Below are 72,089 nucleotides of genomic sequence, written 5' to 3'. Positions count from 1 at the left end.
GATATGGTATGTGAATATGTGCCTGTTTACCAGGCAGGTTTGTGATGAGAAAATAATCATCAGAAATACCTTGGTTTAGTTACTTGGGTCTACTAAGTCCTTATTTTGTGGCTTCAAGCAGATAGGACCTTCATACAGTAGCAGTAGTAGTCCAAAGAAACTAGGTAGATTATGTCTGCATGAGATGTGACCCTTTGACATTGCCTTCTGCACCACTAGGCCTTTACATGTACTAGAGTGATGCAGAATGTATGCATCTTGTGTACTGAACATTTCAGCATTAGGCTTGCCTACCTCATCATCAGAGCAAGACATATTGATACTTTTGAGTTTTTTTTGCTGTTTCGAGGACTCAATGGTCATTTGAATGAATTCTGCCACTCTTCAGTGATCATCTGCAGATGTATGTGATTGGCTGGTTTTGGTTCAATAGAGTCTAAAGATAATAACTACCACTGTTAGTTGATTTGAATTTGAATGGTAGCTTTGTTGTAACCTCCCTCTATAGTAGACACAGGGTCCTCTGTCTGCATGCATTTTGCCTGTAAGTGATCTCTGAGTCTATGGCTAGTTGCCAGACCAGACTATGTCAAGGAGTCTTGAGAAGTAATTTGGTCAGCTTGATTATTAGAGACTGCCAATGTATGTGTAATTCATCTGATAGTGTTGCGGGCAGGTGATGGAGTTATTGAGGTTTGACGATAGACTGGCACATTGATGGATTAAGTCAGTGAAGTTCAAATGTATAACACTGCAACTAGAAATTAAAGGGTAAGCAAGTCCCCAGTGCCTCAGACTGTAATCCTAGGGTTAGTGGAGGGGTATTTACACATATGAATCTTAGCAAACTGTAGTGGCTGGCAGGTTTGACATCGGTTGACTTGAGGACATTTTAGCTGCAGTGCTTCAAGCTGGGATATGTTCACATTCGCTAGAATTGTGAAATACAAGACGTTTTTGTGGTATTGGTCTTACACAATTGAAGGTATATTGGAACTTTCAACAGTATTGTTAACCACCGGATCTTTCCAAGTATACTTGGATAATATCACATGGCTAATGGTCTAAGAATGGAAAGAAATTGTATTCTCTATTTAACTTTTTTCTCGGTTAATCTGTAGTTTCAGTGGGGGTATTAGTTTTAAGGACACAGACGAGTTTGTTCTCTCTCTCTCTCCTCTCCCTACTCTCTAATCTCTCTCTTAAATGATAATGAAACTTTCCCCCTTTGTTCTTTCTGTACAGTTAAAATTCTAGGGTTCTACTTGGTCTTCTATGGCTTCCTGGCTGGAGTATTCATCGGTACCATCCAAGCCTTGCTTCTCACCCTCAGCAACTACAAACCCACTTGGCAAGACAGAGTTTCACCCCCAGGTAAGGAACACTGACTGCTGGCTGTGATAGGAAATTGTATGCACACTGTGCACCAGTGGGCGGTTTACTCAACTTTCTATGAGGTGAATAGCGTTTAACTACCTGTTTTTCTACACTAGCGCTGTTGTCATAATTTCTGTGACTCAATGCTTATAATCTCTACCGGCATCCAGCGATACCAACCCTTTTTTACCACTACATACTACTACACTTGACAACAAGTGTATACATCCACGTTTGTATGTCTGTGAGGAGGGGAGGGGAGGGGAGGAGAGGTTGAATTTCACACAGTCAGATACTTTATTCGGCATGGAGTGACCATTTGAGGTCAGTCACACAGAGGCTCCTTTCAAACAGATGTGATGTAATTCAGGCTGGCAGCAGGTGAAACTATTTTGTCATTGGTTTGCTATCTATGGCTCTGGATCGTCTAGCCAGCCTTGCCTCTGCTTTCATCCAATAACAAATATCAGAGGTAGGATTTTTACACATTTTGCAGAATTGGCCAGACTTCATTAAAAATGATCTGTGATGCAGTGAATTGAACCATTATGTAGTATTAGGCATTTAGTTGTTTCTCCATGTGAATGTGTGAAGCAGCCAGTTTGAGCTAGTAAAGATCTCTCCTTCTGTTTAGAGTATGGGAAATCACAGGAAAACCAAACCTTTCCTCATTATTTTAGGTTTCATGAGAGCATAGCAGCACTCCCCACAAAGCTTAACTTTTCTTAGGCATTCTGTCAGTTTTGTTATTGTATTGTTAGTGTTCTGATGACAAGGGTGTACTATAGGCCTGAAACAGAGGACGGACAAAAAAGATGCTGATGAACATTTTCATGAATGTTAATGTAAGGTAATTAAGGAATGCACCCTCGCCAGAGTAACCAATTGTGTGATTCCCAGAATGTCATTGTGCAGAGCACTGACAACTCTAGTAGTCATTTTCTTCCAGCAAAGTCTGATCTCATCAGCTTATTGTCAACAGAACATTTTTCTGTTCGTTGCCAATCCTTTTTCACACATCTTAACTCAATCCAGAGTAATTTCAGTGCATTTTTCCAACTCATTGTTGAGTTGTTGTTTATTGCAGTATGTATACAAATGTTCTTGTAAGCTGGATGTAGTTTAGAACTGAATTGATCCCGAACTGTGCCGATGTCTCTTTTGGCTGACCAGCCAACAAAGATCTCCTCAGGAAGACAAGAGTAAGGAAAGGTAAAGGGAACTGTGTTGGAAGACTTCCCACAGGGGGGGCCTGGGTACTAGTCAACATGGTCACGGTGTGCATGCCCAGCCCTACCCCCCATCAAAGTTTCCATTGTTAGAGAGAGCATTTGAGCTATGGGAGTCTCACAAACGGAGATGAGAGGGAGCAAGATAACTGTTCACCCCACTAGGCTGTGTCCAAGAAAACAGAGAGCTCTTAGGCCTGGTTTACACAAGTGGCAACCCCAGAAGCATGTGTGCGTTTCATTTCGGCACCCATGTTAACGGGTTAGAGCAGCCCGCGTGAGACGCACGTCTGGGTTTGGTGGGTTGGTTTGGGGATGGAGGTAAACGAGCTAGCAGGAGAGGGTGGATGGGCCATGTCTTATATCTCGTCCTTTAAGACAAGTTTTTTTTTTGTCGAGATGGGGCAATTTTACAATTTGCTGCAAAGAACAATTGTGGGGCCTCACTATAACGTCCTTTACGTGTGTGCGTGTGTGTGTGTGTGTGTGTGTGTGTCTGAGATGGACTGTGTGCAGAACTGATATGCTGAATTAATTAAACTCCTTCATTAACACACAATTCACTGAAACTGACATTTGTGGCGGTCTTCCTCGCAGGCCTATCACACTTCCCGCGTGCTGTAAAAAGTGAACTGTCCTACAACCTGAATGATCTGGAGACCTACATTCCTTACACTAAGGTCATGAAAGAGTTCATGGCCAAATACAACGATGACCTCCAGAGGGACCAGATGAAGTATGAGGACTGTGGAGGTATGTGCTGGGAACCCCTCCTGAGCCTAGCTCCATTTGGACCTCTACCTCCCCATCCCCATCCCATATCTATATACAGTCAACAGTGGGGTTGGGTGATATCCCACATTTCTTATTCACAATATTACTTTAGAAAAGAACACAATACACAATAATATTGTTCATTGGTTCAGGGTCTGGATGCGATTGGCTGTAATTCTAACATCTAATTCAATCTCAGGTCAAGGAACAGGGGTCATTGCTTACTTGAGGTCCTGAGTTTAGGACATATCCCATCAATATACCATTTGCAACATCTAAAAGGACCGTGTGGGTTTGAGGTGGTCCACATTAATAATGGGGTAGTGGTGGCCTAGTGGATAGTGAGGTAGACTGGTGATCATGAGTTCAAATCCCACCTGGTAACGCCACCACTAGTGTGCCCTTGAGTAAGGCACTTAACCCTAAGTTACTCCAGGGAGACTGTCCCTGGAATCTCCAATTGTAAGTCGCTTTGGATAAAAGCGTCTGCTAAATGGTTAAAATGTAAATGTAATAATGACACTTAGGTCCTCTGTCTAGGCAATGTAGGCATCTACAGTATGCTGATGATCGTCAGAACAACTACTCAAATGCCTTTCACTTCAAAAAGTTGGATCAATAATAAAAGAAAATATCAAGCTGATCAGTTGAACCAACCACTGTGGGGCTACCTGCCCTCATGTCTCCCCCTCCTTCTGCCTCTCTTAGATATGCCTGAGGACTATAAGAACAGGGGAGACCTGGAGAGTGATGTGGGCATTAGGAAGGCCTGCCGCTTCTCCAGGTCATTGCTCGGGCCGTGCTCCGGCATCGAGGACCGGGAGTTCGGCTTCAAGGAGGGCAAACCCTGCGTGATTGTTAAGCTCAACAGGATCGTCAATTTCAGGCCACAGGTGGGTATCCTGCCCTTGAGGCTTCGCTGCCATGCAAACTGGTGTGACGCAACAAATATGACATTATTTATTTACATTTTAGTTTGGTAATGTTGTCTGTATGTATATGTTGTGTATGGTAGTACCTTTGCCTACTGTAGTAGCAACCTGACCTAGTTGACACCAAGACCAGTGTGGTCTAGCTTCATGGATTCTAAAAGTTACAACATGATACTCCCGAAGTACGAGTACACCAGCTCTATTTTACTGTCCTCACTCACTGTAATCCTTCTTCCATCAGCCCCCCACCTCCAATGACTCCATCCCTGAGTTGGCCCATACTAAGGTGCAAGCCAACGTCATCCCCATGTACTGCAGCGCCAAGGTATGCTAGAACAGAAAGACCACTCCTGTTGAGATACCCCTCATTCAATTCAGTCAATGTAACATGTTACTGTATGCCTTTTTGTATTTCTGGTTGAAAGTTAAAGCAGCTCTCCCAAATCTCTTCTTCAGTGCCCTGCGAAAGTAATGGGACAGTGAAGCTTTTTTTCCCCCTTCTTTTGGCTCTTCTCCAAAAGTGTGATATTCAAAATCAAACAATTACTATGGTGTTAAAGTAGAGATTCTCAGCTTTTGTTTGAGTACTGGTATTTGTGTACATTTATACTTAGCCCGACTATTCAGGGCACCAAAAGTAATGGGACAATCAAATGAAAGCTGAGAAACTATACTTTAACATCATAGTAATTGTTCCATTTAAAATCCAAACTTATGGAGTATAGAGCCACTGTCCCATTACTTAAGCAGAACACTATGTCCCACAGTGACTCATAATAATTATTTTAAAATGTAAAATGAGGGGTGGGTTATTTGTATTCTGTTGTTATAATCCACAGAATGTGGAGTCACATTAGGCAGAAACCGAGATTGAGGATTGCTGCTTTAAGGTTGTCTTCTGTCCTTGCAGAGAGAGGAGGATGTTGACAAGATCGGTGAAGTGAAGTACTATGGTATTGGTGCTGGCTTCCCCCTGCAGTATTACCCCTACTATGGCAAGCTACTGCACCCCCAGTACCTGCAGCCCCTGGTGGCCATCCAGTTTGTCAACCTCACCATGAACACAGAACTGCGCATTGAGTGCAGAATCTACGGTGACAACATTGACTACAGTGAGAAGGACCGTTACCAAGGACGTTTTGACATCAAACTCACTGTGTCCAGTTTATGACCTCACTCAGGACCATAGCAATTTCTCTGACTCCCACTCCCCCCTCCACCTACCTACCAACATTTCAAAAGGTAACAAAAGTAATTTAGGAGGGAAGAGGGGAGGTAATGGAAAAAAATAAGTTACGCTGAATCACAACTAGTCTTGAACAAAACTCATAGCATACGGGACCTACACTTAATCTGTCTGCTTAACACTAGCTTCTCTGCTTCTGTCTAGCGTTAGAATGTAAATTACAGGAGGAGTAGCGATAGCATAAACAAGTATTTATTTGACTGTAAATGAGAATATTCCTTGAGCCATGGGACATTGTTCATTTATGACTGTAAATTCTAATTCCACTACTGATGTGTAGCGAGCAGTGTTTTTGTCCCCTTCCGTGTTGCTGCCTTGTGTGGTTTCTAAATATATTTTTGGAGTGTACAGTGCATTAGGCGCATATACATTGGTCCTTTCCAAGCCATGTTCTAACCTGTTTTCTTATGCGAGCAAGCTTTAGCAGTCCAAGATGCGTGTGTGTGTGTGCGCGTGTGTGCGTGTATGTATGTGTAATATATATATATAAATGTATACATAATAGTTGAAAAATAATTGACACGGTACGCTCTGAACTCTTCTGGTCCATATGTGAACAAGGCTGCACTCCAGGGAACTCTCTTTTTTTCCTTCTTTTTTTGTCTTTGATGTCTAATTGTGGGAAATATTTTTACACAACTATCAAATGTTTTCTTTAAGATCACTTAAATGTGGGGTGAAGGTTTTATTAGACTTTGTTTCAGGCTTTACTTTCCTTTTTTCGTTGATTCACTTTTAATGTAGGCTTGTGTCCAGTCTGTTAGACACTTTAACCTTTTTAGGGTAATGGTGCTAACTCTCCTTTTAAAAATATTGTTTTTGTGGGAGACATATGCATACGCATATGCGGTGTAACTTTCTGAAGAATGTTTTAGCTATTTAACACGGTGGATGAGTTTTATATTTATGCAGTTGTACATTTTTGTTCTCTGCAGAAAAGTGTAATGTATAAATACAATACCAAAGTCACTGGTCCAAGTTGAGGAGTATCTTATCAGAAGCAATGCAGTACCCCGTGTTTTTAGGATCTCTCATCTGTGTTAAGTGCTAAAGTCAACATCGAACATCAAGTCTAGTTATCAGGAGTTCATCTGCTCTTGTCATTTATTTAATCTGAGTAAGAAACAAACTGAAATAAAATGAGGAAAAAAACAAGCCCTCGCTCTCTTATTTCTTTTATTCCAGTTTCGCCCAAACTGCAGCTTTTTAGAGCTTTTGAACACTGAACAACATTCTTAAGCTTTACTGATTATTCTGATCTCTAAGAAACTAGTCACCTCAAAAGAACACTGTCAAACTGAAGACATGGGTCTTTAATTGTTTTTCTGTCGATAAGCGAGGATGTAGAGTGTAATGAGCTCAGCTAGCACAGTGGAACAGCTGTCCTTATTTTTTTAACTTGATACAGAGACACCACACCAATGCTCCATTATACTGGCAGGGTTCTCTTCTTCATCTGCAATTATCTGACAGAATTGAAGAGGTAAAAGGGGAGACCCACTCAGTCACTACCATACTGCTTTAACCCTCTATCTTCTCAGTGCAGAGGAAGGAGAGAAGACAAGGAGATTAAACTGGGTTTAAGATGCTATTGATGCACATTACAGTAGATAGTCTGGCATTGGCCCTTTCTCAATTGTTAGAAAGTTGATTCCTTGCATCCTCTCCACCGTCCTCCACTCGCTTCCTTCAAAAAAACATTGGGGGAGAATATGTAAGGAACATGGCTCATGAGTAGAAAGCGAGTGGAGGATGGAGGAAAGGACACAAGGAATCTAGTTGAGAAAGGGGCAAGTTTGTTGAAACACTGCTTGTGCAGCCTGAATGTCAGCCGAGCCCCACCTTCCCTACTTCATCTGCTGCCTGGGGACGTTCGTGGCAGCTGACCCATCTAATGAGCTAGTTGGGAACACATGTGAGAGGGTCAAATTATGGTAATTACAGGTGTCAAAATCCACCACTCTTGGCACCTCTGCACAGTCTCTCTCTTCTCAGAGCTAATGAGGAACTATTAATGAATCATTTCAAAACTCCTGTGTGAATACTTGACTTTTTTCTTTACCATAGCAAAATAGAACACAAAATGTAAACTTAATCCTCATTTGTGTAACGCCATGATACAGCCCCCTGTAGCCAATGATGAAGAATTGCAGCCATTGAGTGACCACGTTTTTTCATTCAGGGCCTGCCATCTATGACCAGCTGCACACATGCATTAACTTTGATCCTAGCACTATTTTGTTTTTCTGTTAAAAAGGATTTTATGAATGGGAACCCTGTGTGCATGCCTGAATTAGAAGGAGTGGAGTGACTCGACATTTTCCAACCGCGTCTCAACCTGCTCTATTAGAGGGCTACGGGTGGTTCTGTAATTACATGAAGTAGCCAAGAAGCCAGGAACGACAGTGGCTAACAGTGGGGTATTGTTTCCTGGCTACTGTATCAGGCTACATCCAAAAAAGCTGCGTATCAGGTGACCGGGGTGGGAGCCACAGGGGGCAGACGGAGATCCCTGCGTTGTGTCAGCCAAGGAGGCGACGGCTGATGGCTTAATGAGACGGTGTGTAAGATGGGCGGCCGTTGCACCTCCGTGCCAGGGCAACTGCAAGCGGGTATCTAGAGGACACTGGGAACAGTATCCTGTGTATGCCTGAAGCCCATACGTTCTGGTTCTGGCATATATAACACTCATTTCCTCCCTATTTTGTTATGTCCAGCCTCCAGAAAAGCGTTCCTGGGACAGATGTGACTCCAGCAAATGACTTATGTTTGTCAAGCTGCCTGTGTTGAAAAGACCCTTAACCCATGTCTCTTAAAGCCCCCCAGTGCACTGTTACTGGGTCTGAACCTGACTCCCGGAGCGATGGCTGGCTGGTTATTGCTGCTGCTGTATGGCGTCTGTCTCACGCATGACTTATTCATTCACTGCCCTTCACAAAGGACCATATACACTGGCCAAAGACACTCGATCTCCGAGAACTGTGCACTCTTGATATATGCACCACTGTATTCTCTGTCTCACCTGGAAGACGTGTGAGCTCCCCTCCCTTGTTCTACATTCTATGGGGTGGTGGAGGACTTTCCACTGTAAGATAAATAAGTGAAAGAATAATAGAATTTCTTTCTGAAAAAAAAAGACAATAAGACAATTAACTATAGAAATGATAGCAAAATAATGTAATGTAATGCAGATGATATACAGTATGCAACCCAAACTGCTTGATATAGTAAAGAAAGCTGTTGGGATGATACAATACTTACAATGTTCTCATCAAAAACAGCATTGAACTCCGAGGGGAATTACAGTCACTATTACTGTTCACAAAGATCAGCCAAAGGATTGTTAAGAGAACAGTGTCTAAATGAAAAGATTCATTCCCACAGCTCCAGGTTTTTTTTTTTTAAATCCTTCGCTTTGTATTTCAGGGAGCCTTCCTCTGTGCCAGAGAGGGAAAGAGGGGGCGAGAGAGAGGGAGAGAGGGAGAGAGAGGGAGCTACTCCCTGATCCAGAGCTCCAGGTCATCGAGATAAGGCGTTATAGATGCATTTAGATAGTATCTGATTCTCAGGACAGAGTGTTCTTCTGGACTGGCTTGAAAGGGCCCGAGCTGGTGGAGAGTAAATGCATTACACAGAGCTACTGGCCGACAAACCCAATTTTTGCCCATGTGAGACTGCCATGGTAACCCTGTAGGTGGTTCATGGGAAACAATCATTAAGAGTTAAAGGAGAGTGACCATGCATCATTGGCCTTTATGATTAAGTACACATGCTAGATTGACTTTATGGGGAAATGAAATTGAATTCTACAAAATGACTTGAGGAAACGTACATTATAGCATCAGGTCTAGGAACACACACACTTTGTATACAAATGGTCCAACGTATTTGTGCTGCTAGTCACAATTGCTACATTCGTTTTGATTATTATTAACACTGACTGAACGTAAGATGTTAATGTTAGCCTTTGTTGTAAGCTAGCTCGCTAGGTCGATATAGCTACCTAGCATCAACTACACTGGTATCAATTGGTCGTTGGTCACGATAATCCCGCCCCCAGCCCCTGACGTAATCTGTTCTTGGTTCTAGACCAGCCAAGTGTTGGTGCCACTATGGAACCAGGTTTCCTGGCCAAGAGCCGATTCTTTTGCTGTCAAAATGTGAAGAACTGGTTCAATATTAGGCACAGGCCCAGAACCGGCCCTCAAATTGCATTGGTGGAATAGGGGCAAAAGAGACCATATTCAGACATGGAACACAGAAGGCATATGTATGTATATAAGATTCCCTGAGGTTGAAAACCTATTTTTCGAGGGAGACCTGTCAAGCACATTACAACATGCATACAGTACATAGCTAAACATAAAGCAATTCAATGCAAAACAATGCATAAAGGCAGACAGTATACTAGGTGTGTTAGAACTGAAAGAGAAACACTGTAAAAGATGAACAGTAAAGGGACATTGAAACCGATCAGCTGGCTTTACTGTTTAGATATCTCACTAATGCCTCTACATTTACATTTACATTTACATTTTTGGCATTTAGCAGACGCCTTATTCCAAAGCGACTTACAATCAATACATTTGACTAAGTAAGTAAATCAACTATCCACTAGTCATAGGAGGAAAAAGTAATCTATGCTTAGGCCTGGGGCCATTGGCAGTTGTCGTGCTAGAAGAAGGACGATTTTTTAAAGACACAGGAGAAACTGTACAGGGGGGAAGTAGGTGTCTCAGGAGAAACAGTGCAGGGGGTAGTAGATGTCGTAGTAGTAGATGTCTCAGGAGTTAAGGTATAGCCTGAAGAGATGGGTCTTCAGTCTCCGACGGAAGATGGGGAGTGATTCTGCAGTTCTGACAGCCGTGGGAAGCTCGTTCCACCAGCGGTATAATAACTTTATTTGTATAGCACTTTACATCAAAGTGCTTTACAATAGGTAAGCCACAGTTTAAAACAATTTAAAACAACTATTTCAATTTAAAAACAGACAATTTTAAACAAATTAAAAACAACTATTTCAATTAAAAAAAACACATAATTACACAGCACAGATACACAGCCTATGGCACATAGACAACAGAAAACAGGTGGGTCTTTAACTTAGTTTTGAACACTTTCACTGATTCAGCCTGTCTGATGTCTAATGGAAGACGGTTCCAGAGAGTTGGTGCATGGAAGGAAAACGCACGCTCACCGATTGTCCTTTTTCTGACTCTAGGAACAATCAGCAGGGCAGAGCCTTGTGAGCGCAGAGCCCTTGAGGGCACATATGGGTTGAGAAGGTCCTTTAAATAAGAAGGTGCAGTGCCATTTACAGCTTTATATGTTAGTAGCAGCATCTTGAAGTCCGCTCTAACATGGACAGGGAGCCAATGAAGGGAGGCCAGCACTGGCGAGATATGGTCGTATCTCTTTGACCCAGTCAAAATGCGAGTTGCAGCATTTTGGACCATCTGTATGCCATGAAAACTCTTTTAGTATAGTAGTACAGTATAGTGAAGAGACGTGACTGGGCAGTGTGACTGTTGCATCGGTATAGAGGTGGTGGGGCCAGTTGGCCAGCAGAGGTGGAGGAGCGGAGTGAACAGATGTTTGGGGGGTGACCATTGCTTGCAGTTAAGGAGGGGTTGTCCCTTTTGCTGCCCGGTAGGCGAGCACCAGGGTCTTGAATCTGATGCGAGCTGCTATCGGGAGCTAGTGAAGGGTGCACTCCAGAGAGTTGAACACCAGACGGGCGGCCGCATTCTGGATGAGCTCCAAAGGTCTGATGGTGGAGGTGGGGAGCCCGGCCAGGAGTGTGTTGTAGTAGTCAAGGCAGGAGATGACCAGTGACTGGACCAAGAGTTGAGCAGCTTCTATGGTGAGGTTGAGCTTGAGGTGGGTAGGGTAGTGAGCAAGAGTTTTAGGAAGAAGAGAAGGGATACCGGTCTGTAGTTGTGGACAGAAGATGGGTCAAGGGTTGGTTTCTTGAAAAGAGGCTTGACTCTGGCTGTTTTGAAGGCAGCCGGGACAGATCCTGTGGTTGTCATCAACCTTGTTTTCAAAGTAGGTGACAAAGTCATCGGCAGACAGGGAGGAAGGAGAAGGGGGAGGAGGTGGGTTGAGGAGTGTGGAAAATGTGGAGAACAATTTTGAATGAATGAATGAATGGTCTTTATTGTCATTGATATAGTACAGGTACCAAACAACGAAATTTGGGAGGGGGGGCTCCCCTGGTGCTAGGAAAAAAAAACTAAAAACAAGAAGGGAAAAGAGCTGGTTTACATAAATAAAGGCTATGTACACTATCCACTATACTATACTATACAAATAAAACACTGTGCTGTACTCTATGCTATGCTATACCTATTCTAACATTTCCTATCTCTGAACCTTATGTACCCGAGGGTTGTCATATTGCACATAGTGTTATTGCACATTCATTTAAAGTGTCGCAGTTTGCAGGTTTGAAATGTTCACAGTTGTGTTTCAGTGTTGCACTTGATTTCAATCTAGTAGCTGCCATCAAATTGTCTAGATTGTCCAGGGCCTAGAACCTAGGTCTTTGCTGTGTTCAGGGCCTGAATGGCCCTGGGGTAGAAGCTGAGCTTCAGTCTGTTTGTCCTTGCGAACATGGTCCTGAACCGCCTGTTCGAGGGCAGCCGAGCAAAGTGTTCGTACCCAGGGTGGGATGGGTCTCTGGAGATCTTGGAGGCCTTCCTGAGGCAGCGTGTGTTGTACAGCTCTTCCAGAGAGGGGAGGGGGGCGCCGGTGATCTTCTGGGCCGATCTCACGACTCTCTGTAGCGCATTCCTCTCTGCGGCTGTGCAGCTGGAGAACCAGATGCAGATGCAGTAGGTGAGGATGCTCTCCACTGCGCAGCGGTAGAAGGTCACCAGCATCTCCTGTCCGATGTGGTCTTTCCTGAGGACTCTCAGGAAGTAGAGCCGCTGTTGTTCCTAGGGTTAGAAGCAGAGGATTGTATTTTGGAATGGTAGTAGGATGCTTTTGCAGCTGTTGCAGAGGAGGCGTTGTTGGAGAGGAGAGAGTGATACAGGTTTAGGTCATCAGGGAGGCCGTTTTTTCTCCATTTCCTCTCAGCTGCCTTGAGCTCTATTCTACAGGCATGTAGGGCCAAGAAGGGCCTGTAGAGGATCGTGCTGGCTTCGAGGTAAGTGGACAGAGAGATTCAAAGGATGAGGAGAGCCTCTATATTCACATAGTCACAAGTACATAGAACATAGAACATAGAACATTTCAAGCCTGCAAACTGCGACACTTTAAATAAATGTGCAATAACACTATTGTGCAATATGACAACCCTAGTCGTCTATCTGTACAGTATAGTATAGTGGATAGTGTACATAGCCTTTATTTATGTAAACCAGCTCCTTCCCTTCTTGTGATTTTTTTAAAAGTGTTTTTTTTTCTTTCCTAACACCAGGGGAGCCACCCCTCCTAAATTTCGTTGTTTGGTACCTGTACTGTAGCAATGACAATAAAGACCATTTATTCATTCATTCATTCATTCATTCATTCATTCATTCATTCATTCATTCATAGTCCAATCCACCACTTTGAATACTTTTTTTCTTTACATGTCCAGTGAACAGAGACACTTTGTGAGTATCCAAGATCTTACTGCATGACAGAATTTCTATTTTCTACTCATGAAAAAGAGGGAGACAATAGTTTCCCTTGTGTATAGCTATCCTTTCAAAGAAAGAGAGGGAAAGGGTGAGAGAGAAAGAGAAAAAAAGAGAGAGAGAGAGAGAGGGAGAGAAAGAGAGAGAGAGAGAGAGAGAGAGAGTAACTTTGAGGACGAGAGTGACATAAAGAGACAGAGGAGAGAGGTAAAGCAAACAGAAACTATCCAAATATGAAATCACAACACTCACTGTCAATGTCACATCACAGACAGGAAAGAGACACAGATGGCCCCATATACTGTAATACCTGCACCGTTTTGTTACAAAAGAGCTTGAAGAACAGACCAGCTTTGCCAAGATGAGGACCTGCAAATGAACACAGAACCTGATAGCTTGAAGAGAAGTTCTGGTTGAAGAGAAGTTCTGGCATGAGGAATGGTATCAACCATGTGATGTTGACCGAGAGGTTGTTGTCGTGTCACCATTCTGCCAGGGCTCTTACCTCATCCATAGGCTGTCTCATCACTGCCTGTGATCAGGCCTACAACAGTGGTGTCGGGAATTGGAGTAGCCATCATGAAGGAGAAATGACAACCATACCATAATGGAAAAAAGCCATTGTGCTTCAGGTTCAGTCTAGAGTTGAGTAATATCATGTGGAATGTGCTTGACGTAACGGCATGAGGTCTTTTCTGAGGAGCATGGATAAGAGCAGCGTGACCGCTATCTCATAGAGACAGATGAGGAAGTGCAAGGTCATTTCAACTGATTAACCTGACAGAAAATGTTTCTGACTGTTGGTTGGGGGAGGGGGTTGCACTATTGTTGAGGTTCCTGGCCAGCGAGGGGGAAACATCACCATGTGCACCGCTATAAATCACCAAGGCATCCTCCATCACCATTCAACCCTTGGCCCCTACAGTGCTCATCTCATCACTTTCCTGGACACACTACATAATATCCTAACCCCAGCCGAGCAGATGAATGGCCCAGAGCAGCCCAGGTACGTTGTCATATGGGACAATGTACGTTTCCACAGGCCGTCTCTGGTTCGCAACTGGTTCATCAACCACCCACGTTTTACCTTTCTTCATCTGCCACCATATTCTTTATTTCTCAACCCTATCGACAAGGTTTTTTCAGCTCGACGTTGGAAGGTATATGAACACAGACCCCATGAGCACATACCCCTACTACAAGCAATGGAGGAAGCATGGTGATATAGCTGCTGAAGCATATCAGGGCTGGGTTTGTCATGCCAGGTGATACTTCCCCTGCTGCTTGGCCAGGGAGATCATTGCCTGTGATGTGGATGAGGTCCTGTGGCCAGTTAGAAACGAAAGGCAGGATGCAGCCTAATTTTCTTTTTCTTTTAAGTATATATACAGAAGGCTTATTTTCTTTTTTCTATTGTTTGTTCTGTATGAAGAACATTTTACAAATCCAACTGTGTTTGCAGAGATGTATACAGTATTTCAGAATAAAAAAACATTCTATTCTTGCATTTGTGTGTTTTATATTTGAGTATGAAAACATAGCAGTTTACAACAGGCTACTGCACGTAGATTATAATGTAACACTGAAAATGCAAAAGGCCTACTGATAATCTTATCATAGTAGTGTTTTCTGCTCATCATAGTGTTTTCCATTGAGTACATCAGTGTTCAATTGGTTCTTAGAAGGGTCTATTCATTTGATGGTGTGTCATTTGAGAATTTATTTTTGAGAAGACATAACATGAATGCAGTGTTTGCTTTTGCAAGAGTTTTGGGTTTTGTGAGTGAGTTTTTGAATTTGTGTTTAGAATGAGCCATGCTTTCAGAAAACATGTGGAGGCAATTGAGAAAAACTGTAAGAGAGAGGAGAGAGCCATCGCATTTATTGGATGACTGGTCCAATGTTCATGGATGAGTAACCATCAGGGTGTTATGATTGCCGTTGTCACTCTCTTCTTGGCCTCTCACACCCCTTGGGCCCCTCACACTCCTCATTTTGCACTGATTATTATTATTTATTTATTGTTTACTGACTGCAACTAGAGTAACTATTAGCCATATAGTTTCTCACATTTTCTAACATCTCAAAGTGTATTCACATGTATTAACTTTACATACATTTACTGTAAAATAAAAATCCTGCAGTGAAACTGTGACTTTCAAAATAAAGGTCTGGCAGCAACACACTCCTGTTATTATTGAGAGGGACAATTTTGGCTGCTTCTAACATCCTGTCTCCTACGCCCTCACAGGGGTTAGCTTTGGAGCAGCGGATGTAAATCAATAGAACAGGCCTTCAGATCTTGGACAACAATCAGGATCACCCAGCAACTATCTCCATGACCTTAGGTTAGATACCATATGGATACCAAGATGTTCTTCTCTGGCTTCTTTACCCCAGTCTCTTTGTATATTTCCTAAAAAGAAAAAAATAACTATCTCACGGTTCAAAGGTTGCGTTTGAAATAGTTTTCAGTACTCATCGTGGGTACTCATTTGATTTGACCAAGCGTATGTTCCACCCAGTGGTTGCGAATTGCTACACCCTGATTTTCAACCGTTCATACGCTCCATGTATGATTACAGTATGTGTGGTTGTTGTTGGAAGGGGACATACCTCCGGCTGCTAAAGCTCTCTGTTGCACTGTAAGGAGAAAAGGGAAAATCCCCCAGGGGTCATTCTTCACTGGCCCATAGCCGATCCATTCTCCCTAACACAAAGGCAGGGATTAGGAGCTGTACACGGCCCCTCTGATCAACAGTGAGTGAACTACCAGAGTTGATCTCTGGGCCTTGCAGGTTCACTTGAAAAGAGGGATGGAGAAGATTCCTATCGATGGGTATAGTGCAGTAGTGCTAACAGCGTGTTTTTTTCTTTTTTGTGTCTTTTACACTAGGAGAATGAGTATCAAAAATATGTAATAATAAGAGATACGAGAACTGATAAGGGAACTGCTATTCTGATCTACATTATGTACCAAATGAGTCAAAATCCAGCAAATATTGAATAAGTTACAGAATATAAACCATTCATTTTCTGGAGCTAACAAATTTCTGAGCATTTACTTTATAAATATTTCAACTGAAACAAATAGTAGCTTTTCTCAAATGTGTTTAATTGGATATTCAACACTTCCCCTAGTTTTGGTAGGTGTCAAGGAAAAGGAAGATTTGCTGTAATGTAAAAGACACTGGCCTACGCTGTTTATCACATCATTTTGTCCTTTTGTTTACCCTTACAATCAGTGGCAAGTCTTTATTTTCATAATTTCCCTAATCACAATGTGTGGAGAACCTAGGACTGACCATTGTTCTCCAGTAGTGATAATCAAAGCAGTATGTGTGAAGGGCTCTATTTGTCTGGGATTAAATGCTGTTAAAATTACATGTTTAAGTGGTTTTAAGGCAAGTTGTGTGGTTCCATTATTGAATGTATTAAGTACCAGAATTTATGTGATTTGCACATTTTCATACAACATCTTTAACATTGAATATGTTTTCAGTTTTTTAATTTTATAGTAAAAACCACATATAGCCTTTTTTTCTTCTTCATATTATTCTTTTCATAGACAACCAGATATACAGACTGATAGGCAGGCAGGCAGATAGGCATACAGTATATGTAGGCTTGCTGGCACACAGACATACAGGCAGGCAAGTACAGTATGTAAATTGGCAGGCAGGCAGGCAGACACGGACAGATAGGATCGAAAAAAGAATAAAGGTGGGTGCAGCGTTCATGCTCTCACCAGGGGTATTGGCAATTTGCGGCCAATAATATTGTTATGATACGGTACACTGAGCATGACAGCTTCCACTGGACAGACTCAACTCTGATCTTTGGAGAGAAAATACAGTAGGCCATTAACAGCCGTCTACCTCCCCTGGTAATGTAGCACCTCGGGAAACACAATCTAGTGACTGTGGCCTAATTGTGTCCTATTGCATGACCTCACCTGATGAGGTTTCTGATAAAAACCCCAATGCTCAATTCTACTTTTTAAAAGAATTAAGTCAAGCCTCAACCTTCTGTGCACCAGGGTGAAGTTTACCTTAGGTCTGGGACCATCTTACCCATCCTAACTTCTAACTTTAATTATTACTTGAGAAATACAGTGTCAGTGTCCAGGGGAACTTCACATTGCCATAGTCTCCCAGTATCAAAGTAACAAAAGTAACAAAAGTGTAGTAAATGGGTAGTGGGTCTAATTGGGTCTAATTGACGAGTAAATGCAGCTCAGAAGGATAGGACAGTCATATCTTATCTTTTATTTTATTGTCTGAAAAGAGATCATGGGGAAACATATGCGGAGACAGATTTAGCAAATCCATCTGTTAGAAATCCACTTACAGCACAGCAGGGGAATACTTTACACTGGAATCTAGTTGTGTGAGACTTTCTTTCTCCTGGATTAGGCTAGAAAGGGGATTAGGCATCAACAGACGTGGGGTAAGAGTTGAGGTTTCTGAGATGTAAACTGGAGAACATGACAGTGTTGCATGGATTTCATATATCCCATACTTCCATTTAATAACAATAATAATAATGCATGTTATTTACTGTATGTAGCGCTTTTTCTGGAAATTCTGGAGTGGATTGCAGAAAACCGCTGATGATTTCCTGACCTGTGAAGCAGCCCATGGAGAAAAGGAGTGGAACAGAGGCAGGCTAGGATACCTTTGGATTCAAGTGGTAGATTAAAGTGGTGGTATTTTCAGCAGACGCCAGGCCAGGGACCTACATTAACTTGTGAAAAAATAGTATAATAGGTCTCCTTTAAGCTAATAGGTAGTATCATGAAAAAAAAAGACCTTCCTGTGGAGCAATCTACACCAAATCTTTTTTGCTCATTTAGCAAGGCCATGTATCTAGTTTCTCTGGCTACACTGCAGATATTACCTTCTTGTTTGAGGAGGTGTGTGTGCAAGCAGCAGGATATAATCGCTATTTGTGTAGCTAACTTATGTCAGGTTTGTTGCCTGTGGGGGTGGAATTTTCACAAAGACACACCTACCACCCCCCCACCCACACCACACACACACACACACACACACGCGCTCACACACGCGCACACACACACCACACACACCACACACACACACACGCACACGCACACACACACACACACACACACACACACACACACACTCCACTGCATTCCTCCTGCACTGAGCTACAGCTGACCTCAATTGATTTCACTTTCAGTTGCTATTTTTAATGGATGTGGGGGTGCCCTTGAATCGCACAAACAGCGTGTAGAGTGGCAAATGAATTTGTACCTCTTGCGCAGTGTGTGTGTGTGTGTGTGTGTGTGTGTGACATGTCCTCATTTTTGTTCTGCCCAGTATTAGCACATCTGATTTAATCTCATCACAGGCTTAGTCATTAGTTGACTACTTGAATGAACCTGGTGTGCCAATGATGGCCTTGATGGGGGGTATGTGGAGGGGGGGAACCTTGCTCTCTAATAAAACATACACACCAAAAAAGCTGATGAGGACCATTACTGCAGCCCCAATGTACTGTAAGAACTGCATATAATCCACTCTTTATGAAATGTCTTTCATCATAACTGTACCTCTGTAATCTACAGTTGCTGAGCATGCACCCATGAGCTATTTTTAGAACATATTCTGTACTGGAAGGCGCGCTTTCTTCTTCCCTTACACAATCGACACGACCCCAGTCTTGCATCCCCGCAGGCACGTGTCACGTTCTCTGTGGAGTACACCTTCATATGTCCTCTGCCTTCTCTCAGCAGCCCCTTCCTGCTGCGGTGATGTCGTCACCACAGCGGAGCTATCCCAAGCCGGCTCGCTGCAGCAGTGGTCATCACATGGACCCTGCACGACTACGTCATGCCCCCTCTAACCGCAGGTAGGGAACCGTTGCTAGGAGACACTGCACCCCTGGCTGCCTACCAATAGTTTCCCTATTCCAGCCAGGAATACTGCAGGATCAGTGAGTACAGGTACTTCAGTATATACTTCATATGAGGTCAGCCCGGCTACTAGGCTGCTCCGAGAGCTGACTGTTCACGTTGATGAATTATTAAAGGTGTAGCATTTCTTTTTTAGGTTTGCTGCCCTCTTTGGTCACACTGAAAATGTAAAAACCAATGTGTGCTACATTTTCTAATAGCAGCAAATATATATATATAGCAGCATGCATATCCTTATTATCAAACAAAGGTACATTAAGATCAGTGCTCGACTTCAACACCAGGCTTTACGTAACGCTTTATTTTGACCCTTCTCTGAACATTCTTTATCATGTAATTTAATTCCTTGATCACTATCAATTTATCATGGCCATTTTGCATGGTACATTTATGAATGGATTTGTGTGGCTCTTTTCCCATTTCTTCATCATTTTCCTGAAGTGTGCACTTGTGCACTTCCCCACACCATAGGGCTTGTTTTCACCACATCTTTTGCACCAATCCATGCAGGGGAGTGCACACTTCAGGAGGCGGGTAGGGAAATGGGTTTCAGCATGTTACCAGTCTCAAATCACTTCACTCTTTATGATGGTATCTCCTCATGTACTGTATATAATCTGTTAATTTACATTTTAGTAAATTAACAGATGCTCTTATCCAGATTATCGCTTACAATACAGAGATAGCAATTTACATATTAGGCATTCATGAAGACATATTAGGTATTCATGAAGATGACTCAGTCAAACTGAAGCACATTGTGAGTGTTTGTGTGGGAGTGTGTAAGAGAGAGTGTGTGTTTGTGTGAGAGAGAGGGGGGGGGTACACTCTTAGATATGCTGTGGGATGCCGTATGGTTGTTGAAGTGTTGTTCACTTTTAATGGGCTCTCATATGGTACCTCTGCCATGGATGACTCATTGGGGCCACCATTCTATATGGAGCCACACACACAGTTATGAGTATGTGTACTTGCACACACCCCTGCAAGTCAAGCCTCATATGAGGGAGAGTACAATACAGAACATACCTCGTCAGACAGAACTGATTGTACATAAATCCACTCCCCCTGGATGGCTGCATGAGTCAAACACAGATACAGTAGTGCAGAAGTAGACATCCTCAAAATTCCCACGCAAAACCTGTTGTTGAGTAGAATATGTTAGATCTTCAGATAACACAAAACAAGAATGGTAGAGAGATCATGTTTAGATGGTAGACATGATTGGACATAGTGGGGGGGCCATCAAATTTAAATCCATACAATGTCAATGTTTGCTATTTCTTCTACGGAAGAAATGGCTTTGAACAGCCACTGGAATCATACTTTCCAAATCTGTCAACTAGAATTGATTCTCAACTCTAAAGCAGCAACTATTCAAATTACAATCGTTAAAAGGGGCTAACAATGGCATAGCATGGACCTGGGGCAGAAGAAAAGTGAGTGTGCAAGGGCTTTTGGGGTTTCAACCGGTAACCGTCACACTTATTGTATGCTACCTTGTGCTTCACTGATCTGTGACATTACCCAGCTGTACATGGCCAAGACCTCATCAGTGGAGGTGTGTGTGTGTGTTATACAACCACCTCATACAGAAACACAGGCACGCACGTGCATACGCACACACGCACGCACGCATGCACACACGCACGCACACACCCACACACACACACACACACACACACACACACACACACACACACACACACACACACACACACACACACACTCACTGTCATGTCTCTTCAGTGTCTCCCAGCCATAGCTATACACCAGCGTCGCTCCCTGGATTTGGGATTTCACAGGTGGTTTGTCCAGCGGTATGCTGCCCAGCAGGAGGGGATCAGGGCAGGGATTTGGAACAATCAGAGGGGGAACGTGGGTCACAAACAATACCATGGCTATAGCACGTGACACACCAGTCACACATGCAGGCACTTAGTCACACACAGGTACACACAATACAGGCGCGCACATACTGTATGACGCACACACAGAGGACAGCTGATGGAGGCTTTGGGAGACTAAAAGGCATGTCTGTCTTATTAGTCACAATTGTATATAGTTGTTTAAAGATGCTTGCTAAATGAAATTATACAAATATTGTAAAATAGACAAACAACATATCCAGCCAGAGCAACCCAGAATTACTGTTGACATTTTAATTACCTGATCAAAAAGACAAAAGTATAGGCATTGTCAGTCAGCACAGAAAGGAATATGTTAATCACGTACTATACCTCATGGAACAAGCATAGAAATGTAAAAAAAACAAAAAAACACAATAAAGGCTTGAGTCTGAGAAATACATTTACATATTTCACAGAACTACAAGCACACACACATACTGCATAGTCTCAGGCAGGCATGACTCAGCATTTTCTGCAAATCCTTTTTCTGACAGCATATAATCGGAGCGATTTCACAGCAAAGGCTGTAGGGCAGCATTTCCCTTGCTGCTCAGTCAAGTAGTATGACCATTACTGCAAAGTCACTGCAATGTCACAGGAACCGCTGATGCCAGTGAATCAGTCTCTCTCTCCCAGAATCCTTGAAACCCACATCCTCTGGGCAGATCGCTCATTCAGAGAGACCAAACATGTCACTGCTGAAACCTAATCTCATCTGATCTATAAGAAAGCACACGTTTGTCTTCAGTCAGGAATTGTATGACAGACAGACAAGTAAAGCACTGCCAAAGAGACAATTATTGTACAGATAAAGGTATACATAGTAAATATAAGGTAAATGTTATGGTCAATAGAAGGTAGATATATAATGAACTCTGTATAGTCTGTCTCGTGCTACAGTAGTCGGCACTGCGCTTGCTTGCCACAACTCACAACTCTGCAGTAGAAGGGAAGTCAGGACAAGGCATCAAATGACGCTTCTCTGCTTTCACGGCTCCCTGCCGACCTCAGCAGATTCCATGGGAAGAAGCCTTTTTTGTCATAGAGACAATAATTCCACCCCTATCGTAGGGGATAACGTAGCTTGATAACTTTTTGTCAGTGAGGTAACAAATGAATTAGATCAGACTGCACCAGTGTGACCGAACTCACTTAACTTGACCTTGAAATGTAATCAACAATATTGGTGAAACGAGAGATTCGATGCCCTCTTAGTAATCATTAAAGGACCCTAAATACATTAGCAGGGTATTCAAGGCAGTTCACTGCCCACACAAGTACAATATGTAAAACACTATATATTGTAGGCATATTCAAATCTTTCTTTTTTTAATATAGAAAATACTTAATTATTGAGTGAATTAATTAAGTGCATAAGGTAATTGCTTTGTAAGTATATATTGATTACATTTACTTCACCATTATTTTGCTCTATGTTAAATCAGGTTCTCAAAGCAAGCAATACTGCACACGACTATGGTATATGGAAAATAAGGGGTGTGCATTATTTAGGATAAAAATGGATTGGGCTATTTGCTGAACATGCAAGATGGAGAAATTCAAACCCACAGCATTCCCCCATGGGAGGCATCAAGTTAACATGCCTTTCACCACTCTCTATGATCTTATCTCATAATTTATAACCATGTAGTATACATTTCATCACCTATTTAACCCATCACTTTTTGGCTTGAAGCAGTAGTGATATTGCCATGTGCTCGATTTTCAGTAACAAGTTTGTGGTACTTTTGGGTACCTGTTTGGGGTGGTTTTGGGTACCTGTTTGGGGTGGTTTTGAATGATGATGAATGAATGAATGAATGAATGAATGAATGAATGAATGAATGAATAAATGAATGAATGGTCTTTATTGTCATTAATATAGTACAGGTACCATACAACGAAATTTGGGAGGGGGGGCTCCCCTGGTGCTAGGAAAAAAATACTAAAAACAAGAAGGGAAAAGAGCTGGTTTACATAAATAAAGGCTATATACACTATCCACTATACTATACTATACAAATAAAACACTGTGCTGTACTCTATGCTATGCTATAAATATCCTAACATTTCCTATCTCTGAACCTTATGTACCCGAGGGTTGTCATATTGCACATAGTATTATTGCACATTCATTTAAAGTGTCGCAGTTTGCAGGTTTGAAATGTTCACAGTTGTGTTTCAGTATTGCACTTGATTACAATCTAGTAGCTGCCATCAAATTGTCTAGATTGTCCAGGGCCTAGAACCTAGGTCTTTGCTGTGTTCAGGGCCTGAATGGCCCTAGGGTAGAAGCTGAGCTTCAGTCTATTTGTCCTTGCGGACATGGTCCTGAACCGCCTGCCCGAGGGCAGCCGAACAAAGTGTTCGTTCCCAGGGTGGGATGGGTCTCTGGAGATCTTGGAGGCCTTCCTGAGGCAGCGTGTGTTGTACAGCTCTTCCAGAGAGGGGAGGGGGGCGCCGATGATCTTCTGGGCCGATCTCACGACTCTCTGTAGCGCTTTCCTCTCTGCGGCTGTGCAGCTGGAGAACCACACGCAGATGCAGTAGGTGAGGATGCTCTCCACTGTGCAGCGGTAGAAGGTCACAAGCAGCTCCTGTTTGAGGTGGTATTTCCTGAGGACTCTCAGGAAGTAGAGCCGCTGTTGTGCCTTCTTGATGATGGCTGCTGTGTTGGTCTTCCAGGACAGGTTATCCTGTATGTGCACCCCCAGGAATCGGAGGGTTGAGACTCTCTCCACGCTCCCTCCATCGACGAGCAGGGGCTGGACCTCAGATTTTTTCCTCCTGAAGTCCACGATGATTTCCTTGGTCTTTGACTGGTTCAGCAGCAGGTTGTTAACCTTGCACAGCTTGCCCAGCAGCTCCACCTCATCCCTGTACGCCGCCTCGTCCCCCCCGAGATGCAGCCCACCACGGTGGTGTCGTCTGCAAACTTTATGATGGAGTTGCTGGGGTGGATGGGGGTGAAGTCGTAGGTGTAGAGGTTGTAGAGGATGGGGCTTAGCACGCAGCCCTGGGGGGACCCAGTGCTGAGTCTGAGGGCTGTGGAGGTGTGGGAGCCCACCCGCACCCTCTGGGGGCGGTCAGACAGGAAGTCCTTGATCCATGCACAGATGGAGTGTGATAGTCCCAGGTCTAGTAGTTTGGTCACTAGCCTGTCTGGAAGGATGGTGTTGAAGGCAGAGCTGAAGTCCACAAAGAGCAGTCTCGCATAGCTGTTCCCCCTCTCCAGGTGGGATAGAGTGGAGTGGAGAGTCGTCGCGATGGCGTCCTCTGTGGACCTGTGGGCTCTGTAGGCGAACTGGTATGGATCCAGGTTGGGTGGGAGGCGTGTGACTATGTGGGCCCGGACCAGTTTCTCGAAGCACTTCATGATGATTGGTGTGAGTGCCACCGGGCGGTAGTCGTTTAGGCAGCTCACCGTGCTTTTCTTCGGGACTGGGATGATTGTTGAGGTTTTCAGGCAGGGTGGGATGGTGGCCTGGGACAGGGACTGGTTGAAGATGTTGGTGAAAACCCCGGTCAGCTGGTCGGCGCAGTCCCTCAGCACCCGTCCCAGGACGCCATCCGGCCCTGAGGCTTTTCTGGGGTCCACCGCCTTCAGCACGCGTCTCACTTCATGCTCTGTGAGGGTGAGGCTGCTGAGAGCTGGAGAGAGTGGTGTTTGTGTTGTGGTTACCTCCGTTCGCCCCTCGTCGAACCGGGCGTAGAAGGAGTTCAGCTCTTCCGCCAGCAGGGGGTCGTCCTCCGCGGCTGTGAGCCTGTTGGCTCTGAAGTTTGTCATGTGCTGAACCCCCTGTCACACCCGCCTGGAATCGTTGCTCAGGAAGCATTCCTCAATCTTCTCTCTGTGGTCTGCCTTGGCCTCCCGGATGCCACGGTTTAGGTTAGCCCTGGTGGTGCTGTACAGCAGTGTGTCCTTCGCTGAGAAGGCGTTGTCCCTCTCCTTGAGCAGTTTTCGGACCTTCTCAGTCATCCATGGCTTCGTGTTGGGGTAGACCCGGACACGTTTGTCCACGGTGGCTGAGTTGGTGCAGTTCACTATGTGGTTCAGAACCGACGACGTGAACTGTTCCAGGTCCTCATGCTCATATTCCTGCCATGAGGTGTCATTCAGGCAGATCTGCAGTGGAGCGGACCCTGCTGGCCAGGTTCTGACAGTCTTAGTGGTGATGGGAGCACTTTTCCTCATGGGAGTGTAGGCTGGGATCAGGAGGATGGACACGTGGTCAGACATGCCTAGATGAGCTAGCGGTCTAGCCTTGTAGGCAAGCTTGATGTTGGTGTATACCTTGTCCAGTGTGTTATCTCCTCTTGTTGCACATTTAACATGCTGATAGAACTTGGGTAGTACTACCTTCAGGTCAGCATGATTGAAATCCCCCGCGATGATGTGTACTGCTTGAGGATCTGTGCTCTGTCCACCACTGATGACGTCATGTAGCCGGGCTAATGCTAAGCTAGCATCCGCGCTAGGTGCTATGTATACAGCTGTTATGTACACCGCGTTGAATTCCCTCGGGAGGTATGTGGGTCGGCATTTAACAGTCAAGTATTCCAGGTCTGGGGAGCAGTGGGTAGTGTGGTGTGTGGTGGGTAGTGTGGTGTTGTTTTGGGTACTATAGTTTTCTTTTGGGTTGAGGAGACTTTCTCCCGTTGCAGGTCCCATTACTATGAGCAGCAAATTAACAGCTGTCATGCTGTCAATGCCCCCAGGACTGTTAACGACAGCCTGGGAGGGGTCCCTATCTCCTCATCTGATAAGGGCTTGCAAATATGAGGGGACGTGTCTTTGTTCTGGTGGGTGGCACTAGTCCGTTTTTTGTGATACAAAAGTAACATTAGTTATATTATGGTCAACGTTTCAGCATTTTGATAAAGACTCAAGTTAGTTGTCTGTGTTAAAGAGGATCTAAAAGAAGCAATGACCGTGAGGAGGTAAAGTATGCTGCTGCTTGACGTGGCGTGGCTGTGGCTCTGACTACACAGGCCAACTCTTGTGCCTTTTTGCTGATCACATCTCCAACCTCCATAAAACCTTTCCTTGTGGCCCCTGAGATTTCATTCGGGTCCCACCTAAAGGTTACATATATGTAGCTACAGGGGGAAAAATACTGTGTGACTAGTATAAACACTGGTGTAGGTGGTTAATGCAAACCTAGATTGATGAACATGATCATCTGTATGACCAAAGTTTAAATCAGTCGGTATAAATGTTTTACCATATTGCCTTTGTATCCTTGTATGTTATAGTATAGTTTGTCCTCTGAATGACCTGAGAGCAACATGAGAACTCCCACTGCAGTGTAACCGTGCTATATACATATGCACTGGTAAGCATCATATCGGACATCCTGTATATGAGCCAATCAGCTTCCAATGCTAACTGCTTATTCTCAAGGACCTGCTGCCACCCAGTGGAAACTAAATGAACAGTTCAGTAATTTAAACTGGTGATGGCACAAATGTAGAGAGAGGAGGGAGAGATACACACATACACAAACACACACAGAAAACTAACTTCACTCCATGAAAAACCTCTCAACTGTTTTATTTTGACTTTGACTAATTTCACATTTTCAACATGTCAAAGAGGATGCTTTGTATTGGAATTAAACCATCCTATCGAAGAATTAACAGAGATTCATCCAAATTTGAAAAAAAGAAAGGTAACTGAAAACCCCCTTTTGTTTAAAAACTTAAATCCAAGCATGGTCGTTAAAATAACTTAAAAGTACATCACGAATTCTGGCCATGAATGCTGAGTTGAAAACATAAAATACAACGAGTTTTACGGTTAGCGAGGGCATAGAAACTGAAAGCGAGCATTGAACAGCTGACCAAAAATATGACTAAAATTCAAGTTTTCCCATTACAGCCATTTAACCCTGAAGCACATTCTTAACTGATTGTAACCCTCCAACAAAGATACTCTCTCTTACTGAGCAATGATAAGGCTTAAACAAGGTGATTCCAAAAAGTAATACTGTGCCAACTGCACAATGCCAAACCCAATGCAGTAGAACTAAGTGATAAAACCTCTCCACAAGGGCCATTTTATTTCTTAGGTTTTTCTCTGATTGCACTCATAAAAGCAGCATTTAACCACATATTTGTAGTCTGATAAGGACACAGGTGAGTTTTATTGATACAAGCTTGGCAAAAAGAAGCAATTTTCCTGACCACAACAAAATTCAAAAGTTTATAAATATGGTAGCAAGGAAAAACTCAGGGCCATAACTAATTAAGGCCCAGAGTTTGTCCTGGCCAGACCATACGGTCAGGAGAAACTGATGGCCCTTATAACGTAATGGGAATTTTGCAGAGTTTAAGCCAAAGAGAACATATCCGTTTGTCAGAGGTGGAGTGAGACTTGGGGTGTATTCCGTAATGTGAAACTCACAACAACGCAGATAGAAATTATGAATGTATAGAATTGACGACTCCTTTTCAAACTCATACCTGCACTACATTACACATTTCTGTCTGAACGGTCTGTAACGTTACACTCTCCTGAACACACCCCGTTTTTCCTGGGAGGTCCGTTCAGCCGCTGGTGTTGCCGTCGGAGGGGTTTGGCCAGGGCTCAGAGCTCCGCCTACTGAGGGTGGGCCTCCACATGCTCCAGGGGTTGTAGACAGGGCTCAGGTCACTGGGGGAGGAGCCTGTCGGTGCTGGTGCCGGGCTCCCATCGTCCGAGCTGCCAATGAGGTCGGCGAGGGGGGAAGTGGATGGCGGGGAGAAGGAGGGCGGGGAGAAGGAGTGCAGGGTGGAGGCCGCACTGGTGGACCAGATGGAGGGGCTGAAGGGAGGGCTAGAGGACCACAGGCTGCTGCTGCCCAGGATGGACTGTGTTTGTTAGGAAGGAAAAAGAAGGCTGATCAGCACCTGGTCCTGAGCATATAGCCAGGGCTAGCATGAACAAAACACAACTAATTAATTAGGTTAAAACTAAAATACTTTACTTACAACTTACAATCTCCCAATTGTTCCCACAAATGTACAAGTATATTGATTTGATAAACAGAACCCCGCTGAGACAATAGATACTGAAAATATATGCATTTATTGCAATGTAAGTCACTTTGGATAAAAGTGTCAGCTAAATGGCATATATTATTATATTAGATATTAGATATACAATCCTAAAACGCCTAGATTACATCCCCCGTACGCCTTTAAATCCATGTGGGGTTACAAGTGCTCACTTCAGGGGAGAGAGGGTAGAGAAGTGGGATGCTGGGAGAGAGAGGACAGGTCTTACTGTGGTGGGGGTGGCAGGGGAGCTGGAGCTGGAGGGCCAGGGCTGCAGGGCCTGGAGGGGCTCACTGGGCCACACGGAGGAGGGCGCCGCACGGCTGAACTCGGGCCAGCTCTGGTGAGGCTGAGCACTCTTCCCACAGGTCATCCCGCTGAAGACTGAACATCACAAATCTCAAATTGTATTCATGATGCATACATTATCCACTAGTATAACACATACAGTAGCTTGCCCTAAGCATTTTGCTGCATTGAATACCCTGTAGTCTATGCATATGACAAATAAAATGTCCATAATCGAAAAAGAATTTCAAAGAAACTTGTAACTTGAAAGAATGTGCACATGGGATGCAAACTAAATATTAATTCATATGTAGGACTATTTCACTTACCTCCAGACAGGTTAAACGTGTTGCTGGGTCCAAATGCTGAGAAGGAGTTGACAGATGCCAAGCTTGGTTTTCTGCTGTTGCCGATGGGGCTCCATAGTCCAGAACTAAGGACATGTAGATGTATTCATCTCATTAACAATCTCATTAACAACGATTTTCAACCATTTGGATTCAGGTTTAAGTCAGATATGAATGAGTGTCTCAGTGAGTGAGAGTGGGTGACATGCATCACCTGTCAGAGCTGTCACTCTCTACTGAGGTCATGTGGGAGAGCGGGGTCTTCCCCAAGGTGTCTGCTCTGCATACGGCTCCTTTCCCTGCACTGCCCCCTAGTGGATGGGAGAACAACAAACTTGCCAGTCAGCACAACTGGCTCAGACATGGACACACCCTCCCATGGTTCATCTGTTGGGACGGTTGACCGTACTGCTTATGTGAACCGATAGTATCCTTGGGGCTAGGGGTCAGTTTGGGATTGACCTAATGCAGAAGTACCTAATGGCTGGGATGACACTTACCTGGGCTCTTGTCATATCCTGCAGCCACAGCAGCAAAAGTGGGGTTCCCGTTTTGACCAGGCAGGGAGACGGATTTGGTCAGCTTGCATTTACTGCCAGGTGCAGTCTTGAATCCTACCTCACTAAAAAACACAAAGAGAGACATGGGAAAAAAACATGCCACAATTTAAAGAAAATTTGTTATTTTAGGATAAAACAGATAAGGCTATGGCTCTGATGATTTACAGATCAAGGCAAAGCACAGAGCGTGTTCCCTCAATGTTTAAGCTGTACTTTTAAGGACAGGTGTGATTTTGCATCAATATACAATGACTATGTTAGCGAGGACAGCGCACATGGCTGCTGCAATTTCCATACAGATGAACTAGCTAAGTTCCAGACAAATATTGACCTGGTGGAGTTGACCACTCCGGTGTACGAAATGCATGAGGACAAGCCGGGCAAAGCTGGGGGAGGAGTCCCGATGGGCATTTTCAGGAACGGATCGGCATTCATGGTCTGCAAGGAGTACTGCTGGAGACTGTCTATTGCTGGGGAGATCACAGAGATGCAGATCATTCATACAGGGTTCCTACAAGTTTCAACAAGTCAAATTAAAGACCTTTTTAGAAATTTTTTAGACCTCTGAATAGAATTTTTGACCTATCGCGGCACCATATGATAGCTTTTTGTCATCCTGCCGTATTTTCGTTCGCCAATACTTTCTTCCGGGAAGCGAATTGGCTTAATTAATAAAATAAAATAAAAATTATAAACAAATTTTTTTAGACCTTGCACCTCTTTTTTTAGATCTAATAGCTGAAACTTGTGACCTTTTTAGGCCTTATAGATCGGATTGCTGGATTTTAGACTTTAAGGCTTTTTAAGACCAGCGCGGGAACCCTGTTCATAACCTTAGAACAGAGATTCCCAACCTATGGGCCGCGGCCCTCTGGCGGGCCGCGAAGGTACTGCAAGTGGGCCGCCAAATCATGGGCAAAAAAAAAGAAGTTTTTTTCTTTTTTTACAAAAACGTTTTAATAAAAAAAAAATCATGGTACTGTATTTTTAATCATGGTATATGCATTTATTGGTGGCGGGCCGCCACGAATGAATTTCCTCCGCCACTAATTGATTGTCCACTAAAAAAAAAAAAAATCTGAACATTTTAGCTGATTAAAATATATCTGATCCTAGATCAGTGCTATAATGGATGTTGACTAAAAGTGCACCTAAATCCACACCCATCTCTCTCTAACCGCTGATCCAAAATCAGATTAATTACATCAAACATTCAGTTGACGACGTGACACAAGGGCTACTCCTGATTGGTCTAAATGTGAACCGGCATGAGAACCGTCCAGACTCAACCATCCCTGCTCAGCAGTCTTACCTGCCGAAATGCTCGGGCGCCTGTGTTTTCTCCTTGCAAATAACGGGCTAAAAGTCACCGGTAGTACCATCTAAATTAAAGATACAAAAAGCTGATCTAGCTAGCTAGGTGCACAAATAAGATATCACGTTAAATAACTTCGAAAAATTTAACGAAAACTGCGACAGATGGATGGATTTTTCAAGAAAAAAGATGTCCCAGACACTTCAAACATTGCTGAAGCTAGCAGTGGCTATGAGCGATCCGAAACTGCATGGCTGGCAGGATCAGCTAACAACGTTTATGGCGGGGTACCACCACCACCAGCTACAACTACAGCGGGAGAGCCATCAGCATCAGCTAGCTGTGTTGGTGTATCAGCAGACATTAGCAAGTCAAAAAACGATTCTTATGTGCCGTCACTTTAGCAACGACAGTATTGGCAGGGAAAAAAGAAGGGGAGTCAATTTTTTTATTGACAACGGAATTACATGCTGGAAAAACATGCAGCTAAAATTCAGGGAACATTTGGACAATAAGAGACACACGGGAGAAGTACGGGAAAACAGGGCTCATGTGGGTGTCATCAAAGGTAAGAGTTTGTTTTCTTTAACTCAGCTGATACTCAGCTGTTTACCGAATGCTCCATCTGACTGTGATTTTACTTCTGTAATGTGGTGGGTCGACATAATTCACGCACGGAACTATGGGTTGGGAGTATTGTTCCGTCCGCAGTTGAGTGCGTAGTACCCAAGTTGTTTAGTCTGTTCTATTTACTGCTTGAGTGTGTTGTTGACAATCGTTCATGTCCTTCATTAAACGTTTAGCTTTGTCATTTGATACGCCGCCTACGACTCCCGTCTCTCGGCACTACAGTAAACAGTTAATCAGTAACATTAGCCGCTTTTGTGCTCATGTAGGCCTACTTCGTATTATATTATAGCTGATGATCTTTGTGTGTGTGTATGTGACTGTCAGTCACAAGTTTATATTCTGTATATATATATTTTTTTTTTTGCCATCCTCCCTCTAGTTTTGGTTGAAATTAGGTCGTTGTTTTGAGCGTGCACGCGGAAAAAAATTGCGCGCGCGTAGAGGGCTATCCGCCACTAATGTAAAAATTCCTGGAGGAAACACTGAAACCTTTAAAAAATGCATCATCAGTGTGATACTACTAGGCCTACTGCACTGTATGTATGTTGATTGTATGATGATGCATATGAAATATCCAATAAGAATAAGAGAATAATGACGAGTCACCCCAAAAATTTAGTGGGGTGCGTAAAATGCCTGTGTGTGTGTGTGGGCTGCGAATACTTTAGAGATTTTTAAGTGGGCCTTGAGTCCAAAAAGATTGGGAACCGCTGCCTTAGAACAACGCTTCAAATCTACCGTCTGGTTTTCAAAACTGAAAGATCAGACTGAGGATGGGATTGACGCACTCTTCATATTAATAATAATGTAGTATGGATAGACCAAGAGATTTTCTGTGGCCTAACTAGGAAAGACTCCTGGTGTTAGCCTTAAGTTAAGTGTGACACAGTGACAGTGAGTTCTAGAAACTAGAGGGTAAACGTCCTTTACGTCCTGACAATAGGGAGGTGCCATGACGGGCCTTCTCTGTTTCAAACAAAGTAGTCCATTTTGTTCTTTCCTTAAAGCTAGCCTCCTTGCCAGTGTTGCCTCAGGTGTATAATCCATCAAGAGGTCCTGGCGCCAGTAGGTGGCAGCATGCACCTCAAAGCCTTCACAATCTGCAGATAAACCCACTGATGGGGACCATGCTCTGATCCCTACCCCAATACACAGCAAGTCCCCCCCAGCAAGCAAGTCCCATGATCGAAGGAAAAAGAAGTGCTCTAGTGCTCTAAAAACACTAGTGAGATGAGTGTAACAGACCTTGTTCAGCTATGGGTTGTTTGTCCGTTAGCAAACTCACCACTGTTGGATTTGTAGAGAGGTACACAGTCCCACTCTGGGGGAGGGGAGGTGTCCTTCTCCCCCTCTGAGCCGCTGCTGTTCCCCAGCTCTGGCATGGAGTCGTTGGACAGGAGCTTATCCAGGGGTGAAGGGCACAGGTCCTCTAGCTTCCCACAGGGCACTAAGGGGCAGGGGCAGGAGAGAGGGTTCAGACTGGTTACTATACTCAAACATACCAAAGGCCTGATATGTGCAGGGGCAGGAAAAAGTCCTGGCCCTACACATATTTTCCAGGTACATGCTAGAAAAAAAGAGACTGAGAATATAGGACTGACCTCTTGGTTTAAGAGGTAAAGCTCTAGTAGTAGTTGTTGCTGTTGTTGTTGTTGCTGCTGCTGCTGTTGCTGTTGCTGCTGCCGCTGAAATGCTAGGTAGCACTTGATGCACCACAGACTTGGAACTAAAGGTTTTACGTTTGTTTTCCAGTGGGGTGACGTATGGAAGCTCCAGTGAACTAAAAATCAAACATATGAAAGACGATTACCGGTAATGTAAAAATAACAAAAAAAACATCCAAGTCCAGAAAACTGCCCATAACAGATAGTTCGATAGTGAGACATAGTGGAGGCCTGTGCTCGACAAGTTAGCCAAGTCAAATGTCTTGAAACTAATTGATAGAAACATGCACAAGCCTGAATAGCCTACTGTAAATGCCATTAACTCTGACCTAGACTTAGCATCCATTTGGCTCTTCTCCTTTGTATTGGCTGGCTTCTTGTTCCTGGACTTTGAATGCAGCTCTGTTGTCTCCTCTTTGTCCTTCTCCAAAGTGTTTGATCTGCTTTTCTTATTTATGAGTTCCTGTTTGGAACACAAGGAAAGATTGATAAGCTTTTGGCTATTGAATGTCGTCCGAAATTATACCCCAATGACACTATTGTTGCGTGTATAGGCTTTCAGTATCCCCAAAAGAAAGTAAGTAAAAAAAAAAAAAGAGAAGAACTGGGGTCTGTTTGTACCCCTTTGAGGCTGGCCTCCATGTCTGGGTTGGAGGTCTCCGTGGTGGTGGAGGAGCTGTCGTCGTTGTCCTCCTTCAGCTCCTCTCCCTGAGTCTTTCCCTTTGTCCTCTCTCTCTCCTCCCTCTTCTTCTGGGCCTTGGGCTTGCGCTGCACTTTCCCTTTGGTTCCACTGGCTGGAAATGTGGAGCAGACCAATTCAATAATACTGCATTGAAACACATTCAGGCTCCGTCCATTCTAGCCACTTCGAACAGTATAAAGTGGCTCATAGTTAGAGCCATGAATTTTCCCTGACCACATGACCTGACCAAGAAAAACTAGGACCTTATTACCCCAAGGTGTTTTTCCGGGTCAACTCACAAGGTAAAAACAACTGGTCCTTACAAGTGACTGTACTAGTACCTTTGCCCTGAGCGTTCTGAGACAAAAGCTGGTCCTGATACAGCTCCTCGGATGTGGATTCTGGCCTCTCCAGGTCTTTATCCATGGCCTCCACCAGGCTGGCGTAATCAGAGTCCTCTGAGCTGTGCCGCTGTGCCCCCTCTAGATGGGGTCTGAGTGGGTGTGAGAGTACTGGGAATGGTGGTAGATTCTCTGGGTTAGGACTGGGGGTCTGGGGTTGCTTGGAGGACCTTGCCTTGCAGCTGGCCTGCTGGTTGCTGTCAGAGCCCTTGGGCACAGGCTGGGAGGGGGGTACAGGGGCTTGCGTGGTATTGGGGGTCCGGCTGTGCCCGCCTCTGGAGTTCCTGCTAGCTGCCCTGGAGGCAGAGCTGGGCCCTCCCCGTTGTGAGCTGTGGCTGGCTTCTCCATAACCGTTTAAACTGGGATTGAAAAAAATTATAATGATGGGATATGCTAGAAAAGTATTATAAAATATATTCTATATTATACACACAATGATATGGAGTGTGGCAAGATTTACAAGTTCAACGTCTTGTCTAACCATATCAGAGATCAGCAACTGGTCCTCCTTTCTAATATTCAAAGTGACAGGATTTCCCCCCCACCCTCCATTTCAGATGCAAGTCATAACTCATAACGTACTTCATCAGACAAGGCTTAGACAAAACATTCATTCGACAAGACTTACTGTGCTTCGTTTTGCAGTCGCACTATTTCCCTCAGGTCAAAGGGTTTCCCAGTCTCCATGGACGAGTTGGACGTTTCGAAACACATGCGTCTCTTGAACAGCTCCCAGATGCCCAGGGCCTCCAGATAGGCCGTTACAACCACCAGCAGAAACATGGAGCTGTTGCAAACAAGGTGAGAACATTAGTCTTTATGGCATTGAAACATTCTGTAAAAAAAATGCCCCAGAAAGGTAGTAAAATTTATATTTACACTTATTGAAAGGTAAGTCTAATTTGTAGATGGATAATAGGTCCAGCGAGCTAGGGCCCAGCTCGTACATGCACAAGCTGGTGTCCTCTCACCTCATGATAACGGATATAATCACATAGAGCTCTAGCTCCCAGTTGGGTCTGGGGAGGGCGGTAGCACATGATGCCAGCATGTGATATGGTAATGAGGCGTTGAGGGAGAACATGAAGTGGGAGCCCCCCGCAGTCACCAGCTTCAGTTCCCGGATCACTCGAGAGGCTGTGAAGTCCGGTGTGAACCTGAGACACACACAGAGACACACACACGCATGCGCACACACGCACGCACACACACACGGTGGTGATTAAACCAGGACAGAGCAGAATACCCAATTACCATGACCCATCAGATCTGTTAATCCATGCTGTACAAAACTTGCAAACATAACCTTATAACCTTATAACATTATAAATTACAAACAAACATATAAAAGGCAAAAAATATAAGGCAAATAGATGAAGGCAAACCTAAATATAACCTTTAATGATGGGTTTCTTACAGGATGACTATGTCTTTCGAAGTATTTGACTTTAGTGCAAACTCTTGACAGTTGAGGACTTTGAAGCCGAATCCCTCACAGGCACGTCCGTTTATTTCAATCGACTGAATGTGAACTTCCAGCTGGCCTGTGTTATCAATTTTAAAGGATCTTCTGAGAGTGAAGTTGGGTTCCTTTGACTTAATTTCTGCAAAGACAGAATTATTGAATTGAATATTGAAGACGGAGTGTTTAGTTGGTTTACTGAAACATTGTACTGTTAAAATAAATAGTTCAAAACCACTCACTGTCAGTGCAGTCTTTCAGAAGAGACTCGGTCATCTTGAACCTCAGAAAGCCCCCTGGTCCTGGAGACTTGCCCCCCACCTTCAGCCTCTCAATGCTGCCCCGACCCTGGACCACCAGAAACTCAACCACCGTCAGGTTGTTCCTACACACACACACACACACACACACACACACGCTTAGTTGCTAAAATACATTTAACAGCGAAACATCAGGAGGGTTTACACATATCCGAATGAGAGGGAGAAGGAGAAGTTCATATCTTGTCTTAGGCTGTAAAAGATATCATGTTCCCGCCTTTCACCAATGAGCAGCAGGGGTCACGCGCCCTATATCTTACCTCAGGGTCCTGGGATCTTGAACCTAGTAAAGATATTCATAGCCCATGTCACTACCCACGCTTCCAACAGGTGTTGATTTTAAGAGGCACACTGGAGTTTGTAGTAAAGACACTGCACACCACAGTTAAAATCCTCCTCCTGACCTCAAACTGTGAAATCAATAAAACAACATTCTACCACTGCTCCCGAGAATCTTCCATCTAATAAACACATTCAGAACTCATCTCTCCCCATCTCTTAACAGGTGTTGATTTTAAGAGCTTGCTGAAATGTCACTTGGTTACCAGAGCGTCCCTGACCTCGAGCTGTTAACACAGACTGCCTCCCAAGAGTACCTGAGAATAAGCAGAGAGGTGACGGTGTGGTTGTACCTGAGAATAAGCAGAGAGGTGACGGTGTGGTTGCTGACGGGGGAGAACGTCACACGGAGGGTCTTGGCTTCCTCTGGCTGCAGTGGCAGGTTGTAAACATACGGCTGAGTGAAGCCCTCGGCCAAGCCCGCTCCACCCTGGACCAAAGACGTCTGCGAGTGGAAGGAAAATTATTCCAGGCTCAGGCTTAAGCAGATTTACAAAAACATGTGTCTGACCAGGAAAAACATATATCTGACCAGGAAAAACTTGTGTCTGACCAGGAAAAACATGTATCTGAACAGGAAAAACATGAATCTGACCAGGAAGGACTCTAGGCACTACCAGTAATAACATAGGTTTAGAACGTCCAGGGATGAACAGCATTTTTAAACAAGTGTTATTTGTTCCAACACGTTTGTGCAAAGTGCAATGGGACTCACATGGTTTCTGTGGATCTGGAACTCCAGTGTGTTGGGGTTGAAGTGTGGAAGTCTCTCCAGGGGAAAGCTGAAGTCAAGGGTTACAGAGCAAATATAAACATGGCGATAAAACAAAGGCTATAAGGCTAAACAAAAAGACACACTTAGAACATCTTGGCCAGAGAAATGCGTGTGTGTCTGTGTGTAGGAGACCACTCACATTTGTGCAAGCTTGTCAGTGACAGCTGTGAGGTTGGGGTACAGCGCCAATGGAAGGACCTGGACATAGACTGGTACGTCTGCCAGGTTCTCTAAAACCACCTCCACCTCCTGAGAAAAGAAGACTGCTGGTCAACAGGAAGTCTCACCATCAGCTTCTACATGCATCATGTACAATGCTAAGCTAGCTATATACTGTACCATGGACAATGCTAAGCTAACAAAAATACCATGTAAGTAAGTAAGTAAGTAAAGCTTTATTTATATAGCGCATTTCGTACATGAAATGCAACTCAAAGCACAGTATATGTACTGTATAATGCTAAGCTATGGCTATCATCAGCTACACATAAATAAAAAATAAAAATAATTGTTTTATTGCCATGCAATCAACTTGTCAGTCAATTGTTGGAATTTGGTATTTTATGCTCTAGGCAAGGGGTCTGCCATAGACGGCGACACTGGAGCAATTAGGGGTTCAGTGCCTTGCTCAAGCTACAGCCACACCTAAATATACAGTAGTAAAAGGTGACAGAGACAGGGAGTCAACTCACAGAGGAGCTGTTGATACTGGTAAGGGGGAAAAGGAGCTGGCGAGAGGAATTTATTATTGAAGGCCACTTCAGCTGGGCTGATATTTTAGTCTGCACGTTCTTCTGCAGGTCAGCGTTAACCTCAAACACAGCTTCCACCCTGGACAAAATAAAAACACATCACACAACATTTTAAATGAAAAACATTTCCTTAACAGACTCTTAAAAAATTAGTTTTTCAGATTTGATCCCTTTTTCACCCAATTTGGTAGCCAATTGAACCAACCTAGCATCCAATTATCCCCTGCCTATTGCGTAGGATCCGCCGCACGACCCCGTGGCCGGCAGCCCCAGAGGAGGCCGCCAGGCAGACTAGCTGACTGGCTCCTCGAGCCCAGCACCGTTATTCCGGCACCCAGGGGGCGGTGTTGCGCGACGGATCCTTGTCCGGAAATATTCCTATACCGCCCTCGGGAACGGCCGCCCAATATGCCGCTCCCTGCTCCCTACCCCGGCCATATCCGGATCTGGCGAGCTGGGATTCGATACCAGTCCCCGGTGGGCAGCTTGCACTAGTGGCTAGTGCTTAGACCGCTACACCACCGCGGGGCACTGCTCCTTAAGAGACGCAGCAGTTTCTAGAGAGAGTCAATGTAATAAGCTCAACAGACACACCTTTTGATCAGGGCCAAGAGTTTTTCTTAAAAATGTGATCTGATCAGGGAAAGATCAGGGCCCTAGTTGTAGTGTTTTGGTCAGGTCAGGTGGTCAGTAAAAACTCCTGACCCTACATATGATCTAACAACTTACATGTGTCCTGAATTGTCCTTCAGTTCTTTCCATCTTTTGCGAAGCATTTGATACAAATCAACGTCAGCATCCCACATATCCTCTTGCATCAAGAGCCCGGGAGGTCTGGCCTCAGCTGAAATTAGTAAAAGAAGCCAGCAAGTTCAGCAAAGGCAGCAGCAGATGCAAAATCCATTGAAAAATCAACAATAACCAACCTAGATATACTTACATTTCAGAACAAATGGTACTCCAACATAGCAGTGGTCGCCACACTGCAAACTGGCATCAAAATATATCTTTGCAACCTGAGAGAGAGAGAGAGAGAGAGACAGAGAAAGAGACAGAGAGAGAGATGGAGAGAGAGAGACGGAGAGAGAGAGAGAGACATAGAGAGAGACAGAGAGTGAGACAGAGAGAGAGACACAGAGAGAGAGAGAGAGACAGAGAGAAAGACAGAGAGAAAGAGACAGAGAGAGAGAGAGACAGAGAGAGAGAGACAGAGAGAGAGAGACAGAGAGAGAGACAGAGAGAGAGAGACAGAGAGAGAGACAGAGAGAGAGACAGAGAGAGAGACAGAGAGAGAGACAGAGAGTGAGACAGAGAGATACAACATTAAATCATACATTTCTGGAAATGTTAGCACTGCATTGGGAAGCTGTTTTCTGTGGCTTGGTTCTGAGTCATACCGCACCTTTGACTTGCGTTTGGGTTCCAGCTCGTCTCGGCTGCTCTTCAGCCTCCTATAAAAGAAGCGCTTGTCGTCGGTTAGTGAGTGGATGTGCTGGAGTCTCACCCTCTGTGAGAAGGAGCTCACCATACTGTAACTTTGCTGGACGACTTTACCCTGGGGGTGGATGACAAAATAAAATATGTTAGGATGTTGACATCTATTGCTCTGCATTTGTTGGAGGTTTAGGATATGCACAAAGGTGGTACCAAGTTGCTAAGACTATAATCACTGTGGTCTCACCGGAAAAGAGGGTGGGAAAACAATATGTTCCGGGTAGCTGGTCAATGTGCCCACTGCTATGACCGCTTTCACAGGTATCGTTAATATCTGGAAAACATGAAAGACAAAAATTGGGTCAATTATGATACTAGTTGAGATTTAACTCAAATTATGTAATTATGTAGCATGACTAAGGGAATGGCCTTGAAATCAGTACAAAACCCACCGGGTTGCACTGGTAGTTAAATTGAGTAGGTGGTGCATAGACAAGAAAGGGTCAATGAGAAAAAAGAGGAAGTCTGCACTCTCAGAATTACCATGAAAAAGTCCTTCATGAAGAAAAAAAGGTTATGATCTATGCACCACCTCCTAAATATTTTTGAATTAAGTTACTGAATAGAATAGAATAAAATATAAAATAAAAATAGAATGGAATAAGGTAGAATAGATTAGGACAGACGTACCTCATAGTCTGTTGTTATGTGTATGGCTCCGTCGTACGTCCCCTCCAGGTTCTTGGCCACCAGGGTGACACGGAACACGGCATAGTAGCCAGATGCTAAGATAACCTGTGTGTGCGGGGAGGATGACATCCATGAACTACTTTAGACAAAGGCTTTTTTGTGTGTGCTAGCAGACAAAGGAGTATTATGTTTGTAACTTAACACAAGCAACTCTTCCCCCGCGCTTTGACAATGTTATTTTAATCAAATTAAGCACGATAAGCATGTGATTACCAATATTCACGTGTCACAAATATCAACAAATGGTAAAAAAAAAAACACCATATGGAAAGCCAGATGAGCAACAAAAAGGCTACAAACAGATTAGGGGGGAGATTTACTTCCACAAGTAATATACAGCCTGACCATCCTTGAAACAAAACACACTTTCACTGTGAATCATCATTCATTAAAACAAATCCAACCCATTTTGATTCACTCAAACAGTAGAAATTGAATCAAGTGGTGCTAGAATGTCAGCTAGTCAAGTTCGGTAGGCATAAAACATGAACTGAAGGAGACATTATAGTTCCTGAACTTCCTCAATAATAATTCAAATATTTTTTTATTTTTTTTAAAACAGTTCCCATTTTGAGATCACTGACTAGTGATCTGTGATGCAGCTAGTTACCGTTTTGTGTGGTGAGGTGGAGGAGTTCTGGAGCTCTCTCGTCTTAGCCAGCACTGTGGTCCTGTTGCCCTCCTCAATCTTCAACAGCTCCACACTCACACTCTCCCCTGTCACTACCCACGGCCGGATCACCAGCTGGGAGGAGGGAGGGAGGGAGAGAGAGGGAGAGAGAGAGGGGTGAATCTCTCGTTTCACACACAAAAGAACTGGACGGGTGAAAACGGGCGGGTTTCCCTATGCTTCCTCTGTATTGCATCCACCTATCCTGTGGAACAGAAGTTAGGAATGGCTTCTATGTCTATGAAGCAAAGACTGTCTGTGGCGGGCCTACCTCGATGGGGTTGCTGTTGACAACTACAAACAGAATGCTGCTGGTGTCAGTGGCGCTGAGGACACCAAAGTCCAGGAAGTGCTCGTGCAGACTGGGGGGCAGAGCAAACGGCTGGGAGGGGAGAGACAGAAAACAAAGAGTTAATAAAAACACAACGGTAGTAAGAATTAAAACAACTCTCGTAAACATAAACCTATACAAAGTTCTCATTTCCAGTAAGTGCGTTTATTTGCAGGTGGTTTTGCAAGTGTGTGTACCTCCAGGAAGCCTGTGTAAGCGCGGATGGGCAGGTGGAACTTCGACGCGTTGGTGACTAGCAGGATGTTGCTGTCGATGTGGGTAGAGGGGCGGACGGGCCGGAAGTGGAGGGAGAAGATGTAGCGTGACTCGTGAGGGGGGATCAGGACCGGCTCACTGAAGTTCTGCACCTGAGGATCACAGCACCAAAAGCGTGTTTAGCTACCCTGCAGCCATAGCATGTAGTCAACTCAAGGACCTACTGTATATACACAAGTCAAGTGACTTTAGCTTGAGTTGATGCCAATGGAAGCTAACCTAAACAACAGTTCCCTCATGTCACCTTTTGAATACTGTGGAGTGTTTCACAGGACATTCAAGTTTGGCAAGATTCCAGGGGCTTAGAGAACCTACTGCATCCAGGCGCCTCACCTTGTGTGTCTACTACAGCATCAAGTATAGAGTCCAGCTCTACAAGGCAGCCAAAGGGCATAATAATCCCTTTCTCCACAGAGGCCTCATAACAACGGTTATTCTGATCCTCCTGACACTTTCCATTTTGTGAAACAACGGAACACTGTAACCTATTAAACATCGTCACTGGAACATAACAAATAGAGGACAAGTCTTATGCGCAGTGCGCACTCAATGGAAAATCAATGGTTTGCGTTCATGTTTACATTTGCGGTTTTTGGCATTTAGCAGACGCCTTATTCCAAAGCGACTTACAATCAATACATGTGACTAAGTAAGTGAATCATCAATCAACCAGTCGTAGCAGGAAAAGTAATCTAGCTCAGGCCATCGGCATGTCATGTATAACATGCATTGTATTATATATTAGGGTAAATGACAGGTCAATGTTAAGATGAACGACTGTTTGGGTTGTTTTCATTGTTTTACTGTAATAGTTGGGGGCCTTAGGGATATTTTTGTGCAAATTTGTGCAAAAGCACAAGTATGCTCTAATGATTTAGCCAGGGTATGCCATGGCGGCTATATTGAGTATGGCCGCCCTCTGAAAAAGGTTTCTGCTATAACTTTTGAACCAAATGAACTGGAAATGCAAGCCTGGTGTCTATTTTATGTTTTTTGACTATTAGAAACACATTAGAATGCTTATATTCATGATTGGGTGTCTCTGGACCCCTAATTTGCATAATGCCATTTTTTTGTTTTGTTTGGCTTTTGGGTCAGGTCGATTGACAAATGTCAATGTCCTTGCTGTGACGTATTGCGTCGGTCTTGCAGGTGTGATGAGTGCCGCCAAATGCATTGTACTTCTGACATTGACATTCTCGGTTGCAGGTTGGCATCTTCTGTATTAGCTGCACAGGGTTTGAGGAACTCTGGACCATGGAGGACGATATCATTGAACACTCGGTTCAGCAACAGATGTTGTGAGACAGTTGGATAGGAAGGAGCCGTCAAATGTGTGGCCTCGTTGTAAGCATTACTTGTGTAAAACCAAGGCAGCCCTCATCAACAGAATTGCCTCATCCTGAGCCAATTGTTCCTCTTAGCCACTTGTTCCTTGTTTGCGATGTAGGTTTCCCTCCCCTTCTGGTGTTCACTCTATTCAGGCAGATAGCTGAGGAGAGGTTGCTTGAATGTTGTTGTGTGGGGTTCATAATCAGACACAAACACCTGCGTTCTTTCATATGGTTCCTGTAGAGTTGCCGTAATAGGAGATTGTGAAGGAGGATCTGAATCCTCAACCAGAGCAACAATTTGTGCAATAGTTAGATGGTCAAAGGTTGACCCCACTCACTGGTAGATGCTTCCCCTTCTGACACCCTGGCCTGGCAGTGTCATGAGATGCTTGCCGTTTTGCTGCATATCGCAACATGAGATAACATTTGGCATGTAGTACACACCTGCTGCGTGCACATCGGAAGCTTGTGTAACTAATCTACCAAGAAGCTAAAAATGTTTACAGGATTCTGCCCAGCTTTTCAGATTGGAATCAACATTATCTGTTACTGCCTTGTGAAGGTCATCCATATCTCCCCCTCACATATGACACAATGAATGCCACAGGCTTTGGGTTGATATGATCGAAGCTTTTTAGGACTCACTACTAAGGAGGAGCCAACGTCACACTTTGGAGCCCTTTTGACACGACAACTACTACAGTAGCTTCTACAGCGTTTGTGATACATAGCATTATGTGTTTTAAGCGTTGCTGCAATACCTGAACCGTCATTGAACTGATCAATTGTAACATTAACAGAAGAAGGAAGAACATTAGCAATAGATGAAGAAATAATTTTCCCTTTTTAGTGATACAAGTCGTTGTATCTTGGGTCTTTGCAATGGTTCATCAGCATCTCATTGGCAGAGCCAGCATAGGTCCCAATTAATGGTGCCGCTACTAGAGGTAGAGACCATATTGTGATGACATAATACATGACTTAAGTGAGATTGAGGAAATTGTAGCCTCCATGTTGTCGTTGCAGGAAATAGTAGTTGTAGACAGAAGTAGAATATTACAGGCTGGCTCCACTACCAGCATTGCGTCACCTCGCCATCGGCGTTGCATTAACTTGACGTTGTACCTGCTCCACCGTCATTTGTCGCATATAAAAATATAGATTTTTCCACCTGAAGTATCAGCCGTTCGTCATCCATTTCTGCAACAAGCTTCAAGCACCTGTGGTGATTCACAATTCGCAATAGCTGCGACCAGGCACAAGCTATAGAGTAGTTGGCTACGTGCATTTTCAATCTGGTATCTTCTCTATTAGTGGATTAACCGCTGTGGTGATTTAACTGATGATAAAAAGACATCAAGTAGACTACAAACAGAGCAAAACAAGAAAACAACACCAGAAAATAACCAATATACAATTATAACCAACAACCAATATACAATTGTAAATATACGTTTGCGTTCGCCATCAGAAATCAAACTTGGCCGAATTTTTACTTTGGACGCAGCCATCGGCCGCAACGCAACGCGGCCGCAACGGAGCACCTTTCATTGATTACAAAAGAAACGTTCCCTGGCTGACAGCAATTCCGGACGCAACGCAGACGCAACGCTCGATGGCCATAGTGGAGCCTGGGCGTTAGCTAGCCAGCTAACTAGCTAGCTAATGTTGTGAGGTGCAGAGAGCGGGATCCTGGAATATTATGAAAATTACTGATGATGAATGATGAATTATAACTTACGTGAGGAAGAAAATAGTAGTTGTACACGTTACTGTCCATCTTTATGACTTGCACACAAGCATGAAGTCACACTACTGTAAACAGCTTTTTAAAATTCAAATTCAAATTGTAACTGTCTTTAAGTTCACGAGGTCTGGCCCTCCCACATGCTCCCCAACATTCAAAATGGGTCAATATTGGATTTAAAAAAAAAAAAGAGTTATGGTAAAACTCATTTTCGGGGTGCCGCCATCTTGGAAATATGCAAATTAGGGGTCCAGACACACCCAATTATAAATATAAGTATTCCAATGTGTTTCTAATGGCCAAGAAACATAAATAAGACACCAAGTTGTTATTTGAAGCTACCGGTAATTTGGTTCAAAAGTTATAGGCAAAACCTTTTTCGGAGGGCGGCCATATTGATTTGGCCGCCATGGCGACCCCAGTGGTCGCTGGCTCGGGCGCCCTGGCTAAATCATTAGAGCATACTCTGAGCTACTGAGTGCTTTTGCACAAATTTGCACGAACATAGCCTCATATAGCCCTAAGGCCCCCAACTATAATGTTTTCATATTTTATTTTCAGTTACAGGACGCTTTATCAGGCCGTCTTGTCTGTCGGTCCGCAGACAGATGTATTTTTTGTCTTAAGACAAGCTGCTGGTGTCGTTCACGTACTCTTTGTTGTCGGAACGGGCTCCGGCAGCTCAGTATAAGTCAGAGAGCGAGAGGAGGTTGAGCGAGGTCATTCGATGAACCCAGGAATCCCTAACAGGTTAGGGGCAGGGTGGAGAACTCTTGTGGTAGAGAGCTACAGTGTGTGCAAGGTTTTGTTCAGTGCCAGAACTTCAACTTCATGGGTATTGTGAACAGTACATAGCAAGCATAGCAATACTCACTGTGAACACTGTGAACAGTACATAGCTAGCCTAGCAACACTCACTGTGAACATGGTCTTGGCTTGTTCTGGCAGAGCCACGTCATGGACACGGATGGCAAAGTGGAAGGTGTTGGTCAGGTGAATGGGCTTCACCATGGGCTCCGTTACACTGTCCCTGATGTGGAACAAGGTGACCGTATGGTCAAATCCCAAATACCTGTTCAAGAAAGAGAGAATCAAGTTAGTGATTGCTTGGAGAAATGCATAATTGTCAAATGAAAGTACTTGAAAGTACACAAGAGTACTTTTTGGTCTTATCTTGACCAAATCAGACAGGGCGCATACCCTTCCAGAACTTCTGCTTGGTATGGGATTTCAAGCTTGGAGTAGCTTTTCTCTTTTGCTTTCACAGTGATTTTACCGGTGGATTGTGATGGCTTTTGAACTTTTGATGCTGAAAAGAAACAAAAAGCAAAAGGAATGGTTACTGATGCCAATCATTATAGCATGCTACATAACAAAAGCAAAACATCAACATGGCATTCAAATTCAAAGTCAACGGTTAGAAGACCAGGGTGATCAAGTTTATTGCTGGCTTGGGTGCATCTCTAGACGAAGAGCAGAAATTCTATATGGTGTTGATGACCGGCATTCCACCTTTAAAGCAGCACTCCACTTCCACCCATAGTGAGTAATTAACACTAAGGGGTGGGTCTTGGCAAGTCTAGCTGACACTGAGTGATGGGAATTTCATGGTTTTGAGGGTTGTTACTACAGAACTCAGAGAACTCAATAACCTGACCCAACCCTCAATTTAACAGAAATGTTGGATGTGAGAAATGTGGGAGGTTAGATGTTAAATTGTTGCTTAAAAGTATCTCACCATGCATCCTTGTTCCTCCCTTGGCACAACCTCACAAAAAGAACTAACACTTAAAACTAAAAATAATCATCAAAAGTTCACTTACCATCAAAATTAATACTTGCGACTTTGGTGTATCTATTCTCTCCAGCTCTGAGTGTGATTGACTTGAAGTCTATTGTAATGGCATCATTTGACGGTGTCGCTCGAACACTCTGTAAAAGATAATATCTATGTTAGCTGAATGAGGGTGTTAATTCACGTGATCAATACATGAATGAATATCCTTCATTGATTGCCAGGAGATAAATTAGGTTAAACTACAAAATATGTACTCACTGTGATTTGTGCATCTTTTGATCCCGAATTGAGCAGGTGCAAATTCAGTTGTTTTGGTTTATCTGTAAAACATAAAACAATTAATAATACATACAGAGACCATCCAAGTAACATTTCACAACAACCAATGCAATAAAGTAAGAAATATTTGACTAGTTTAAGAACACCCACTTCCATGACCAGTCAGACAGCACAAATATATAAAACATGACATGGATGTTCTCTACCTTGTGAACGTAGCGTACCGAAGTCCAGCATCTCTATGGAGGAGTAAATTCCCGGTGCTTGAGGGGAGGGGCAACACAAAAACATAGATGGATCAGCATGCGGCTCAAGATCCGGGTCTAACAGCCAGACGTAGCTGTGAGATACAGCTGAAATGAAAGGTGAGAGACGTACTTGAGGTGACCTCCACCTCCAGGGGGAGGATGATTAACTGGTCGGGGTCAGAGGCGTTGGTCTTGATCCTGATGAAGGCTGTGTGGTTGTCTGTGTCTCGCGAAGAGAAGCTCGCCCTCATCACCCCGATCGTCTCGAAAGGGGGAATCTCCTGAGATTCACAAAGGCAGGAATAAACAACAAACACACACACCGTTTATTCAAATGGGACCAGCTGACATCAGTTGACCAGTCCTTAACGGCTGCAGTCTTGCTTGTTTCCCCTTGTATGTGTTACTTCATTGTGTTTACACACATCTGATATAATCCAGTCTCTTATCATAATGCCTGAATAAAAAACAGCAAACAATGAAGACCTCAAGGACTGGATGTGCACACATCAGATTTGAGAACACAATGTAATCCAGTTTAGCAATGTTGATTTTCAGGGAAGAATGCCTTCCGGCCCTCAACAGACGACTTCACTCAATTCCCCGTTGTGTACATTAGAATATATGTTAAACACACACATGCAGGTGAATGGATTATGAACTGTCGATTATTCCCCAGTGATTGATACGCACCCACAGGTTGCTGGTGCCTCCTTGCTGGCCTGTGGGCAGCTCCAAGTGCAGGTCTCCTCCACTGGAGTACATTTCTACTACCTATAGGAAAGGGGGACGGACGGGACAGGACAGAATGACCCATCTGAAAAGTCTCTGCTTTATGGCCATTAGCACTGCAACTGCTATATCTTTGCCCAACATGTGTGGATTCAGGAGATGGTACAGGTATCTATTTCCTTTATACTTTCTTGTTAGATTAGAATTTTTGCAACATCCACCCTTTAAAATATACTGTCTGTAGCCAGTTGTCTGAATAATGTGTTGTATGTAAGGTGAAAGTGGACTTCTAGGTGTGTGAGGGCCACAAAGTGGAGAGGAGAGAGGAGGTGGGGGTTACCTGAAGGGGCTCACTGTGTGGATTGTGGATGTTGATGAGTGGAGAGAAACTGCTGTTGACTGGGACTCTGGCCCCAATGAAAGGTCGCAGCCTGTATGGGTTGGGTATGCCCACACCAAACACCTGTAGAGCACCAAAACACAACACATGCCAGTTATCTACTGTATTGAGATTAGGGCTATGGCAATCTGACCCAGTGAGGAGCATTGTGTAACAATTTATGTTCAGGGGTGCAAACTGGTGATTTTGTTGCACAAAGACAATTGTCAATGTGCAGATATGGTGGGGGGGGATAGCACTAACGGTGCTAAATGGATATCGCTAGCACTAGCGGTGGTAGATGAATAGCGCTAGCACTAACAGTGGTCTCACAATGATGCGCGTGTAAGTAGCGGCCGCATAATTATGTAGAAAACAGGTTGCTTACCAAATTGTACCTTGCTGCATGAAGCTAAAAGTTATTTCAACAGCAGCGGAGTTTAGCAGACACAGAAAATGATCTGATCAACACGATTCATGTGGATGACCTATTTTGAGGTAAAACTTCAGAAAGGTGACAAGTTTGCACCCCTGTATGTTCCTGACAAGGAATATTGTGCCCAATTCTACTCAACAAACAACAAACTACTGCCTGGCTGGAATAAAAGCCTGCATCCCCACTGGCCTTTGCAGAGCAAGATAGTCCACCCCTGATTGATATATTCCAGATGTTATCTTTCATTATAGACTAATATAGACATTAGGTAGAAAACATGTATTCAATACAAACCTGATATGTAAACACTCCATGATGTGAGGTATTTATAAATAAAGTATTTTCTACATTCCCTACTACTCGAGCAAGGAAGACCACATCAAACGATGTATTCCCCCCCGGTGGAATTATCTACAGGGAAAAATAAGAAAGAAGATTAATGCTGACTGTGAAAAAAGAATGATTATCCAATACAAATTCAACATCAATATGACAAGCTACTTTTGGAATTGAGGGCAATGTAACCAGCCAATTAGCAATGAGAGAACTGACTGAAAATGGTTTGATCCTTGTCATTATATCATCATTTGCTGTCGTCAGGACAATAAAACGGTAGTCAGCTTCCATGTACTAAATCATAGTGGCAAGAACAAGGACATAATCCTACCTACCACATAACGTCTCCCAGTTAACATTAATGTAGGTTGACCAAGAATGAGTGAGCTACACTCCTAGAAATATTTGCTATGTGCTAAACCTTGCTGAGCTATGACCAAAGACTATTTTATGACTTGTGCTTGAGAACATCCAAACTAGCACTTCAGCAAACTGAAAGAAGCAGGTCAGGCCACATCATCAGGGTGACAGAATATGCCCTGTGGTCACTTCAAAACACAGGACTTCTTGTTTGTGCAAATCACACAAGCTAGTAGACAAATACCCCTACCCGAGGGCAGAGCAAAAACACACCCATGTGTTTTCTCATATCTAAGGTATCCCACATAAGAAATGGAGGGTTGTACACAAATATTCTACTGCAAGTGGGGTTCAATTGGAAGATATTGTGATCGTTAAAGAAATGTATGAGATTAGAACACTTAAAATGGCACAACACTTCACAATTTCTAGAGGACTGACTTTTAGTCAGTTTGGTAACCGTATTAAATAAGATAATGTTTATTTCAGTTCATTGACGTTCAAAGAGATGGGATGACACTGCTGAGTTAAAGGCTTGCTTTTTATTGTGTTAGATTAGTTTCCCATCTTGCCTGGAAAGACAGTTTGATGGTGCTCCACTTCTGTTCAAGTTTCCAACTTTCCATGATGTCCCCTTAAGGGTGCGTGTTTCTTGAGTGTACCAATGTGCAAGTTTCAAACATGAATTTACTTCCTGGAATAGTGATTTGGTTATGCAAACTGAATCATGAAATCCCTGTTCCAGGAAGTAAATAGAAGTCTCTCATTAAGATATCTATGAGGCTTTAATGCACAAAATAATGTCACACAGGGACTATGCTTATGGTGGACTGACAATATATACTTGAAAATGATTTGAGTAAAGTACTCCTTTAAGAAGGGCAACAGTTAAGTGTTTCTCTGCAATGACTGAAATCCATCTGTCATAGAATTTCTTAAACATGCGTCTAAGGGCTCCTGTCATAGTATTTATTAAACATGCATCTAAGGGCTCCTGTCATAGTATTTATTAAACATGTCAAATACTATAAATACTATGACAGGACCCCTCAGACACATGTTTAGTCACTCTGACTTGCACTCTGACTTGCAGGAGCTAATAGACTCTAAGGGCTCCTGCAAGTCAGAGTGACATTGCTAGAGGCTGGGAGGCTGTTAATGAACCTTTGTGGTGTCAGCATAACAGAGGACTAGAACAATTATTTAGGTCCAGTGCCTAGAAGATCTATGGACCAAAATACATATCAGATCTCCTCCCACCCTATATTCCAGCATAAGGTCAGCTGAGACTAATCAGCTAATCATTCCAAGAGTGAAAACAAAACAGAGTGCAGCAGCTTTTAGTCACTCTGTTGTGTGGTCCTGGAACAAACTCCCTGAAGAAACCAAACCGGCACAAACCCTAAAAACATTTAAGTCTAAGCTAAAAACCCCTTTTTTTTTTCTTTTTTTTTGCAACAGTTATGATTAAACACTAACACTTCCATCCATGTCTTTTTATTCATTTCCATTATCTTATTAAATGTTTATCTATATCTATCTATATATATATCTGTTTACTATTCTCCTCTTGATGTACTTTCTTATGCTATATGTAAAGCACTTTGAATTGCTCCTGTTGTATGACAAGTGCTATACAAATAAACTTGCCTTGCTTTTGATTTTCATTTCAAAAGTGATAAGAAAATGATCTGATAGGAGAGAGTTATGGGGGTTGGATACAAATTCCATGGGTTAAAACAAAGTATAGGGTATGATTTAAAGTGTGTGTGGGTCCAGACACATGTTGGATGAAACCGCAGTCAATAACAGTGAGGAAAACCTTATAGTGGACCTGCTTAATTTTAATGTCAAAAATCTACTTTAATAACAGCTTTAACTTTAACAATAACAAGATTAGACAGGAAACTCACTTTGAGTATTGACCAGGGGGTAGATGATTACTAGTGTAAAATGCTGTGGTGATATGTGACAGCAGCTGGTGAAAGGGGGAACAAGTTGGCAACCGATCAAATGTTCAGACTTTTATTCAGAAAAATGTAAATATATTTCAACATTGTTGAAAATCAATGATTTCAGTCAAGCCAAAATATTGCAATGCAATGGATTCAGGCTTTTGCTATGCTCAGGGTGTATGCATGGAGACCATGACTAGAACTTGAAAACAAATACCCTACTCTGGTTGTGAAATGGAGCCTGGGATGGAGGATCACAACAACCCCACCTCCTTCACCAGTCTGGTAACTGGAATGACTAGGGGGTGTTAAGATGCATCTAGCTTAAGCTATCCAATCAAGACCATTGTCAAGGGCACCCTTGGAAGTAAGGTGACTTATCTTTATCAAGACCGAACATGACAAGCACATTGCCAGTGGGAGCCTTTTGGGTATCAATAGGTCTTAGTAGCTATGATATTATTCAGACAAGAGCCTCTAAAAGAGTTGACCAAATCAACCATTTACATAAACTGAGACAGGCAATGATGCTAAAATACAGTTTGTTTCTTACCAGTTCAAGCTACCTACTTAATGTAAGCAGCAGAAACATGTCAATGGGAATAGTCAGTAGTGGTCTAGGCAGTGGTCCTCTGTGGTTCAGTTGGTAGAGCATGGTGCTTACAACGCTTACGTTGTGGGTTTGATTCCCGCTGGGACCATATATACTGACAAATAAATGCACTCACAGCAATGTATGTCGCTTTGGATAAAGGCATCAGCTAAATGGCATATTACATATTAGTAGGGGGGTGAGCTGGACATGGGTTTGGCGGGATTAGAGGGGTTGTGACTCGTCAACTGGTGTAGCAGGAAATGACATGTTGAGTCGAAGATTTATTATAATTAGGGCCTTGGTTCCTAGACATAAAGAGCTCCTCTAAAACTCTGATCAAGACCATCGCTCTTCAGAAGGCCGAGTTGTCTCCAAACAGTTGGCCAGTTTTGGAAGAGTGACATTGACGTGCTGCGATAGAATCCCACGTTGATTAACATATCACAACAGATATGTCAAACAACTGCAATCACACTTGTATTTCTTATACAAAACATTTTAATGTATAAACTTCCAAAATGTATTTTCACAAAATCTTTACTGATCTTTCTTTTGTCAAGAGCCAAAACGAAAAAAAGGTTTTCAATGTCAGTCAATTTCTATCGATATAGTAAATAGGTTTTATCTTTCATGCACACATACAATGCTTCAAGATATTTTTTTGTAGGTGAGACATCTGACTACTTGTATAGCAACGTTTAGAAACCATAGAGCTGGCAATATTAATCTACATTTATTAATAATAGAGTTTGTGTTCCAACTCAAACATCTTCAGTTGATGAGATGTCACAATACCTTCCAATTTACCGACAATCCAATATTTTTAGACAAGCATCCATGTCCTAAATTGGAGACTTTAGAGACAAAAGAACATGGTTCTGTTTTGTTATACTGTTTCTTCTATTGTTTCTTCCTCTCAAAATGTTGGAGGCCTTTCCACTAGCCTATATGTGCCTGTAAAAACAGGGGAGTTCAGGCCCAGCGATCAATACTATTTACCTACCCTGTTTTGAAAGAATGAGGCGTGAAAATGTGCAGTTGTAGCTGATATGGATATCAAGCTTATTTCCTCTGGACTGGGGTTGTGCAAGTAAACTTTTTCCATTTTTGGCATTCCAACAGGCCTGGGAACAGCAGAGGAGAGAGAGGTGTCAGGAGAGAACAGATCTATGTGCAACATAACCTCAAGAGTTATTCCCCTGTAATCAAATCAACATATTGGTAAACATAAGACAATGTGCCATGAGACTATAGAAATTGAATATGGAGACAGATCTATGTTAATCAATTCTTTGAAGACATTTCAGATTCCACCTGCATTCCTGTACACTGAATTCAAATCAGGTATCAACGCCAAAATCAGTTCTCTTTTTTAGCATTTCCGGTTTTTCTGATCTTGATCGAACAAGGCCAAAGTATCAGGTTCTGCGATGCCTACTATCAAACTGTGGAAATACCCAGCAGATAAGGTACTGTATAACACAGATAAGTACAGGGTCTAACACCTATGTGATGTGGACCTGATCAAATCACCTGAGGAGGGATGTACAACTCAAATGTGGCACATTGCTGATGAGTGGGTTGCATTGCCTCACAACTGAACTGAATGACACCAATGTGTATTAGAGGTAACACTGCAGATTTTTTTGGGTTTCAGACATGAATGAGGAGACAAGTGCTGCGGTATCTAATGAGTAGATGACTAATTGACCAGGGTTTACTCACTGTTCATGGAAGTCCAGCATTGGCGGCTCGAAGCGTATGGGCCTGCTGTTCCCACGATCCAAAGGTGGGCTAGGAGAGAGAGGATAGGTGTGTAAGGATAGGGACAAGAGGCAGGATAGCATGGGGACCATGCTGCAACCTCGCTGTCAGACAGACACTGCAAAAGATTCTTCTGTGCAGTTGAAATTACATAGAACAAAATGGTGTGTGTGTGTGTGTGTGTGTGCGTGTGTGTGTGTGTGTGTGTGTGTGTGTGCGTGCGAGTTCAGGGCGTCTAAGCAGCGAGGCAGCTTGCTAAACCAGCCCTGCAACTACAGCAGATTCATTACAGATTTGTTTCCCGCATATCATTTTAACACAACTAACCTATTTCATATTCTAACGTTAAACTATAAAGAGAGGCTGTGTTTTGAGGGCAATTATTATTATTCTATTCTTATTCTTACAAAACTCTTGGGTAATATTTACCCAAATTCTGCATATGAATTCTGTTCAGACAAACCAGCCTTGTGTTTAATTGAACAACGGCATTCATATGGAACTGACATGGCTTCCAGCACACGGAAGAGGGAACATAGAACTGAACATTGCATTTTAACACCTCTTTGCATACATGCTGACAGCACACAGGCACAATTCATAAAGTTGTCCGTTCAGATGGATAGGTTCAGAGTATGCCGAGTTGTTCAAAATGATTAATGTTTAAGAGGCATTTATTGCTAAATGAATCTGAATGACTGGTAAATGCTAGCTGGGAAACGTAGAGGACTGTCTATACACAGTCAAACACACAACAAACTGGGTACAAATAGCCCACTCATAGCTCGACACTGGAAGAACTGTTTTGTGTGCACTACCCATGCTCTAGCGCAGCAGTGTCAGACTGACCTTCAGCTGGGTAAATCATACACTCCCCTAACCTAGGGCTGGGCCCTTCTTTTTGTTATACTGGTATGATCCATGCCGTCATATGGAATTTGACTAGACCTTCGAAACTGTTGCATTGCTCCTTTTGTCATAACACCTGCAGATTGTGTGCTGCCTGCAACATTTTAATTCATACTGTAGGTTTAACAGGAATATTAAAAATGCACTGACACTATTGAAACATTAGCTCATCTATGAAACACACAGCTTTTCAGTGGAGACCAACAAAATACCAGTAAGAGAATACGTGTGAGACGAAATAGCATTGCATTGACATGAGACTGACACTATAATAACATAAGTGACACATTTCCATTGAGACAGGTCCAATTTTAAGTTATAGCAGGATTGAGACTGCAAAGGAAATAGTATACAGTATCCAGCAGGACCAGCACAGGAAAATCATTTCCCATGCCATTCTCTACTCTGAATGGTTAACAGAGTTCATGCCTGTGGTGACAGGCAGGCAGGCCTTTGCACAATGCACTGCATAGGCTGATCACATTTGTGACTGTTTGAAGATTCACAGTGACTGAAGAGGCACAAGTTATTGTTTAATAATAACAGATCAGATTTGTTAAACCGCATTTCTTGAACCCCAATGTGCTATACTACAACAAAAGGGAAACAATATTATGCTTAGGGGTATCCCTTGTATCTTTGGTGGTAATGTTTTAAGTGAGCTATACATTGAGATCATTATGTATACTCATTAAACATATAAAGAACTTTAACTAAGAAACCAAAAATATACTGTAGTGCCTGGGTAAGAGATTACATAACAAGCAATGAACGCTTGATTTACACAACTTTACAAACATTTATTTTAGCCAGATGTTACGAAATGGATTCAAAAGGGGAAGTAGTGCAAGTAGCCTCATTTTTCTATTTGACAGCAAACAGCAAAGATGGTCAAATCAAACAGAAGATACTAGAGCTGTAGCGTGTGGAGGTGTGATGTTTAGGGACCGAGGTGTGAAGGTTATAATAGGAACACGTACATCATCAGCATGGCAACTACAAACCACAAGCCACTTCCTGCAACTGTACGTTGAGCAATGCTAGTCTCTTCCACCTAACACAAACTTTAAAGGATACCACTGGCTTCAAGGCCTCAGCTAGACCTAGAGCCTATGGATTTGGTCCAACACAGGCCTGAGCTACTCAGAGAAAAGATCAATAAAATGGAACATTGAATAAAACGTGTTTAATGCAATCAATGTCTGAAATCTTGGGAGTCATTGAGGTGGCAGATTAACTTCATATCGCCTTGACAACATTATGCTGCAGTGCAAACAGCTTATTGTCTTTCACAGAAAATGCGTGTTGCAAAGATGATCTGTCACAGTGACATTTACAATATATGCATGACTGTAACTCACATCTTCAGATGGAGCAGTTAGACACTTTGTTGGAGTAGATAGGACACCTGCAGCCCCACGAGACAACAGCAACAATCTAAGCTTATCAGAACGCCTAATGTACGTGCTGGCCCAGTCTGGACATTGATCTCCATTATCAAGTTAGGCTTTGAGGCACTTAATGACTAACAGGATTGGTAGGTTTCCATTCCAATATTCAACTCCAATTTCATTTTCTTCCTACTAAAACAATTACAAAACAATTCCAACCAAAATAATCAGAAAACTCAACGGCCTTTCAGGAACAGTTTTCAATTCAGTCTCTTTTCAGTGCCATTCAATTCAATCGTGTGATGTGCTTACAACTGCTGCTTCAACCTGCGCCAACCTCCTCCTCCTCTGAGAATCAGGTCCACCCACGGCTCGAGGAAGGAGAGAGATTTTATAGACTACACAAACACCACAGCTTGAGCCAAGAGTTCAGCCTGTTAAGTTCACATAATCTCTGATGATCTGAAGCATTCAGAGGACAATCCAGGAGTCTGTAGGAGCAGGACATCATTAGATCCATCCTCCAAACAAAGTTGTCAGCAGTACTCAATAAAAGACAGGATACAAAAGCCACATTATTTCCCGGGCCCCATTTACACCTCAGTGTTTCCCCTACCATTGCCTTGGGGGGGCGGGCCGCCCTCCCAACGGAACCCCCCGCCTCCCCAAGAAAGAGGAATTATTACGGACGTAGACACCAAACATCTGACAAGCAGGCTAAAATATCCGCGTTTTTTAAACGCACCCAACCCGAATCTGGCGAGTGGCAAGCCCATAGGCTCGTTGGTAACGTTAGTCCGCCGTAGTCTCGCATAGCCAGACCTATCTCCACACTTCGCGCTGTGCCAGCGCTGGAGAATAATACAAGATTTTGCGCAAGTGTGCGCGCAAGACGCGAGAGTTTTTGCCGGCTGTGATGTCTCCAGATTGAAAGTAAGCAAGTTGAAACGTTAGCAAATATAATTGCTGAGTGTTCTAACAGAGAAAGTTGGTTAAAATTGGTCGTTATTATCGTGACTAGAAAGTGTCTGACTATAATTCCATTGTGTAAATAGTGTCAAAGAACTAGCAAGCTAGCTAGCTCAGAGGTGATGAGATGAGCTAGTCTCCTTGCACACTTGCCAGCTAAAGAGCTAACTGGAGGCACTTTATTATTTTACTTAAAGTAGATATACTATCTTTCTTATTCTGCTAGAGTTGGGCTTCATGGTAATAATGGCATATTTACAGTATATGGACAGTTGATTGAAGCATTGGAAATGTCCGTTTTTTATAGTTGGACATACGATTTTTTTTCGGGTAAAGTCAAAATGACATTATCTGACTGGATTGCCCACAGCAGATTATAAATACTCTGGCTGTTTTGTTTACCTTTTGGTTGACAGCAAAAGGGAGAGAGGAGGATAGGGAGGGAGAGAAGGAGAGAGAGCAGGATGGTGTCGGCACACCAGAGAGAGAGAGAGCAATAACCAGGTGAGAAAGTGGACAGGTAGTCAAGACCACATAAGTAAGTAGCCTTGAGAACCGATGGTTCTGGAGCCTAATGGCCCATAGGGCAGGAGCCTATCTCCTGTTTCCGTAGCGTGAGGCGGCTTAATGTACAAGTACACCCCTGGACATGACGCTGGTATGAGGCAGGGTCTGACTCTTACCCCCTGGGGGGGGGGGGGGGGGTCCATGCCAAGGTCCATGCCACCCCCCCAAGGCAGCAAACCTAGGGGAAACACTGCACCTGATTGTGTTACTCTACAAAAGGGCTTCTCTGAGCAGGTGGGACAGGATCACATGCCTGAGTGTGATGAGCGCACGTGAAACTCACAAGATGAGCCACACAGAACAGCCATAACATGCACAGCAACAGGGTGGCAGAGCTCACTGCTGGACACTGAGGGTCCCAACCACTATTCTGAAGTGGTTTAATCTCCTGTCCTCATGTGAATGTGCTAAATAGATATGCTCAAATAACCTAGCTGGCATGAGCCATATTGCCATCTCAGCTAGGTGCAGATGACAAGATAAGGAGAGGAAGTCAATCAATGAGTATTGAGATTGATGCTACGGTGTTTTTAAACTCTGGGGTCAAGGACAGATGGATAAGAACTCCGAGAGATCTTGGAAAACACTAAATGAAATAGGGAAACCATCTGTTGTTGATAACTGCCACAGGCTTAGGAAAGGGAGTTTATGGTATGTGAAATCAAACCAACATCTCGTCATGGCGTGCTATGGGGTACGGAAAACCCATAACGGAAGTAATGCAAATGCTCAAGCAACACCAAGACTAACTTTTAAAAACTAACACAACATTCAGAGTGTGCAAGGCAGACCTGGTTTACTTTCTCCCCATATTTTCTGTTGTCCCATCTGACCGAGTGATGTCACTGTTCTGGCATTTCTGCCTGATGGGTGTGTGGATTAGCATGCGGAAAAGGTCAATACTTTATGTCTAGCAAACACAGATTGCCCAACCTAAGGTAGCTGACTGACGACTTACGTCTGTGTGTGTGTGTGTGTGTGTGTGTGTGTGTGTGTGTGTGTTTACAAAGAGAAGAGACGGGCCTCTTATCTGGATGACTGTCATTGGCTGTGAGTAACAGCGAGACTTCACGGACAATCAGGCAGTTTAACTGGCCTGTGGAATCCAAAGCACGGAGCACACGCGCACGCGCACGCGCACGCACACACACACACACACACACAAAATGCCTTCAGACCTGTTCTTGAAATACAAGAGTAGGTAAGTGAAGGAGAAGAGTGCAGTGTCCCGTGTAATTTTGCCCCAGGCTTCATCATCGAGCCATAGGGTAAATGCTGTGTTTTAAGAGAATGAGGATTTGACTACTCTTTTTCTCAAATCCCCCTGATCGGATAACATAACCTGAGAACGATGGGAACTGGCCAGCCCGCATTTCCACCTTGCATAAAAATTCAAGGTGTAAATCAGGTCAAAATTGCATTTACAAATGCCATGTCATTCATTCATACCCTGACCTGAACACCCCAGGGGCTTAAAATGCTTTAAAACGTAATTAACAAGTGCACTCAAACGCTGGTGTAAAGCCTTGCTCCGGTTGTGAACTTTGACAATCCTGACTCCCTTCCAATAGTCCATACTCACAACCAGCCAGCATACTGACATGCCTATACTGTGAAACCCACACGCCCTCACCTCCAAGGCAACCAACAACCAGTCAGTCAGTCAGTCAGTCAGTCACCCCCCCCCACCCCCTAGCGAAGGACAGACTTGTTGGAAATGAGAACAAGGTGCGGCACTCCCACAATCACTTCACACCCGCCCACAGTACTGTACGTTCTCAAAGTCACATGACTAACGCTCCAAAGTGAGCTGATAAAACATGATGCTGTCAAATGTTTCTTTAAGGCACAGTGTGTATGAAATTATTACATGCGGATAGGCTACACCATGAATGTACAGAATGACAACAATGCCACCAGATTAATTACATTACCTGCTGCACAGGTAATCAGGGAATCACAAGTATGTATTTGTTACCCGTGGCAATAATGCTAAAATAATCAACTGTGTGCTGGCTAATTAAGCAGAATCAATGAAGTATTTCAGTAATTTAGTTATGACTGCAACAACAAAAGTAAGTCTGTGGTATGTGGTGATACAGTTAGTGCATTCAAAGGGAATAATTCAATTCAATAGGTCTTACCTTTTTTGATGATATGAACTACGGTCAATGTCAGGCTCTGTCTGTAAAATAAATACAAAGGATTTCAGGTAATGAACAAATTACAGATATTTAGGTGATCCAAATAACTAATTCAAGTTAAACACTTGATAGACATTTCAGGAGTGAACATGTGAGATTTGTCCAATTCAGGAGTGAACATTAGATTAGATTCAACCTTTTTGTCATTGGACAGAGTACAATGAAATGTATCTTTCGCTCTAGGCACAGGGTCAGCCATATTCAGCACCCCTGGAGCAATTAGGGGTCACGTGTCTTGCAATGGGAGTGGTAGTAGGCACCTTAGATATGATGCCAGCAACCCTCCAGTCACCAGCTCACATGCAGCTCCCTCCTGAGGCGGGGATTGAACCAGCGACCTTCTGATTGCTAGCCGCCCTCTCTAAACCACTAGGCACCGCCCCATGTGAGATTTTTCCAATTCTCATTCACAAAATGGTATTGAAATAACACAAAAACATGTAACGTCTGATTGTGCACTTCAGGCGTCATCTGATCATTTTGTATGATCGATTGATTTTTATTTAATAATAACTTTTTTATTTGTATAATAATTTCTATTTGTATAGCACTTTTACTGCAAACGTTGCAGCTCATGTATTTTGTCATTGCATCATCATCCTGGTATGGACTAATAAAACACTAGGCTCAAAGTAAACAAGTGTGTTCATCAAATTGTTCCGATACAATTTTTTTCAAACATAATTGAGCTACAGCACATTCTGATACTGAATGCGTTACACATTTTCATCACATTCATGTATATATATTTTTATTTATTTTCCATTTACATCCATCACCAACACGTGATTATGTTTTGACCACTAGGTTCTCACGTCTCACATTAATGTAAATGTCCTGCTGTTTGTCCTTTCAAAATAACAAACCTCATGAAACTAAAGGCTGATAAAGGCATACATCCTTATATTCAGATCACTGTGGTCAAAATACAGCTGATGAGTGATATGGAAGAGGAAGTGAAAGTTGAGGAAGATAAGAATCTAAACGTCACTTCTTCTGAGAAATAACAACTACATGTGTGTGGTTCTGTGTGGTTGACAGAAGGGGGAAACGCAGAGAAGGCTGTGTCTTACCTGCAAGAGGCCTCCATCACCAAAATGAAATACTTCTAAGATTGTGTCTGATTGGATGAAAGCTGTAAAGACAAATAGTCTACAGTTATTTATGTTGTCAATAACATACAGTACCAGTCAAAAGTTTGGACACACCTTCTCATTCAATGGTTTTTCTTTATTTATACGTTTTACATTGCAGATTAATATTGAAGACATCAAAACTATGAAAGAACATATGGAATTATGTAGTACACAAAAAAGTGTTGAACTTTTTTTTTTTTACTACATAATTCCATATGTGTTTTTTCATAGTTTTGATGTCTTCAGTAGCCTATAAATCCGCAATAATTTTAAAAAAATTAAGAAACCCATTGAATGAGAAAGTGTGTCCAAACCTTTGACTGGTACTGTAGAAATATACTCTCTGTAAAAAATGTTAACAAAATTGGCAAGGTTGACAGGAGGGTCTAAACCAAACAAGACAAATGAAAGGAAAGCTCAAAATGTGAACATTCTGTGCTTGAGCAACAGAGGAAGCAGCTCTTTTTTTAGACAGGAAGCGGTCAAATTTAAATTCATCCCACTACTTCACAAGTTTGCACCACTGTATTGCTGTTCAGATTTTTGTTATCATTACTCCATTCCAAATAATTGTCTTTTTTACAGTGCAACGATGAACATTAATCTTTCATAAACATGTATTATGAGAGACAAGAAATGACTATGCAACTATAAAGAAGACCCATTCAGATTCAAAGCACAACAAACAAACAATCGATCAATCACAACAAAATCAAACCTCCATCCAGACTCAACAAACAATCACGGGGTCGTTAGGGCCACATCCAAAAAACATATGTTCTGTCTATTTATCTAAAACATATTCAATGAACTGCGAACATTAACCCTCACAAGGTAGGATAGTTGGCAAGCATACACAAGTGTGAGCCATTTTATCAATTGACTAAAAAGCAAACTCATTGGTGTCTGCTCAAAAAGCAAACTATTATGTGAGAAGTTGCTATAGCCTAATATGAATGGGAATCACATTGAGGGTGCCACATGTAGTCATGAAATAGGCTCGTCTTGCTTAGTTAGGCTAGCTATCACATCAAGAACAACATAACATAAAGGTGCACTTGACAAGACTGTGACAAGTCAGTGGAATAGTACTTTCTGTAACAAATAGGCCTATAGCTAGTGAGTGTTGATGAAGTACATACAAGGATGGCTGGCTAGCAATGCTCTGAGACGACGCAGCTTTAACGTGAACCTCAACCTGGCAAATCATCACGAGTATGAACTAACTAAACACCTACTGGGGTGTGTTAATGTTAGCTAGATAAGAACAGCAGACCAGTAACTAACTACTTATTTCCTGGTTCAAAAGATCAGGGTCAGATAACAACTGACAGTTAAAGCCATACAGCCGTTAATACAGCAAGTGTCAATAGACAAGCTAGTTTGACAGTTAGATAATCATATCCGACAAGCTAGTTGAGACCACAGACTCACTCACTGGTCAAACTAGTAGGTTTGGCTGTCGGGTTCGTATACAGTAGATAACGGCTAGCTACCAAAACAACACACCGAGATCAGGATTCAACAAGCACTTCGACGGTAGCAAGCAATTCGGTATGCTGGCAAGTTGGTTCAAACTGATTTGGTTCAAACTGATTTGGTTCAAACTGATTTGTGCCACCAATCACAGAGAAACAAGGCAATCCGTTTAGCCGAGATACTATGTTGTTAACTGACTGGCTGGCTGACAGGGTGAGAGGGCTGCTGGCCAGCTAGCTAGCTAGGCAATAACAATCAGAAGCCAGTGAGCTGGCGAGGACATTATTCTGAATCCAAATACAAACCTTGTTTGTTTGCCTCGGTTAAATGAAAGAGGGCAAAAAATAAAAACCTATAAAACCCGAAACATGTCGATTTCGTCCTCGTTGATAAGTGAGGGAAACTCGGTGATCTCTCATCTTGCGCCATTCTTCTGCTCTGACTGCGTCGCCGTGGTCGCGTGCCCCTATATAGACTCCAACTTCCCATCGCGAGCTGCAACACACCGCCTGCAAGCAGTGACACGAGGAAGTGTTGTGGACACATAAGAACGGTAGCAAGCACTTAGGTATGCTGGCAAGTATGGAAGCATATAGCTGACTTATATATATGAGATTGCAATTGCATGTTCCACTTTTGCATGCATTCTTTCAGACAATATTCAAATTCAAATGCAATTCGAATGATTTGCATTTTCATTTTCATGTACCCGATGTGCACATTCGCTGTCAAATCGGCAAGACAGCGAGGTTGCAATAGTTTTGTTGCCCCGACTTGCCCCGATTGATTAGTAAACGATTAATTTCGTAGTCATTCGATGAATACGTTTAAAGTGCGACTTTTGCACCAAATGTTTACTTTTACTTTGAAAGTGTTTCATGTTCAATGCAGGAAATGGTTATTGATCCATGCTTATACTTTGTGCAATTGATTACGTTTGCTATTACGTTTGATTTGCGTTTGAAATCTATTCAGTTTTAAGATCGCACAAATCATACGATTTCATTACGCCTTCGGACTTACGGGCGGATGGAGAAAAATTCACACCTTTTATTTGTAGTAGTAGTAGTAGTAGTAGTAGTAGTAGTAGTAGTAGTAGTAGTAGTAGTAGTAGTAGTAGTAGTAGTAGTAGTAGTAGTAGTAGTAGTAGTAGTAGTAGTAGTAGTAGTAGTAGTAGTAGTAGTAGTAGTAGTAGTAGTAGTAGTAGTAGTAGTAGTAGTAGTAGTAGTAGTAGTAGTAGTAGTAGTAGTAGTAGTAGTAGTAGTAGTAGTAGTAGTAGTAGTAGTAGTAGTAGTAGTAGTAGTAGTAGTAGTAGTAGTAGTAGTAGTAGTAGTAGTAGTAGTAGTAGTAGTAGTAGTAGTAGTAGTAGTAGTAGTAGTAGTAGTAGTAGTAGTAGTAGTAGTAGTAGTAGTAGTAGTAGTAGTAGTAGTAGTAGTAGTAGTAGTAGTAGTAGTAGTAGTAGTAGTAGTAGTAGTAGTAGTAGTAGTAGTAGTAGTAGTAGTAGTAGTAGTAGTAGTAGTAGTAGTAGTAGTAGTAGTAGTAGTAGTAGTAGTAGTAGTAGTAGTAGTAGTAGTAGTAGTAGTAGTAGTAGTAGTAGTAGTAGTAGTAGTAGTAGTAGTAGTAGTAGTAGTAGTAGTAGTAGTAGTAGTAGTAGTAGTAGTAGTAGTAGTAGTAGTAGTAGTAGTAGTAGTAGTAGTAGTAGTAGTAGTAGTAGTAGTAGTAGTAGTAGTAGTAGTAGTAGTAGTAGTAGTAGTAGTAGTAGTAGTAGTAGTAGTAGTAGTAGTAGTAGTAGTAGTAGTAGTAGTAGTAGTAGTAGTAGTAGTAGTAGTAGTAGTAGTAGTAGTAGTAGTAGTAGTAGTAGTAGTAGTAGTAGTAGTAGTAGTAGTAGTAGTAGTAGTAGTAGTAGTAGTAGTAGTAGTAGTAGTAGTAGTAGTAGTAGTAGTAGTAGTAGTAGTAGTAGTAGTAGTAGTAGTAGTAGTAGTAGTAGTAGTAGTAGTAGTAGTAGTAGTAGTAGTAGTAGTAGTAGTAGTAGTAGTAGTAGTAGTAGTAGTAGTAGTAGTAGTAGTAGTAGTAGTAGTAGTAGTAGTAGTAGTAGTAGTAGTAGTAGTAGTAGTAGTAGTAGTAGTAGTAGTAGTAGTAGTAGTAGTAGTAGTAGTATATAAATAATATATCTTTTTAATATAAATTTAAATCTAGTTAAGAATAAACATGTCACGCTGGATTATATGAGCTATTAAAAAAAGAAAACCGAATATCCAATATAGAACGAACTTTACAGAGGTCAGAGAACAGCCCATTTTTGATGCCAAAATTCACTTGTGTGAGCATTAGTAAACTAATCATAACCTACGTGTCAACTCTAGGTGGCAGCAGTACTACAGAAATAGGCCTACAGCTACATTTAGATATCAAAAAAAGGGATTTTTCATCATCTTCATCATTCCTTTTTTAGAATAGTAGATGCATTAAAAGACACCTCACATGTGTGTCCCCATTCCTGAGTTTCAAAGATTTGAATTAAGATTCAGCATAGCAGAACAATCTATAGCCAGAATACATGGAGCTAAAGAAAGGACAATTCAAACATGGACCTCTGCAATACATAAGATAAAAGAGTTGATGGAGTGACTGTGTTTGTAGGCTGTGTTGTATGTGAATGTAACCTGTAATTGTTGTATTATTATGATTTTATGATATACCAAATATAGTGTAATGAAGAACTATGGGGGGGGAGGGGGGGGGGGGAAGGGATGTTATCGCCATGGGGGGGGGGGGGGGGTTTACTCATGTGTTTATAGTGTGTGTGTGTGTGGGGGGGGGGGGGGGGGGGGTTACTCATGTGTTTATAGTGTGTGTGTGTGTGTGGGGGGGGGGGTGTAAGATAAGGGGGGAAAAAATAATAATCAGGACAGACACTTATTTTGTTTGGTGTAATAATGTGAGTTTTTCATGTGTACTGTTTTGCAATAAATAATTGATTACAAAAAAAAGATTCAGCATAGCAATTCACAGCATAGTTAAAACAACTAACAATTAAACTGAAAATAATCAATTATAGGTTAAGAACTTAATTATATTTAAATTATAATCAATAAAAATATGATGCACATTAATCAATCAATCAGACATTATTCATACACAAATGCAATACAATGCGCTTGTAGGAAAAATAAAAAACAAAACAAAGGACGCTTATAAAAGTATTACAGCCATAATACACAGAAACAACTTCATCGCACAACCATCTGGTGTGAAGCACTAATTAATTCAATTGCTTTTGACGAGGCTAGGCGTTGAGGCTAGATCAGTGGTTGAGGTAAAGGGCCCATTCCTGAGAGGGTAAAGGACATACCTTTCTCAGTTGTTAGAAACTCGATTTCTCATGCCATCTCCACCCTCTACTTGCTTCCTTCTCAAAAAGCATTCTAAAACAAGAAAAAAATATTTAAGGGTAGGAACCTAGCTCTTCTTCTCCAACGCGTTTTGAGTAGGAAGCGAGTGGAGGACGGAGGAGAGGACGCTAGGAATCAAGTTTCTTGAATTGAAAAAGGGCCATTGTGTGTGTTCCTCTATATCTGACTGCACCTTGGTAAGCGACCACAGGGGACATCAGTCTCCAATCAACCAGAGAGCCAACTACAGGTGTGAATGGAGTGAAGCGTAAGGGCGTTAAGCAATTACGAATGCCCATGGGAATAGTCATTATTGTGGGCTTACTGACAACACAATTAAATAACCCAATGCCAGGAGACACAAGAGGCAATCTGGGATTCAAACAACAACAAATCATTCTCCCACCACTTTTTGTTGTTGTTGTTGTTGTTGTTGTTGTTGTTGTTGTTGTTGTTGTTGTTGTTGTTGTTGTTGGTAAACTGAGTGGCTGGAGAAATGACATGCTAGGGATGTAGGACAGACCATCCAAGAGAACATAATTACAGTTTTAACAATGTTCTGAAGCAATACAGTGTTTGTTTACAATAACATTGTTTATAAGCAATGGTGTAAAACAATCTTATATGTTGGGTTCTGCTTGGGTAAAACAGTTTAACTTAGCTCAAAGGGAATTTATACATTTTATTATTTAAGAATATGATGATATAATAATAAGACTCAATAACCCTTTACATTAATTAATTTAAATCCCAAAATGTACTGTATATATACCAATTCCAGATTTCCACTTAAAAAGATAGGGACAGTAGAGGGTTGGAATGGAGGTGTTTTTTATTGGTATGTAAAGTACATACATCAATATATGATATGTTATATATATATATATATATATATATATATATATATATATATATATATATATACTAGCAATGGGTATCTTGGGTACTGGGCAATGCGGAATTGGATTATGGCTCAGTATGTTCAATGTTTACCATTGTTAATTATATGATTATTATAAGCTGCTCCTTATCCTCTTGCAGTAGCAATATGTGGAAGAACTACAGATTGACATGTATGATTTATAAATTGCCTTTTTGTCAATGGTAGATAAAAGTAGTTGTCTCCTCTGCTGTAGCCTGTAGGCTAGGAGTGGTAGCAGATTTCCAATATTTAACTTGTTTTTTATCAAGAGTATTTATTGTGTTTCAGCATAGACATGGACAGAACAGCATATCTACATCTTAAAGTGTAAAACAAAGGGCAAAGAATCGTAGCATGACCCATAAACAGATGGGTAAAAAAGGGAAAAAGAATTTCACTTATTTTTATTTGATGGAAAAGTACAGCATAGTTGATTGGCTGTGTGCATAGAGATAAATGGATGGTTGGTAGGAGAGGCTAGTATGGTCATTACAGGTGATCTGCTGCTTGTCCCTGCGCATGCAAAGCAATTTTTAATTGGTCCCACAGCACCCTGACAATGACGCCTTGAAGGAAGTGAATCATATTGTGAAGCACGTCAGAGCCACACTGAAAACATAATGCAACAGTACTCCCCATCTTCAAAATAGTAAAACTCTTCATACTAATTGTTATAATAGGAATATTAGAAGTATATTGCAGATCTTGGTTGTGCAATTCATTGTTGATACAATTGGCATTCTGGTCAACCAATTGATTAAACTTTATTTCTATTGCACATTTCATACACAATGTAATACAGTGCGCTTTACAGGACATTTTTATTTTTAATTAAGCCATGGAATTTGACAGTGAAACAGTGAAAAAGTGAAAACAATTATCAAAAGAGAACTGATGAGGAGTAATGCAAGACAATCAAATGAAAAGAATCAGATAAATGAAAAAGCTAAAAGATATAGCAGACTATGCATAATGTAATTTCGTGGGAGTCACGTCGATTTTCAGCACAATCACCCATCATGTCACAGTTTTGGTTGAAACTTGAAATGCTAGAAATGCTATTTGTTTAGTATCGACTGTTTAGAGCAGGCCAAATGGTAACACAGTTGTTGTGTAGCTGAAGCTAGTTTAAAAAGTATTAGCAATCAGACACAGAAGCAGAGGAACAGAGGAACAGGCAGTACTTTAGTCGCTATGCTGTACATCTCAACAACCACCAATGCATTGCACGTAGCATGTACACAGATGCATACATCCCTTATGTTAGAGAGTATCCTATATAATGCAAGACACACTAATGCATTATACAGCAATCCAAAATGCTGAACGCATTGCAATAGAATGAATGCATAAAGGACACAACAACAGTACGACAGGAACATTGTGCCTCTGTGAAATGTTATGTTTCAAGCCTAAAAAAGTGAAAGGCTTTATTCTGGAAGACCCTGGAGCACAATATGAGTGGGATATGACCCCCCAGAATCCTTTTTTTGTACCCTGATGGCTGTAGCTGTCAATTTGTCTCTCGTTTAATGTTCAGATGCCATCTAAAGATTAACAGACAATCCCATTTGGAGCTCCTTATCCCCCACTACATTGAAACTACTACGTCCAACACACAACAGTCAGTTACTGACTAGTCTGTGACAGAAACTGAAATGACTGAAATGCACTGAAATCACTGAGAAAGAAAAAACTGTTGAGGTGGAGCAAAGTGCATGTTTTGGGGACCCCAGAGACCTATATTAACTTGTTGAAAAAGAGTATATGGGACCAATAATAGCTGGGACATTAAGGACATAGCAAATAATAACACTAATAACACTTGATCAAAATAAATGGCTGTATTCTCTATTGATATTAGCAGTTCATTAAAACAAAGCATTTGTTTTACAAATCTGGCAGATTTGTATGGAAACAATAATAATTGACCAGATTATCAAAGATTAATTTCGTTTTGACTGATTATTGTAGGCTAATAAGGTTGATATAATGTTGGTGTTGGTGTTTTTTGTTTGTTTTTGTACTGAATTTCGAGACATGTGTGCTATGTAGTGACGTGGCTAACTGTGACCAGTCCCTAATATAGCTGAAAAAAAGAGTGTTTTACACACTGTCTCCGTTTCTGGGATGACGGGGAAAGCGAAATAACGAAGACTATTCAATAACTGTAAATTATGGTGGCAGCACATTTAGCAGCCAACTATATTCCATGTTCATGCAGCACTGAACATTAGTTTGGCTGTCTCCAGTAGCTTTACACTTTACGTATGGCACGTGTAAAGCCTCATACTTAGCAGGAATAGAAGTCAGTGGAAGCAACAGAATCAATTCTGCTCACACCTACGGTAAGATTCAGTCCAATTGTCACTCTTATCTGTCTATGAATATTCACGAGGGAGGTGCGTGACGTTTCAGAAGGTCTGAGTACGGGTGGGTGGGAGATCGCTCGTTAGGGCACGGAGGAGCTGTCCAACGGCCACGGTGCTGATTTTCAGAAAATACGTTTTAAGTAGAAATCATAATGCAAATTAGTTGTGCTTGAGATGGATAAAGGGATTAGTCAATATGGGATTATTTGACATCACAACGAGGAGATTTTCATCGATTTGCATGAGGATTAATCTTTCAGAAACTACATTCAGGTACTAGCCTATAAACTAAAGATGACTGTGTTTGTTTCGGATTGATCTCAACTGTTGCACACAAAAAAGAAGCAGCAAAATCATTGATAAACTTCATTGCGACACATATTATAGTCTCTGAGTGGGACATACAAAATATCCAAATATGTTTTTACTTTAAGGAGATCCGAATTGTGAAATGTTCTATTGCAGTAGTGAAAAACAAAACAGAAATACTGTTACTGGAGCAACGATAAACAGTATAGGCTATTAGGTGATGATTTCTGATCTGAACTGACATTCTGATTATCTATTATCAAAAGTGATGTTTGGGCATATCCCTGTTTGCCTCAAAGTCTTAACAAGTCTAACATTTAACAGAACACAATCCCAATTTAAAGCTTGCAATACTTAACACCAGACTTAACCTAAAAGTCATGCTTGTTTTAGTAACACCAGACTTAACCTAAATGTCATGCTTGTTTTAGTCATGTGTTATTTTGGAGTAGGACATCTAAACCTCTATAATCCTTAGTCCTTAGTATAATCAGTAGTGGTGCCCAGAACCAATGGCTTTTGGATTAATTGGTCAATCTGACAGGCGTGGTTTGTGTGGGATTTTGAATTGGGCGTAAATCATTGACGAGATGTAAATGTGTAATTTGAAGTTACATAATAATAATAATAATAATAATAATAATAATAATAAAACAAAAACATGTTCATAAGTCAGGTTGCATATTTCACCTTTAAGGCATCCAATTAGCCTATGTATCCTAATGCGCAGTATAGCCTGAATAAGGACATTTTGTCCTATAGGACATTGTTGTCCTTTTTGAGGAATTGTCGGTCTTGAGTTCAAATAGAACAGTATTTGAGAATAAGTTTAACATATTAATCTGTGCTTGAGTTTTCCTTGCACAATGGAACGAACAAAATAGTAGAACAAGTGCTAATCCTGGGCCCAGACAATTCCGCCCAAATAGAGACGAGGATTAAAAAGGTGCAAACCCCTGGGTTTCTATACTTCTCTAACAAGTCTAACATTTATTTTGCTAATATAGGCACACAGTGATACACAATACGCTTGACTAACTACGATTTAGGTATTATTTAGTGTGTTTGATTTGATTATTCAATTTGAGGTAGCCTAGATAGAGCTGGGGTAAGTGCACCGGGACACTGCATATGTTCAGGTTAATCAGATTACCTCATTGCACGTCACGTCTCGGAAGCATATTTTAAGTGACTAATAGACTTATGTAAAATACTCACCAGACTACATGTCTTGAATTGTATATCAGGTTAGTGCTTATAGGCTACACATTGAAATTACCTTTCGCTCTGCGCGTTCTTTAATTGAACTGTCATACACTCTCTTTTATCCTATAGGACACACACAGTAATATGACAATACAACTTTGAACTATATATTCTGTTATTCTTGGACCAAATTCCCTCCATCTTTGGTAAGCAATAATGACAATAACCTACATTTGAAATTATACATTTAATACCAACTGTCCATATCAAGGTAGGCTAAATGACTGAGACCAATAAGAAGTGAAACGTAAAACACAAATAAGGGTTGCAGTGCTATTTGCTATTTCAATGCTGCTACATATTCAATTCTTTCCAGTGTCACTTCAACCACTGGAAATATGCCATGACATACAGCAATATCACCTGTTGAATCAACCGTCATTCATAAAATACTAATAGCACAAGATGACATTTCGATCCCTGCCAATAGTGTTGCTGGACTTGATGCAGCCCCTCCAGCGGGCAGGGAACATGGAGATTTTGCACGTGAAATATTAGATCAGAGTGCGCTTCTCTATGATATTCATGAAACACACCCCTCAAATGTGAGTTTCTCCAGCCCAAACGCGCAGCTGCCACGCGTATAAGCCTAAGCTGACATTAACTCCCAGTCCGCACCACATTTGGTGCGTAAAGCAGATCGTCACACATTCTTTACTTTAGTCTTGAAAAGGCTAGGGATTATTTTAATCCAGTCCCTGTAAACAATAATTCCCCTACTCTCGATTTGATTTGTGGCATTGTTGAACAATGGATAAAGATGAACATTGTTAAATTATCTAATTCACAACATGACTATGAATAGTCAGAATCACTTGGGAAATGGTATTTGGTATTTGGTATTGTGACCAAAGCTGGGATTCAAATCATGCTGCATTATCTGATGTCAATTAATTATCCCTAACATATTGTTTACTGCGGCAGGTGTTTGAACTGAGACCTTGCCAGTGTGTATAGGTGTGAGCGCACATGAGCCCTAATGTATAATGTATCCCTAACAGCTGTCCATTAGCCTGATGCACTGGTGACCATACTGTGAGACAAGATGCCAATAATCTGCACGGAGCAGTCTTATCCCAATCGCCTCTTGGTTCCTACCCCTGATGACCTGGAGCAGATTGAGGATGGCAACAGCAGGTCAGGCAGACTGAATCCACGATCCATACAGCCAAGGTTTACCGTCATAATAGAATCTGAGGCATTACAATACTTCTTGGAGGAGCAAATATAAAACATGCAGCCAGTTAATGGTTTTAGAAGTGGTTACTACCCAACCTTTTAAGGGAATTCAAATAAACTCGGATTATAAACAGAAATATTTAGTAGGTCACTGTAGGCAGAAACAGTGCTGTGTTAGTAATTCATTCACAGCGTGTTAGTAATTCTATACAGTGGAACTATTCCAATCTTTAAATTAGATAAGATACTTAAGAAATTAAATTAGATTGTCTGTCAAAACAGAAATTTACTATGCATCAAACATATTAAAAACGGGATTAAATCATTACAAATACATACAAAAGTTACATCAGCACCAATAGATGCAGGGGGACATAGTAAATATAGAAAATATCACAAGTACACGTTCATTTTTCAATAATACATTCACCTCTCCTTATCCTTCAATTCAAGCAAACTTAAAAAATGTTTAGGTGCCCAAAACGAGTCGTTTAAGTTGCATAAAGGTTTGCTTTTCTCTGTCCTCTGCAGATCCATGGACAATGAGGGACAATTTGACTCATCCTCATTCGCAGACACAGCGGGGATGTCTAGGTCAGTGCCTCACTATTACAGAAGATTTGTTATACAGTAGATGGTAGATGTGTACATAAAACATTCCACTATGTGAGATAGAGTTAGTAAAGAGAGTAAATCAGCAAACTGCAGTCTGTAAACTGTGCACATGTGTCTTACATGAAGCATCTACTCTTCACTACTGTATGACTATAGCATTCCACTGCTAGTGTGCAGGATTTTTGCACTATTGCCCATTCTGCAAGAACAAATACAACCTTTATATACCCAGTGCTTCATCCCCAGTCCCCAGAGCAATAGGAATGCACATTATCATATATTATCATTGCACTGTCTACTGTATGTTGCTATATGTTTGTTGTTGTTTTTTAACGGGAGGTTTAC

The 72,089-nt window shown here is 42.3% G+C and overlaps 2 protein-coding genes across 2 annotated transcripts in view; one reads left to right on the top strand and one right to left on the bottom strand.

The window, feature by feature from the left end:
- atp1b1b (ATPase Na+/K+ transporting subunit beta 1b) overlaps positions 1-5,483 on the top strand; it is a gene marked incomplete at both ends in the record, with an annotated part of 6,663 nt that extends 1,180 nt beyond the window's left edge. The window contains 5 exons of the mRNA XM_080526422.1: positions 1,246-1,374; positions 3,204-3,359; positions 4,089-4,273; positions 4,554-4,637; positions 5,223-5,483. Of these exons, the coding sequence (XP_080382548.1) occupies positions 1,246-1,374; positions 3,204-3,359; positions 4,089-4,273; positions 4,554-4,637; positions 5,223-5,483 (815 nt within the window). The remainder of the gene's footprint in view (positions 1-1,245; positions 1,375-3,203; positions 3,360-4,088; positions 4,274-4,553; positions 4,638-5,222) is intronic.
- Positions 5,484-26,581: 21,098 nt separating this feature from the next.
- LOC308153310 (transmembrane protein 131-like) lies at positions 26,582-60,181 on the bottom strand. Its single transcript, XM_080526414.1, has 40 exons — positions 60,148-60,181; positions 59,015-59,055; positions 52,996-53,064; positions 52,274-52,394; positions 48,319-48,435; positions 47,550-47,672; positions 47,171-47,251; positions 46,608-46,758; positions 46,436-46,492; positions 46,209-46,270; positions 45,976-46,084; positions 45,353-45,461; positions 45,071-45,224; positions 40,993-41,163; positions 40,736-40,846; positions 40,405-40,539; positions 39,735-39,839; positions 39,292-39,378; positions 39,013-39,165; positions 38,551-38,626; positions 38,340-38,454; positions 37,551-37,689; positions 36,998-37,107; positions 36,799-36,865; positions 36,377-36,528; positions 35,667-35,809; positions 35,380-35,566; positions 34,934-35,119; positions 34,591-34,749; positions 33,903-34,321; positions 33,501-33,673; positions 33,209-33,342; positions 32,817-32,995; positions 32,501-32,662; positions 29,602-29,740; positions 29,211-29,332; positions 28,925-29,021; positions 28,693-28,796; positions 28,305-28,459; positions 26,582-27,889 (listed from the first exon to the last, which is right to left on the bottom strand). The coding sequence occupies exons 3-40, from the start codon at positions 53,013-53,015 to the stop codon at positions 27,587-27,589; spliced, it is 5,187 nt and encodes a 1,728-aa protein (XP_080382540.1). The 5' UTR covers positions 53,016-53,064; positions 59,015-59,055; positions 60,148-60,181; the 3' UTR covers positions 26,582-27,586.
- Between the last annotated feature and the right edge of the window lie 11,908 nt (positions 60,182-72,089).

Source organism: Nansenia antarctica (genome assembly GCF_963989245.1).
Source record: "Nansenia antarctica genome assembly, chromosome: 3".
Classification (NCBI taxonomy): Eukaryota; Metazoa; Chordata; class Actinopteri; order Argentiniformes; family Microstomatidae; genus Nansenia; species Nansenia antarctica.
Note: the sequence above shows the minus strand (reverse complement) of the source record. Positions and strands in the feature narration are given on the sequence as shown.

Bases quoted from the DNA above. Each gene is read 5' to 3' on its own strand.
- LOC308153310 (XM_080526414.1), bottom strand. From the start codon at position 53,015: ATGCTGGACTTCCATGAACA. The intron at 48,436-52,273 runs GTAGGTAAATAG...TTTTCCCTGTAG, and splicing joins CCTCATTCTTTCAAAACAGG to ATAATTCCACCGGGGGGGAA. The intron at 28,460-28,692 runs GTAAGTGAAATA...TGTGATGTTCAG, and splicing joins CACGTTTAACCTGTCTGGAG to TCTTCAGCGGGATGACCTGT.